Source organism: Bidens hawaiensis, unplaced genomic scaffold, assembly GCF_021521415.1.
Source record: "Bidens hawaiensis isolate Kalapana, Puna unplaced genomic scaffold, B.hawaiensis_p1.1 tig00046191_1, whole genome shotgun sequence".
NCBI lineage: Eukaryota > Viridiplantae > Streptophyta > Magnoliopsida > Asterales > Asteraceae > Bidens > Bidens hawaiensis.
In genome coordinates, this window is record NW_027498240.1 from 19240 (window position 1) to 91328 (window position 72089).

General features: G+C 36.0%; 5 protein-coding genes and 1 pseudogene across 6 annotated transcripts in view; 3 read left to right on the forward strand and 3 right to left on the reverse strand.

Moving 5' to 3' along the window:
* Positions 1-383, reverse strand: part of LOC143596252 (UDP-rhamnose/UDP-galactose transporter 2-like) — a 2666-nt gene extending 2283 nt beyond the window's left edge. The window contains exon 1 of the mRNA XM_077075076.1: positions 251-383. Coding sequence (XP_076931191.1) covers positions 251-383 — 133 coding nt within the window. The remainder of the gene's footprint in view (positions 1-250) is intronic.
* Positions 384-8133: 7750 nt separating this feature from the next.
* On the reverse strand, positions 8134-11868 carry LOC143596253 (chaperone protein dnaJ 10-like). The gene is made up of 10 exons (XM_077075077.1): positions 11771-11868; positions 10653-10712; positions 10486-10568; positions 10206-10365; positions 10005-10134; positions 9764-9922; positions 9510-9688; positions 9340-9420; positions 8502-8639; positions 8134-8424 (listed from the first exon to the last, which is right to left on the reverse strand). Exons 1-10 carry the CDS (start codon positions 11855-11857, stop codon positions 8338-8340), a joined length of 1164 nt encoding a protein of 387 aa, XP_076931192.1. The 5' UTR covers positions 11858-11868; the 3' UTR covers positions 8134-8337.
* A 3852-nt stretch (positions 11869-15720) lies between these two features.
* On the reverse strand, positions 15721-17337 carry LOC143596254 (peroxygenase-like). Of its 2 annotated transcripts, XM_077075078.1 has the most exons (6): positions 16992-17337; positions 16677-16826; positions 16505-16590; positions 16317-16411; positions 16029-16154; positions 15721-15874 (listed from the first exon to the last, which is right to left on the reverse strand). In XM_077075078.1, the coding sequence occupies exons 1-6, from the start codon at positions 17095-17097 to the stop codon at positions 15721-15723; spliced, it is 717 nt and encodes a 238-aa protein (XP_076931193.1). In that variant the 5' UTR covers positions 17098-17337. The 2 variants fall into 2 exon arrangements, with proteins under 2 accessions (XP_076931193.1, XP_076931194.1); XM_077075079.1 differs by lacking the exon at positions 16029-16154.
* A 1933-nt stretch (positions 17338-19270) lies between these two features.
* On the forward strand, positions 19271-23083 carry LOC143596255 (peroxisome biogenesis protein 12-like). Its single transcript, XM_077075080.1, has 10 exons — positions 19271-19435; positions 19512-19617; positions 20660-20808; positions 20880-21129; positions 21221-21330; positions 22218-22292; positions 22410-22496; positions 22576-22662; positions 22727-22864; positions 22951-23083. Exons 1-10 carry the CDS (start codon positions 19328-19330, stop codon positions 23020-23022), a joined length of 1182 nt encoding a protein of 393 aa, XP_076931195.1. The 5' UTR covers positions 19271-19327; the 3' UTR covers positions 23023-23083.
* A 15183-nt stretch (positions 23084-38266) lies between these two features.
* On the forward strand, positions 38267-41647 carry LOC143596251 (receptor-like protein EIX2; annotated as a pseudogene).
* Positions 41648-71662: 30015 nt separating this feature from the next.
* Positions 71663-72089, forward strand: part of LOC143596257 (H/ACA ribonucleoprotein complex subunit 1-like protein 2) — a 2178-nt gene continuing 1751 nt past the window's right edge. Inside the window, exons 1-2 of the mRNA XM_077075081.1 lie at positions 71663-71838; positions 71917-72065. Of these exons, the coding sequence (XP_076931196.1) occupies positions 71703-71838; positions 71917-72065 (285 nt within the window). The 5' untranslated portion in view covers positions 71663-71702. The remainder of the gene's footprint in view (positions 71839-71916; positions 72066-72089) is intronic.

The window sequence follows — 72089 nt, forward strand, 5'->3', positions numbered from 1 at the left end:
AGATCTGGTAAGTTAATCGATCTATATAACAAACTCAATTACACACAATTCATGCATAATTGAAGCAATGCAGACATCGTAAACACAAATTCGCCGTAACCTAAACCTAAAACACGATCTCAATCTCCAAACTAAGACTTAACCTAATAAATCAGAGCTCAATTCAGAATCATACACTAAAACTAACTCTAGGTTTCAGATCCACACAAATAAACGAGAGATCTGAAGAGAAACTAACTAATTAACTAACCGAAAGTGAAGGAGTAGCCGTTGGCGGACATGAGCTGCTTATTGGCCATAATAATACCGACGGAGCTTATGACATTCATGGCCCATGCACCGACATCCGACACCGGCGACGCTTTCTTCTCACTCTCCGTCATCCTCACAAGCTGAATCTGAAGAATGAGACGGTGATTTGAACAATGAGTCCAACTGAATTAGCAGGACCACGAGGATTGACAGCAGGAAGAAGAAGAAGAAGAAGAAATTAGGATATCAGATTCATTGAATGAACGGTGATCTAGTTTGAATAATAATAATAATAACAATATTATTATTATTATTATTATTATTATTATTATTATTATGTGGAGATGACAAGATGCATTTGGGGGAAATGAAATGAAATGAAATAAAATGAATAAACCCTTGCCTTGAGATTTATAGTTCGTCGGCACTTTTACTAAATATGACTCTGCTGCCGATATACCAAACTTCTACCTTTTTTAAATGTGGAATATGTCACATGAAGTTTCTTTTTTTCTTTTTTATAAATAATGTTCATACTCTCATAGTCTCAATTCAATTTTTTTTATAAATATTATTATTAAGATTAAACGATGTCTATGCAGGGTGTTTGGTATTTAAATCGGAATTAAGAAGTTTAGAAGCTGAACCAAATTGAATTGGAAAAAAGGATATAAAATATTCTCATTTTTCGTATTGGATTAATTTGGTAATTAAACGTTAACTAAAGGAAGTGTATAAGGAGTTTATTGTTGTACGTATTGGGTGTTGTTTATGGTAGATCAATAAACTATATATTTATATAGTGAATGTTGATCAATTTGTTAATGAGCTATTAGTGAAGTGGTAACGAAAAGACTTTGTGTTTCATGTGACTACGGTTCAATTTATGCCCCATCATTCAGGTGATGATGAAAAACTAGACAAGCATGTGGCTTTTACTAGTAGGAGCCTTGAACTGAACGGGTTTTATCCACCACGCTGTCGTGCATTCGAGCAGGGGTGTTGGCCTTAGGTGAGGGTTTTTCCATATTCGAAAAACGAGTGTATCCCAATGTTATGAATTTGATCAGTAGTCCATTTGAATGATTTGTTGACCTTAAAAAAATATGTGTTGATCAATTCGAAAGCTTTTACTTTAAGAGAATAGCAAATGTATTATTATCTTTTCTAACTTTTTAAGGTTGTATTTGCATTCAATATGTTCCTTGTGACGAACTTTGTAGTAGAAAACGAATGAATAAAGTGTTATAAATGGGTTGATGATTTGCATATTGATTACGTTTAAATACTAGACTTTGGACTTGTTTTCTTTGTAATATCATTTTACTTTACTCTTTTACTTTGCTATAATTAATTACAACAAAAGAAGTACTCATATTTCTTAAGATTGTATTTAAATTTGTTTAATATCATAAAATACGTTTGGTTCATCAATTTAGGAACCAAGAAATAAAATAAATACCAAACTTATCTTTTTACTTACTGATGCGTTTGGGAAACCGTAAAAGTATATGCTAGAAACGAAATTTACTTAAAAGAACATGATATACTACAGAATCAATTTTAAGTACGAACAATTATCTACTAAAAAGTAATTCACCCTAGTATTTTTATTTTTTAAGAGTGGAATGTATTTGTTAGCAAGTGTTCAACAATGACGATTTAGTGAATATGACCAAATAAAAATAAATTTTCTGTAGCTTTTACAAAATGGACCTTCAAATTTGACAATCCCACTATGTTCATGAGAGGTTAATAAACTATTTTATTTTTTGATTCATTTAACGACTAGCTGAATATGACCAAACCTTATTAATATTCCCCTAGTCCAATCAGTCAAATTGCATTTGATGTCCACTATGTGGTTACATGTGGAACAATACTTGCTTGCCGACTTATTAAATGGACCATATTATACATTAGTTCATCATGTATTTGCTTTGACCCACTTTTTATACGCGGATCAATTTGTGTTACATTATTTTTAACAAAGTAAATTAATATATAGTTGAAATTAGATTTTGACAAGAAAATATACAACTTAACAAATGGATTTTGTTTTAAAATGTTAAAAAATATATTTGGTAGTCATGTCCACAAAATTTCCAATAACTACATTCATACTTATTTTAGAGGGAATTTGTAACGGGACTTCCTTGACACCCAAACAGCACAAAAAACGCCCCCACCTCATTACGGAGGGGGAGTTTTCGTCCTAAAATTGATATGCACGTTATGTGGGAATGGCGTTTGGGTGCAAAAAAAAAGGAGTCTCATCATTAGTTCAACTAATGTCACACCCCGACCAAAGGCGATGGAACATGCCGAAGTGTAACGATTGTTCATAAGCACATGACACTAATTAAAGTGACAATATTTAATAAACTCATTTCATTTCACAACATCGAAAATGTCACATAACAATTATCCATAAAATAACCATAAACAAGATATCACAAAATATGGCAAATTTGATATTGTTCATTTTTACTAATATCCTAAGGTCTTTGATGTCGTTTTCTTCACAATCATAAATCAACCAAGATGCAAACCTGCAACATTTCATAAAATAAAGTTTGTCAACACAAAGGTTGGTGAACAATTCATAAGTTTAATCATATTAGTATATAATAAAGATATCCACAAAACTTGCATATGAAACGATAAATAAAAGTGGTAATTTTGATAAATAGATATCGCTAAACACATTAGCGACACCTAGCTATAAGGGGATGCCAAATAGTCTAGGATTCTATAGTTATCGTTAATTGCATTACGTTAACGACACCTTGCTATAAGGGGATGCCAAATAGTCTAGGATTTTATAGTTCCACCAACCAAAAGCGATAAACACATAGGCATATAAGCATAGAACACCAAATCGAGCAATTATTTAGGTAAAGTATACAACTACGTTTGTGGTTTAAGATTCAAATATACAGCATTTTGTTGATTAAGTATGAAATGTCACCCCCAAAATAAAAGATGAAAAATGGGGTATGAAGTACTCACCTTCAAGTAGTAAACTTGAAAGATGATAATTTGGAGATTTGTCAGAACGACGAGTTTAACGCACAATGCCTAAAAAGAAAAGAAGTTTTGAATTTAGAAAGGTTGTCTTGAAGGTCTTTAAACAAAATAAATGTTGAGAAATGTAAATAATTAAAGTTCAAGGTTTAAAATATGACTATTTAAGAATTTATAATAATAACCCTTTAAAAGTGTAAGTTTGCTCGAAACCGGGTTAAAGTATCTAACCTTAATATTTACTCAACCTATGTTAAGTAATAAGGTGGGTAAAATGCAATAATGCAAATCCCTTTGGAATAAAGATACTAAAACGGTTTTTTTTATCGAGTGTTCGGGTTGTCGGTTCGGATCTTGATAATTGGTCAAACCCAAAGTCAACTTTCCAAAACTATTGAATGTTATGAGATAACTCAATAAAATTTAATAAGCCTTAACCAAGTATGTAGTTCCATTGTTTTAGAACTAACAACACACGTTAAGCGAGTGTTCGGTTTTGTCGGTCCAAACTTTGTTATGAGATCAAGTTGGATCCAACATTTCCAAGTAGTTAAGAAAATATTTAAAAATCGATTTGTAACTATTTTTAAAGAAATATACAAGTCTTGATGGCTAAAAAAAACACACTTGTGTGTCTTAAGCGAGTAAGAATCGGTTTGGTTTCCACATGTCCAACCACTAAAGAACTTGTATAATTGTCACACCCCGACCAAAGGTGGCGGAACATGCCGAGGTGTAACGATTGTCCATAAGCACATGACACTAATTAAAGTGACAGTATTTAATAAACTCATTTCATTTCACAACATCGAAAATGTCACATAACAATTATCCATAAAATAACCATAAACAAGATATCACAAAATATGGCAAATTGATATTGTTCATTTTTACTAATATCCTAAGGTCTTTGATGTCGTTTTCTTCACAATCATAAATCAACCAAGATGCAAACTTGCAATATTTCATAGAATAAAGTTTGTCAACACAAAGGTCGGTGAGCAATTCATAAGTTTAATCATATTAGTATATAATAAAGATAGCCACAAAACTTGCATACGAAACGATAAATAAAAGTGGTAATTTGGATAAATAGATATCGCTAAACACATTAGCGACACCTAGCTATAAGGAGATGCCAAATAGTCTAGGATTTTATAGTTATCGTTAATTGCATTACGTTAACGACACCTTGCTATAAGGGGATGCCAAATAGTCTAGGATTTTATAGTTCCACCAACCAAAAGCGATAAACACATAGGCATATAGGCATAGAACACCAAATCGAGCAATTATTTAGGTAAAGTATACAACTACGTTTGTGGTTTAAAATTCAAATATAAAGCATTTTGTTGAATAAGTATGAAATGTCACCCCCAAGATAAAAGATGGAAAATGGGGTATGAAGTACTCACCTTCAAGTGGTAAACTTGAAAGATGATAATTTGGAGATTTGTCGGAACGACGAGTTTAACGCACAATGCCTAAAAAGAAAAGAAGTCTTGAATTTAGAAAGGTTGTCTTGAAGGTCTTTAAACAAAATAAATGTTGAGAAATGTAAATAATTAAAGTTCAAGGTTTAAAATGTGACTATTTAAGAATTTATAATAATAACCCTTTAAAAATGTAAGTTTGCTCGAAACCGGGTTAAAGTATCTAACCTTAATATTTACTCAACCTATGTTAAGTAATAAGGTGGGTAAAATGCAAGAATGCAAATTCCTTTGGAATAAAGATACTAAAACGGGTTTTTTTTATCAAGCGTTCGGGTTGTCGGTTCGGGTCTTGATAATTGGTCAAACCCAAAGTCAATTTTCCAAAATATTGAATGTTATGAGATAACTCAATAAAATTTAATAAGACTTAACCAAGTATGTAGTTCCATTGTTTTAGAACTAACAACGCACGTTAAGCGAGTGTTCGGTTTTGTCGGTCCAAACTTTGTTATGAGATCAAGTTGGATCCAACATTTCCAAGTACTTAAGAAAATATTTAAAAATCAATTTGTAACTATTTTTAAAGAAATATACAAGTCTTGATGGCTAAAAAAAACACACTTGTGTGTCTTAAGCGAGCAAGAATCGGTTTGGTTCGGTTTCCATCTCATAACAAGTTCATAGATGGTTTCCACATGTCAAAACACTAAAGAACTTGTATAATAATGTACAAATAAAAAAATACCAAAAGTTAACAATAAAGTCTTTAAACAAAAGTTCGGTTTTCGGTTCGGATCGTGTTTCGGGTTAAGACCGAGGTAAGATTCTACAAACCCATAACCATAGAATTTGTAAAAATGATTTTAGAAACTTAGATCTAACACTAAGTATGTTTAAACAAACAAAACTAGTAACAAAGTTCGGTTTACGATTTAGAGCTATTTACGGTTAAACCGAAGCATAGACTTTTAAAAACCCATAACCATGGAACTTGTAAACATGACCAACAAACTAAAATAAGCAAGATTAATATGTATGAACAAGTTATATAGATGTATACATATCAAGGACACGAAGTCCTCAATGAAGCCTTGCCTTATGGGGTCCGAAACCTCACCGACCGGAATCAGAGAAGTAACTACCAAAGGTAAACAAGGGGTGTATATTATATATATGTTGCACAACCATAAACAAGTATTAATAAGGCTACATAAACTAATTAAGATGAAAGACCAAAATCCTTCAAGAACACTTAAGAAGATAACCTTGAATCTTTGATGTTTGAGAGAGTTTTTTTTTTTTTGGAGTTGTAACAAGGGAAAATGAAGAGGAATGGTGGTGTATATATAGGGTAATGTTGGTGGTTAAATATGGGTGTAAGACACAAGAGTTTTCATGCAAAATGGATCAAGACAAAAACACAAAACAAAAAAAAAATAATAAATAAATAAAAATAAAAATAAAGGTAGGATGTTTTCAAGACCCAACAAGTGTGAAACAATATTGTAACATAAATCCATCATTTTGATTATAACATAAGCTTCGGTTTACAAATCGGGTCGGTTTACATAATAAACAAATACAAAAACGAATACAAACAAGACCCGAAATTGACGAATGTCACAACTAACAACCATAAACCACATCACCCTACTTAATTTAACTAATTATTTTATGGGTGCTGCCAAATGTACCCCCCCCCCCTAACACCATTTTTACTGAACGTACACCCTTCTGAACTTATTAGATCAATTACTATTAGCTCTTAATATTATTTATGTACATATTGATCCATATAACATTATTTTCACTTAATAGTCTCCACTACATTTATCAAATTAAAAAATTTAAGTTATTATTATTATTTAATTTTTTGTATTAATTTTGTAAATATTTACAATATCTTTTTTTAATCTAATAATATATATATACACACACATATATAGTGTTCTATAAATATAATAATACATTGATACAGTCAATAATAAATATTATTATTATGATCTAGGACAATTAACACAAAAAAAGGTGAGAAAACTAAATTAAAACAAAAATATTTTATAGTTTTTAATTTAATATTTTAAAAAGAGACCATAAAATACAAAAAAAAATGTTACATGAGAATATATCAAACAAAAATTCTAAAAGGAAATGAAAGTTAAGGAAATAAAAAAACTTTATAGTTTTTAATATAATATTTTTTAAGGGAAACCATAAAATACTATAAATGTTATAAGAAGTAATACGTCAAATACAATTCTTAAAGAAAATGAAAGTTTAGGGGAGGGGGCATGACGAGTAGAGAAGAGGGTACGTTTAGCCAATCCCTTATTTTATCTATGTAATTTGTAATTATTTAATCCCTAGACATAAACTTGACCAACAAAAAAAAAATTGTGTCTATATGGCGTTTGACATGATCAAAAAAGGGTTTCTTTATCCGCTCCGCAACATTGTCCTGATTTATTTCACTTCTTAACCAAATAGTTAATAATGGCACAATCAATGAGTCTCCAAAAAACCCCCTTTGTATCATATAAGCTATAGTCTGCAAAAAACCCTTTGTATCATATAAGCTATAGGTTTTCATGGTTACAAATTTACAACCTATGACAAAAATTTCTAGACTAGTATTTAAAAAACTCTTTCATAATACAACAAATCAAACTGGTCGAATTGGATGAGTCAACCAAACTATCTAGTTTAAACAATATGATGATTCAGTCTTGACGATCTATGACAATTATTTTTATTTATTTTTCAATGTCATTCAATGTCACGTGTTTCAACTAAAAACTTTAAAATGATACAAAACAATATTTTGAATTAAAGAATCAAAATAATATTGCAAAATCTTTTTTAGAATCAGCCCCCAGGTTGCGAAGAGCCGACATCAAGGTGTCAAACCTTCCCGAATTTAAGTGGTCAAATACTATTTTGATAAAGCACCTAAAATCCACTAGATGGTAACAGAACCTTGTTGAACAAAAAAGAAGTATTCGGATAGACTGTTTATAAATACAATAAAGATATATTATGTATTGCAAAAATAGAAAAAAAAACATACATTATTAAACCGCCAACGAACCAACCATCCACCATACCGTATTAACTCAAACCGGCCAACTTCTTTCATTCTAAACGGTACAGTCACGGTACATTAATTACAAGATAATAAATGGCTTAAACTCATACGATTTAAACGATCTGGACATTCTCTTTTTAAAACCTACCAACTACATAGATTTGACATGCGTTCTATGTTCAAGCAAATGACACCATTCCATGATTGAAAAATAATCTCATAAGGTTGATTTTCAAGAATGCTACAAACATCCTTCCATATGACCATATGTTCTTTGCTTTCTTCCCTCCAAAACAAAACTTCAAACCAACATCACTAATACATAACAATACATGTTCAATCCTCACCAAAAAAGAAATCAAAGCACCCACTAACATCAATAAGTACATGATCCTAATCAAATAATACATTATGTGCTTACAATTTACCAAACTATCAACCATTTTAAAGATAATTGTTCACTCAAATACAAACAAATTCAACATCATTATCATAATGATACATACAAACATACCATTCACCTTCAACCCTGCAACTTCACTGGAACCTCTGGGCCCCGGGCGGTGCAGTTGGCATTGGAAAATGAAAGTTTCCTACACCAGCAGGAGCTTCCACATATGGACTCTATTATAAATATAAATTTGGTTACTTTATATAAATGGAAATAAAATGTTTTAAAAGTAAAAAGAAAAATGATGTACCGGTTGAACCATTGTGGTTTGAGAACTTTGACCGGATTCTGTGCTTCTTGAAGCATGTTCGGTATCAACACCGTTCAGATTATGCACACCAGAGTTTAATATCGGATCGCTTTCGTTCCCATTGGCCGATTTTACCTCCTGAAAATAATAATTATTGATGCATCAGCAATCAAGTTGAATAACTAAGCCTGTAAACGAACCGAATGCTCAATGAACAGCTCGTGAAACTTCGACAGGATGTTTGTTTATGTTCATTTATTTAGTAAACGAATGAGCATAAACACGTCCTGTTTGTTCGTCTATGTTAGTGAACGTCGTTCATTTAAATTCGTTTATGTTTGTTAATATATCCATTTAAAACTTTTTTGGCCGATTACAACTTAGTGCAATTTTAAGAGCTTTTTAGGTCCAACACGGTGTTCTTCACTTCTTCACATTACTTTTAACTAACTCTAGCTCAGTTATGTTCGTTTATTTACGGTCATGAACCATTCTTTTATAATGTTAACGAACGAACATAAACGAACACGAACATGTTCAATTTCTTAAGAAACAAGCACGAACAAGAAAACCCTGTTGGTTTAATTGTCCGTGTTCAGTCACCTTTTCAGTTAAGTTTTTCGAACGAAGACGAACATGCTCCGTTCGGTTCGCACAAGCCTACAATTAACGGGTCGATTTGGGCTGCATATTATTTCAAAAGAACAGGAACGGGCCAACAAGCTGAGTAAAGTTTTTATAATGGTATTTAAAACATTAACTTTCATAAAATTCAAAAAAGTGTATAACGATTGTTGACGGGCCAATCCGACCCGAACCGTTACCCAACCCATTCTACCTGAAAGATCCGACCAAGAGTCCTCAACCCCTTAGCTCGTGCACGTAGTTCCTCCTTTTTCACAGTATTATCTTGAAGAACCTAAAACACAAGTATAAATATACATAAAATACGAATGCAAATACGGTCCACAATGTATATAAACAAAAAAGGGCTTTTAGGTATTCAACCGCTTGACAAACACGAATAAGTGTAGCTTCAATATCTGCCACATTGAGCTTCCAAAGGGAATCAATCATTACTTTCTTGTGTGATTGCATGTATTCTTCAAGTTCCTCTTCTGTGTACTCACCCTCTGCACTCAACTGTTTTTTCATGTCCTCTTGTAGCTGAATTAAAGCAAGTGCACCTAAAGACACACAAAACACGATATTTTATAGCTTAAATGACAATATAATGAAGATAATATTGTATGCATGTATACCTGTTGCTGCTGTAACTTGGGATTTAATAAAATGTCCTTTGTTCCTGAACCATTCAGCAATAAACGGTAGACCTAGTAAAATAGCCTTTTTACCGAGCTCCTTAGCTGCTTGACGTGCATAAATATAACCAATTGTATTCAACATGTCCACACCATAAGCTGCACGAGTCGCATAGCATAATATCAGAAACATAACTTATTAAATTTCTTAAGAAACTGATTGAATATAAGAATACATCACCTGCATTCGAGAGCCTTGATACTTCAGCTTCAGCATGACGAACAAAATCCTCTTTGTTTCCTTGCACGTAGTCATGCAGACGGTTTTTAAGCAATTCGATTAGCTTTTCTTCTCTTTCCTTCTGTACAATCTGTTATAACCAGTTAAAGTTAATATATTTTTTTGTAATATGAAGTATGTTACGGTTTTACACAAACACACCCTCATCTTTTCTTGCACTTTTTTAGCATCAAATTGTTCTCCTTCGGTGAATATATCCAAAGAAGCCATTGATGCCATTGCCAGCTGGCCAATGTAGTCTTCAAATAGCTCACTTCCAAAAAGCATTGCAAAGATTGCAGCAGGATCGATGATTGCTTCACTATAATTAACATAAAAAGATAATATTCAAATTTTGCAGAAATCTACTAAATAAATATCAAAATACCATAATGTTTATATAAAAAAGCTCCTGTCTATAAATAAAAGCCACAAAACTAACGTTGAGATTCCTGATTTCCCGTAAGCATCATAAGCTTGTCTTTGATCTGGATTACTCAATACTTGGTAAGCTTCTCCTAAAGCCTGTGATAGGACATCAAATCTTTGACTAAAACAATATGTTGAAGAAAATATATGTAAAAGATGCAAAAATAATATGAAAGTTACCTGGAAATTTTGAGCTGCAAGAGGATCATTTGGATTTTTATCTGGATGGACCTGTCGTGCCTGCAATCCTCCAAGCATAGCAAGTTTAAAATAATATGAATTTGATCACACCCACATATGTTTGGTCGCAAAATCTATTAATTACTTTTGCAAACAAGCTAAAAAAAACGAATGCATATATAATCATCAAAATTCACTTGATTGTACGCATATAAATGTTAAGATCTCAATTTGACATATCAGCCTTTCCAGTTTCAGATAATGGTTTATTTTAGGTACACAGGCTATGCATAACTATATACAATCAGGGTTGATGCAATTGAGCCGTGCCATCAAACGTATACAAAAAATAGACCTTATATTAGTTTTAGGTTTTTATATAAGGATCTTCATCGGAAAGGCGTAAGAACTTACTAACAAACAATAAAAAAACTCATGTGTCAAATGTTCTCTTGCAAGCAAGATGTGCAACATTTTGCCTACTCTTACATAATTCCTAATCAAAATCGTACGTCGTTTATTGCAGGCAGTGTTGTAAAAATCCCGACTATGAGCCGATAATCCCCGATTAATCGCTAGTCTCCACCCCACTGATTAATTTTGTGCTAGTCAGTCAATTAATCAGTCAATGGTCAAATCCGGTTAAAATCAGGATTAATAGAACTTAGTTGGCGCTTTCTGACGAGGTTTCGGCCAAAATCAGCGGTTTTTAGAGAGATTCCAGCCAATTCCTGGCCAAAGTGTAACTGAAAATTACATTTTTATATAAAAATGTGCGTGTGTATATATAAAACTGAAAATTATACATTAAAGTCTGATCCGATTAAATCCCACAGTCCGACTAGTGACTAGAGACTTCCAATCAGCATAGCTCTGTATACAAAATCTACCCAAACAATATAAACAATCGTTAGGTTTCAATTTCCCTAATTTGATAAGATATATTCAATTAGGGCAAATTACTCAAGAGACATAACATAATAATGTAGTAAATTTAAGGAACCTAAACTGCGTTACACTGATGACTAAACTACAAGTGAAAATGCCATTTAATTTCATAAAACCTTTACCAAATTAGATGCAAATGAGAAGATTGAATTAATAATAATAATAATAACCTTGATGTAATAAGCTTTCTTGATCTCGGCTTCAGTGGCGGAGGGCTTAACCCCGAGGACATCGTAGTATTCCGTCTCCTTCACCATCGGTCATATATATTAACAATCGATGATCTACTGATACTTGGAAGCCCTAGCTCAATTCCTCTATAATTTTCGATTTGAAATGAAATACACCTGTTGTTCTTTACAGATTACGATTATGTAATATTATTATTCCAAGGAAGGAAGGAAGGTGTGAATTCGTTGACTGACCACGGTCCCACCACCACCTTATGCTTATTATTATTATTATTATTCTTCTTCAGCTCATGGTTAACTACTTACAACCGTTGGATTGTGGATGGTCGTGACGAATATTCAAATTTCAAACCGGTCGCAATTTCGAGACTTTTCTTTTGTTTTGTTTCGTTTCGAACTAGGGCGACTTGATTTTATTGATAGTTGTATTCGACAATTTATTAAATTGTACTATATTGCGTGTCTACGAGTCAAGGTGAATTCGATCGGGGCCAGGTTACAAAACCAGTAATACCTCAACCCCGCCCCAAAAAAGAATTTGTTAACGCAAAAATAAAATAATTAACATAACAAAACATGTGTTGTTGTTACGAACTGATGACACTTCGGTTGGTATCTACTTACGGCGCCAAAGATAAAGCAAACCATGAATTTTGTCCACACCCAAATACAACAATTTAACATGTTTAAAATATAAAAAAAAAATACGGTGAACAAAAAACACGCACGTTTCAGTTGCGAACTGATACAAATTCGTTGATTCTAAAATTGACAGACAAAAATGTGATAAAAAAATCCGCGCGTTGCGTTTGCAAACTAACGAAAATTTAGTCGGATTCGACGTTGGCGAGACTAAATCGTACGCAAAAAACCATGTGTTGTGGTGGTGAACCGACACGAGTTCAGTTGGTATCAAGTTACAACACCAAAATTAAAACAATAAGTTAATTTGTCCATGGTAAAAAAAACCGTTTCTTACAGTAGCTAGCTGACATGAATTAAAAACAAAAAACAGATTAAAAGCAAATAAAAAGACTGACCAGCCACGTGGACCAATTACATGGTTACGTCGCCAAACTTCTTAATTAGTATAATAAAATTATATTTCTACTAGTTTTTTTTAAGTTAATTACTTTTTATGAGTACTTGGTGCATTAAGCTCTCACGTTTGCGCAGGTTCTGGAGAAGAGCCAAGTCGCTTTCACTATATTTGCAAATATCACCCTACATTTTTTTTTGTAAGAGTTGTTTTCATGGCTTGAACCAGTGGCCTCCAAGCAGGGGTGCAAGTGAGCTGAGCCTGAGCTCAACCAGGCTCGAGCTTGTCTCGTTTAGCTTACACGGATCCGAGCACGAGCTCGGCTCGTTTCGATCTTTATTTCTAATTAATTTTTATATATTATATTAACAATCGATCTACTAATACTTGGCTCGGGCTCATGTGCTCGAAATTACGACTCACGAGCTCGAGCTCAGCTCATGAAAAGTTTTTCAGGCTCGAGCTTGGCTCGGGCTCGGCTCATGAATAGTTTTTCAAGCTCGGACTCGACTCGTTTACTATTTATTAATTAAATTTTATTTATTTTAATTTTTTTAATATTTTTAATTAAATTTTAATATATAACATAATATATATTATTTAGTTATTCTGTTAATTTATTAATTATTATATACACATATATACGTGTAAATATATACATATATATGTATGTATGTTATAAAAATTATATAAATGACAGGGTTGTTTAGGCTCGTGAGTCTGCTTGAGCTGGATAAGTGAAGCTCGGGCTCGCTTATTAAACAGCCGTACTTTTAGGCTCGAGCTTGTTTAAGCTCGGCTTGATTGAACTTTTTTATTAGCCGATCTCGAGCAGCTCACAAATAGCTCGACTCGCTTGTACTCGCACCTCCAAGTCACAGAACATTAACTTTGCCAGCTGCTCCAACACCCGCCATCCTACTTTTTCCTTTAGTATGTTTAAATAGTAAATTGATTAAATTCATTATACCTAATATTAAAGCGCATTATTAATATATGATTGATTATGCTCACTGACATGATTTTTTTCATAAAGTATAATCAATGCCCTAACCAAAATTTTATAAGGGCGATTAGGATTTTCGGATCCTTCATAAGCCCCTCGATGATTAGCTTATGGCTTTTTTTGTCAACTTTTTTGATGATGCATGTTGCATCCGCGCCATAATTTAACATTACAACCAAAAGTGAAAGATACAGGAGTAGACTTCAGGCCTACGAAATGTTTACGATATGGCAAATGAACAAAACGTCATCATCCTACCAAAACCAGCAAGAGCGCTTGAGGGTTGAGGCAACGAGACCACGATCGTCTTTCACAGTCAAACCATGACACGACCACACACCCTCGTGGACCTTTTGTTGCATTCTCACATAAATGAACGGATATCCACAAGATTGCTTCAACAATAAGGTATAGATGCAAAACAAAGACATGGTGAGTCCAAGCCAAAAGTAATAATTGTTTTATGAGAATTGATAAACTCATAAAAGTAAATTAGCCCAACTTTTTTTAAACAAATTAAGACTATTATAAAATCAAAACTTATAAAAATGAGTCAACAAAGTTTGGGGAAAAAATCTTCCTTACATAGATAACTTTTAATTTGAATTAAGTTAAGATGAATGATTTAGACAAAGTAGGAAATGCACAAAGTCAGAATATTTGTATATGCAAGATGCTAGATGTGATAAGAACCGGTCTCTCTCATCTTAGACCAGCATAAATCCCTCTTGATTGTTTGTGATAGAGAAAAAGCAGTTGCAAATCCGGACAAAGAATTATCATGAACAACTAGTGTTTGAAGTTTGGACAACATTTTAAGATCACTAGTGAACTCATCACAATGGGATTAGTATTTTAGAAAAAATATGGTTAGATGATCCACGGTTGATGCGCAACTTGACCAGTGAATCGAGCCCATGTACTAACCTACTTTCACTCTCTTTGTTCTTATATGTTTAAACAATCTCTCTTCCAATACTTCGACTAACCTTTTGCCAAATAAAGTTACATATTTATCTCATCTAAAGTGGCATTTAAAGCTCTTTTCATATTTAAAAAATAAGAAGATAGATCAAGATCCAAAGAGAAGACAAAAAGAAGTCCTCATATCTGTGCTCATCACTATAAATCTTATGAACACTCGTTTATTTGGCTAGCTCGTATGTACACTTGTAAGAAGACAATGTGGTGATCACATCAAGATTAGTGCGAAGATAGAATGGTGATCAAACCAAGATCAATGGGACAAAAAGAAGTGATCACGTACTACCTTCTTAGCGATATGTTGTATTGTTGCATGGCAATCCCTTACATGTTTAACGTGTAGGATACGCACATTATGTATTAACCATTATAGAAAGACCATAAGTAAGTTTTGACAGGAAAAGTTATTTTCATATGAAGACTTATTTATGCTATGTTTGTTATTGTTATTTATGACAAAGTTAATATATGAAGCCATTTTCAACATTTAGTATACTTTTTTTTCAACTTGTTTCTTACCAAAAGTTAAATAACTAACTTGCTACCCTTAGAGAGCACTTTCGATGCGAGAATGCGATGGACGTGAGAGGAAAACGATAGGAAGGGAGAAGCCCATGAGCATACTAGCTGCCCATGAAGAATTACAAGAGGAGAAAGAAAGGAGAGGAGTGGAGGGTGCTGTGAGTCTGTGACAAAGAAGGCAGACCGACGTGGCGCGCCTGTTGTTGTGGGTTTGTATCCTTAGATCAGCTTAGACCCTTATGTCACCCTTACCAAAGTAAAAAGTATAGAACAAATCATACTAAAGTAACTCAAGGCAATAACTTGGAAAAGACATAATACAATACTATATTGTTGCTAGCTAGGTAGCTTGTTTGAACCAAGTACTAACATAAACAATCATTCCATCTTTTTCAAATCTCCCCTTTGCATCTTTGCACAATACTCGAACAAACTTCCATCAAAGCAACGCCTTACTGATTCTTTCGATAGGAACCCATCCGAGTCCTTCGCTAGAGCAAAAAGAATTCCCCATTCCAACTTGCTTGCAATCCTACATATACATCATAAAATAATACACATGAATATGGTCAAATACCTCTAATCTAAACGCTAAAAAACCATTAGTTTCGAACCACACATTTTGTTTGGCTTAAAGAGATTCTTAGTATTCTAATAATGAAACTGTGAAAGTCATAAGAAGGTACCAGCCAAAGAAATCACATGCGTTGCGAGTTGCTTCGGTCATATCCCAAAGTTCTTTAAGCGTGAGCTTATCGGGCACCGTACGAGCATATTTGCTAAATATGTTCTCAAGGTTTGCCGGGACAAACCTACAACGACATGGAACCACGGTAAAAACCTCCGTGGTTAATATTATTTTGCAACTATTTTGTGACCATGGTTTTTAGCAACAATAACACAATCAAAGATTGCATATTTATATTTGTACTTCATATAAGCTAAAAGAGCATAGGAAAATGAGGTTTTCTCACCTTCCTTCGGTGTCATAAGTTGCGGAATCACTCCCATGTTTGGCCTTGTGTATGTTTTCTATGTAAATTGGGAAGAAAGGTGATGGCAACCAAGTCTATACCACAACATTCACACATAAATTAAATAATTATAACACATTTTGTTATATATAATTCTACCACAAAATCATACATTTGAACTAACTTACCGGCAAAGTGACATAACTCAGGGCTCCATGGACAAGTACCATGCAGATAAAAGAAGCAACAACATTAAATCCGAGGTCACGAAATCCTACATAAGTTAAAGAAACGCGTGTCAATTCAAAGTCCCAAACCAAATACCATAAGGTGATATTAATCTCATTACACACAACTTGCCTTTGTAGGTCTCCCAAGGGAAGATAATCCCGTTATCATCTTGATCAAAAAAACTTACGTGCTGTTGAAGAACGGACATATTGTGATGCCTATGTCCCAATGTTCCATTTGGGTTATCAGTATCAGGCGCAGTCAACGCTCGCGCCATATCTAAACATACCACAAATTAAATCAACACAGATAATGCTTTCTATAGTAAAGATTATTAAATTAATCTAAGTAATATCTCCTCCCTAACATCACCCAAGAAAGTATACACAATGTGCTTGAAAACCCTATAATAAATTCAAATGAGAGTGGATCATAATGCCATACATGGTTTAGGAAGCCTATTGTCAAGATCGGCTCGAATTTTTCTTTCAGATGTAACCGGAGCCTTGTCGGCTATAGTTAACATTGAATCCGCAGCCTTATCACCCATATTTTGATCAATCTTCTTTGAACTCAACAAGTTAACTTTTTATTGATTTGTTTTGTGACTCTAGTGTGTAATTCTACTAGTAAAGTTTGTATAAGATCTATCTTTAGAATAAACTAACTTTATTGGTGGCTATTTTTAAACTTAAAAGGAGAGAAATTGTTTGCTTTAAAGTCGAATGATGGGATCATATGAATTGAAATTTTCTCTTGGACATGACAGCCCTTCAAACCCTATTCTTGAGGGGTGTGTGTGTACACACATATGTAACACTTCTAATTATCTAAATAGAATAAAATACAAAGTTGGTGCCGCAAGGCATCTAATCGGGCCAATGGCGCGTTGTCACGCGGCCATGTTATATGTTTTTTTTCCAGTTTTAATTCATGTATCGTAACGAACGTAATCGAAATTAATAGAATAAAATACAAAGTTGGTGCCGCAAGGCATCTAATTGGGCCAAGTGGCGCATTGTCACTAGGCCATGTTCTATGTTTTTTTTTTCAGTTTTAATTCATGTATCGTAACAAACGTAATCGAAATTGACTGATATTGTATAGACTCGCCGCCTCAACGCCAGGACCGACAACGCTTGGATGTTCGAGTTCGACAACACCTCACTAGTTAAATATCTAATTGTCACATGTAGAATTTTATAATTAATGTTAACATGTCATAATAATTATCACTGGTATATTTATAGATTATAATCTCTATTTTATCAAGTTAATTAAAATTCTTGTTTGATCAACTTGATTATGAATTATGGTGAAGTAATATGGTATTGTTGTATTTAATTTCAGGTTTTCCTTGAACTTAATTAATCTTGATTAACTCATGGTTATCTTTTGTTTCTTTAAGCTCCGTAGTATTTAATCTCGATTTGAAGTTGATATAATTATATAAAATGTTTTTATTGGAGTTGGTCAGCTGAGATACAAGATCATTCCGATGAATACAAATTCGTTGGTATGTGCTCAATTTGTTTCTTTTCTCTGTCACTATTGAAATGGCAATAGATGTCTTGGAGTTCCATGTAAAACTTTGACCCCTTAGACATGACCCAAACAGACCAAATTGACCTATTCATAAACAAATGGATCGAAATGAATTAACATAAACATCATATCAATTTCTGTGTTCAATCTAACAATCATATCATTAGATTATTTATTGCGACTTTAAATCGTCTATTTGGTTTCAAAGTACATCATTTACTAGTTTGTTGTGAATCAATATTTCACAACTAAACAAGCATCACAGTTAGCTATAGAAGAACCACATTCATCATATTCCTCATGAGTCATGCCTAATCTTTCACTCCCCTCGCTTATATCTTCAGAGCATTCTTTTGACCCATTCATCTTGTTGGGCCAGTGGATTGGGCTGGGCTTTTCAGATATTATTTGGGCTAGATCTGGTTTCATAACATAAAAAAAAATGAAAAAGGAAAAATAGAGGACATGTCATGTTCCTTGCTAGTAGTGTTTTCAACTAAAATCTTGTTTCTGCAGCTTCTTGAGAAACACACGTATACTACAAACTACGATTTGTTTATTCTCGTTGGTTAACATAGTATATGCGGGTATCGTGACTTTCTTTTTTGGTAACGGTTATCATGGTTATTAAAAAAAAAAAAACCATTGGTCTTATGGTTTAGTGATAGCCTAGTTGCTTCTACTAGGACAGGTCGTCAGTTCAAGCCACGACACATGTGTCTAAGAATGGTTTTATGCAGGGTCGTCTTCGAGAATTGTTAAAAATTTTTAGGCTGAAGGCGAAAAAAATTTGAGCCTTAAATAAAAGAGATTTTTGTTGGATTTAATCAATTACATTTCAAATAGGTTTACTTGGTTATAATTTGGGTTGTGAAAAAAAATTATATAAAATAAACTTAAATTAGTTGAGTAATTGAGTTTAAAAATTAAAAATACATATTTTTCACGCACACTCACATCTATAATTCTGGCCTAACGAGGTGATCGGGCTCGGGATCATTGACCACCATGCCCTCCTGTCAAAGTCGGCCATGGTTTTACGTGGTTGTTACATTTTCGATTAGGATCCAAAGCGTCAAATATCCGAGGACGGTTGTAACCCATCACCTGGAGAAATGAATTTTATATAATCACAAAAATAAATAAAAATGAGAACCGGTTGGAAACGGAAAAAGAAAACGTTGTGTGAATCATAGCAACTTCATCTTCTCCAATTGAATTACACACACACACATATGTTGTTTCAGGTTGGAGGTCAAGGGAGTCATCCCACCTTCTTCGAGATGTCCGCCGCTCAACAGCTTCCTTCCAGCCTCCGTGCCGCACTCACCTACTCCATCGGCGTATGCTTCTGCTTTCATTTTCTATTTAGGTTTTCACTTCTTAATTTGTTGAATCAATTGGAACGAAATTAATTAGGTATTGGCTCTCAGAAGACCGTTCCTTCATACGATACTGGATTACGAAGACGAGTTCTTCGCCGCTCTTATGCTCGTTCTCGAAACACATAGCCTACGCACCACAGGTTGATTTCGTAACCTTATGTTTGATTCATGAATTGTGTAGATAGTTTAGTAATTGTGTACGTGATGCCACCAATTTGAACCGTATATACGTAATTTTATTATGTGAAAATTTTTGGGGCTTTTAGCAGATTGTAAAATCTTAATGAAAATAATGTATGTGGCTTAGGATCCTAACTAGGTTGTCTAGGCTAGAGCTCACTCATGAGTAGTTTTTCAGGCTCGAGCTCGGCTCATGAGTAGTTTTTCAAGCTTGAGTTCGACAGTTCATTAGTAGTTTTTTTTGCTCGAGCTTGGCAGCCGGTGAATAGATTTTCAAGCTCCAGCTTGGCGGCTCGTTAGTAGTTTTTCAAGCTTGAGCTTGGCGTCTCGTGAGTAGTATTTCAAGCTCAAGCTTAGCGGCTGGTTGGTAGTTTTTCAAGCTCAAGCTCAAGCTCATTAATAGTTTTTCAAGCTCGAGCTTGGCGTCTCGTGAGTAGTATTTCAAGCTCGAGCTCGGCGGCTCGTTAGTAGTTTTTCAAGCTCGAGTTTGGCGGCTCATGAGTAGTTTTTCAAGCTTGAGCTCTATCTTCATTTCCAAAGCTCAAGCTCGGCTTGTGAGTAGATTTTCAGGCTTGCGTTTGGCCGTGGCTCGACTCGGTTATTATTTATTAATTGTTTTACTTTTATTTATACTTATTTCTTCTATATATCTTAATTATAGTTTTTTACATATAACGTAATATATATTATTTACTTATCATAGTGTTATATATAATTAAAATTACAGAAATAATAGGATTGTGAGTTGGCTCGGGCCCACTTATTAAACAAGTTTACTTTTAGGCTCGAGCTTTTAGCGAGCCAATCTCGAGTAGCTCATAGGTGGCTTGGCTTGTATGCATCTCTAAGACTAACATGTTGGAATATGGAAAGATCACTATCATCAACATGGTTATCAGAGTTTTGTTACATAATTTCATGATTAGACTCTTCAAATGCTATGATATTACGTTTCAAAATTCATATATGCCATGTTAACCTGATGCTATTGTGTTCTTCCAGATGCATCTTTTGCAGAGACTTTATACGGCTTAAGAAGGAGAGCAGTTAATATTAATGTGACAAAGGGTGATCTTCAAATAGAACCAGGAAACAGAATTCAACATTCTGGAATAAGAAAGCGCCAAAAGCTTCTCTCGGTTGTCTTTCTGGTTAGTATTGCATCATGTACATCTTTATTTGTCAAACATAAACGTTACACCAATACGATTGCATGGAGCAGGTTGTGTTACCATATTTCAAGTCAAAGTTGCATGCAATCTATAATAAAGAAAGAGAAGCTGCACTTCAAGCTAGTCTTTGGGGAAACGTTAATCAACAATTTGATGTTATTGACAATTTGGATGATGCAAGTGGCTCATTCGCTTCAACTAGCGGGTTGGATACAGATTTGTCAGTTAGAACACGATTCAGAAACAGATTGCATAAGATTGTAGCTACTTGTTACCCATGGTTGCATGCTGGAACTGAAGGTTATTGTAATAGTAATAGTAATCATATTATGATACATAATATGTATTTATTGTGTGTTAACCTAATTATTATCTGATAATTATCATGCAGGATTAGCATTTGCTTACCAGTTGCTATACCTATTGGATGCTACTGGATTCTACTCTCCGGGTTTACATGCACTTGGACTCCAAGTTTGTCGGGCTACAGGACAAGAGCTCGTAAGTTTTTGACTTTGAGTGAATACTTATTGGCATTTTTAAGTAATTGGAAGTGGCAAATTTACGACTCACTCTGTCCTAGTACATATACAATGTTTAGGTTTTTAAATGAACCGAACGAACATGAAGGGGGCATGCTCATGTTCATGTTCATTTAACTTTAACTGAACATGAACAATTAAATAAACAGGGTTTGCTTGCTCTTGTTCGTTCGTTAAGAAAATGAATGTGCTCATGCTTGCTCGTTCACAGTATAAACAAATGGTTCCCAAATGTAAACGAATGAATATAATTGAGCGAATACCAATTAAAAGTAAACATGAAGTTTTATCTGTTGGGACCTAAAAAGTTAATAAAACTAGACTAAGCTCTAATGAGTGATACATTACTTTCATGAATCTAGTCTAAATTGTGACGGGCCTAAAGTTGTAACTAAATATATAAATGAACGTAAATGAGCAAACTTAAAAGGATGCAAACTAATGAACATAAATGTATGTAACCGAAAGAACATAAATGGGCAATCATAAATGAATAATCGTAAGCGAACGATCGCGAACATAAATGAATGAATGAGACATGTGTTCATGTTCGTTTGTTTGACTAAATAAATGAACAATGCTGTTTGTGTTCTGTTCGTTCATTTATTGAATAAATGAACTTCCTATCAAACGGTTCGCAAACAGTGCAGTGAATTTTCAGTTAGTTTAATGGCCTAGATCTGTGGCGTTATATATTGTAATGAATACTAAAAGGGTAAATGAGTAATATTTTGTAACAAAATTTGCCAAAAGAAAACAAATGCCTAAACAAGCCTCTTTTTTGTTTGTTTTTATTTTGTTGTCATTGTTTACTTTTCATTTAGTTGACTTTTGATGTCAAGGTAGATGGATACTTCATCAAGAATTTCCAAAATAAGAAGTAATGAACGTGAAAGACTACGTGGCCCACCTTGGTTAAAGGTATGCTTAACATTCTTTATCCTTTTGTTATATTATTAATAATAATCATAATATACGTGATGGTGTCATATTTAATGTTGTTATCACAAATGTTTGAATCAAATTTCTGTGTTTCAGACAGTGCAAGGAGCATTGCTAACTTGTGCATATGCAGTTCTGGACTATGCACAAACTGGTCTGATAGCTGCAGTATTTGGTTTTAAGGTATGTGTGTTTTGTTTTATATATGTTTTTATATACTAAACTTTCTAAAATATTTTATCATCATGTGCTATAATTATAGATGATGGAATGGTGGTACCAGTCTGCTGAGGAGAGAATGTCGGCTCCAACCGTGTATCCTCCACCACCTCCTCCTCCCGCGCCAAAGGTATATACATATGAACACATTATATACAAATATGTACATGTATACTTACCTTTTTATGTGGCAGGTGGCGAAGGAGGGTATCCCTCTGCCACCTGACAGGACATTATGTCCTCTATGTTCTCAAAAGCTGGCGAATCCATCAGCAGTTACGGTTTCCGGGTTCGTGTTTTGCTATGCTTGCATATTCAAGTATGTTTCACAGGTATGGATTCTTGTAACTGTCATCTTGAAACTGAATTATTATATATTCATCCATATATGTCTAATTGTTGGTTTGCGTGACAATAGTATAATCGTTGTCCGGTTACATTGGTTCCTGCAACTGTGGACCAGATTAGGAGGCTCTTTCATGATCTGTAGAAGCCAGTTCAGACCATATACAAATGGGAGGTTGATCAATGGGCTTGCCATACATAATATGATCATGGATGTTGAATTAAGATGCTTTGAGTTCATTGTTGTAGACCAATGATAAAGCAAGTGAATTAAGCTTCAATCTCTTTGTACATAATGTAGATTAATCGTTATTACAACATTAATGCAACCACATTACCCGCACCAACACAGGCCATGCCACGATCCCCCCCCCCCCCCTCCCAACAACATTGTTGCCACCACCTTAGCTGCTATTGTTGTGCATCCTCACCATTGTTGCCACCACCACCAGCATTATTGTCACCATGTCCATTGTTGCTGCACCATTGTTGCCATTCTTCACCACTAACCGACATAAGTGCAAATGTAGCGGGTGAGCCATTTTGGCACATCTTTTCTTTCTTAGACAACCTATTTCAAGGTGAACCAATTTTGGGGGGAACTTGATTTGATCTTTAACCGAATTGAGACATTTAAAAACAGACTATTTTGATCAGAATTTTTTTTTGGTTGGACCCAGCTTTACAGTTGCTGCCATTCGTTTTTGCTAGAACCTAGTTTGACATGCGACCCAAAATTCTCTGTCCAGTTTAGCAAGCTTGTTCACAATCTATACTCAACATACGCAATAAGGTTGCCATAACATGTCGGACATGACACGATAAGACATGATGACCTGTGGTACGAAACACGAACACGACAACTAATTGTCATTTTTCCCAAACATGAACACAAACATGTTTAGTAACAGGTTAACCTGTTAATAGACCTATTTATAGACAGAATGAATAATACATATGTAATAAAACAAAATTTTCAAAACGAGCATAGATGTCTTAATTAATACATAATCCATAACATTTTTGAAACAAAAAACCACGAATCAATAACATAGTTGAAGCAAAAAACCACAGATTTATAACACACTTGAAACAAAAAACCATAGAAGAAAATCATTACATCCGTTAAAAATATAATATCCGGTTTTGACAGACATGAATGAAATGTCGTGTGTAAGCATGACTTTGGGTTCATGACTTTTAGAGTATATATTTATTTTTTTAATTAAAAATCTACACATGTTACTAACAGGTTAAAAGGTCTTTTAACCTGTTAAGACACGACTTTATACATGTCTTAAACAAGTTTACCTGTTTAAAACACGAAACCCGTTAAGCTCAAACCAAAACCTATTAAAACTCGTGTCATGTCATGTTAACAGGTTCGTGTCATAAATTGACAGCATAACACTATAGTAGCTCAACATATGGAACACTATAGTAGAAACAACAATGTGAGATTGACCCACATCCCCTGAATTAATATTCACAGGGTCGGCTCTCTCAAGGAAGGCATGATGGTTGACGGCCTCCGACCTGGCACTACACCAGGCGCGATATCTTTAAATAAAATTATATATATTTTTATGAAAACAATATGTATAATTAATGTTTAAACTCTATTACACAACTACTAGCTTGGTCTAATGTCAAAGGGGTATGACTCCCAACTGAAAGGTTATGGCTTTCCGTATCATTTGAGACATGTTAAGTCTATTTTTATATAAAAAGTTTTTTTACACAACCCAAGTCATGAGTCATGACCAAGTAAGTCTATTTAAATTTAAAAAAAATAAATTGTTTAAACCAGCAAAAAGCCGCTTTTACTTCAGACCCAATTTTTTTTCGCCTTCGATCCAAAATTTTTAACAATTTTTAGAGACGGTGCTAATATTCGATTAACATGAAGTCTAAATCAACCTAATGTGATGGTGTCATCTACTCAGGCCTTATGCGGCTTCCTTATCAACCAATCATTCCGTCTTGTTTATTCACGAGTTACTATCGGTGTAAACAACCCGTACCAAGTTTGAACGTGGCTCTCAGTTATACTTTTATTTCTAAATATCAAGCACGACTTAGACTCAACTTTTATTTCTAAAAGTATTTAGGATCATTTGTACAGAGCGATGGGGAATTAGACAGTGATGTGATCCACCGAGTTCAGGTAGGATGGTGTAGATGGAAAGCAGCCACATGTATATTGTGCGACAAGAGTTTCCCGACTAAACTAAAGGGAAAATTCTATATGGTGGCAGTTAGACCTGCAATGCTATATGGAACAGATTGTTGGACCATCAAGAAGGCACAAGTGCGGAAGATGGAGGTAGCAGAAATGAGAATGCTACGTTGGATGTGTGGGCACACAAGGCTAGACCGAATAAGAAACGTTGTGTTTCGCGAGAGATTAGGGGTGGCGAACATAGCAGACAAGATAAGAGAGTGGAGACTGAGATGGTTTGGACATGTAAAGAGAAGACAGACGACGAATCATGTTAGATCCGTAGAAAACATTACTATAGAGGGGAGGAGGGGTAGAGGACGACCGAAATTGACTTGGGATGAGAGGATTAGGCATGATTTGATAGACCTAAACCTCTCCGAGGACATGGTTGAGGATAGGAATTCGTGGAGAAGTAGAATTAAAGTTAAGGATTTTTAGAGAGAATTGAATACCTTAGGGCTTAGACTTAACTTATTTAGGTCACATACCATAATGGTATTTCCCTTACATATATTATTATTATTATTATAATTATTATTTGCTTTTATATAGCTGTTAAACTGTGATCTTATTATTAATATTATTATAATTAGTAGTAGTTTTTATATAACTGTTAAACTTTGATTTCCTTTATTTTGCTTCATACACATGTACTTAGAGCTGAGGGTCTCTCTGGAAGCCACCTCTTTATTCCTTTGGATAGAGGTACGGTGTGTCTACATCCCACCCTCCCCAGACCCTACTTATAGCTTTGCTGTCGGTGGGATTTCACTGGGCATGATTGATTGATTGATAATTAATTTACTCATAAGCATATCATTAGTTATATATCTAATTATAAATTTTATACCTAGCATAATAATATTAATTGCTTTTATGTAGTTTTTGGGTCAAGTTATTCTACAAAGAAGGACAAAACTGAGAAGGATGAGAAATATAAAAAAAACCTTAAAAAATAATGAAAATTAATAAAAAAAAATCATAACTCAAATTTTATACAAAAACAGAAAATGTAAAAACACAAAAATGTTTCCACCGTCTTTCTCGTTCTAAAAAAAAACTCGAGAAAGACACAATGTTAAATAAAAAGATCATTCTGTATTTTTGTTTATCATTGTGTTATTTTCGTCATTATTGTGTCATATTTTGTTCGCCATTGCGTTATATTTTGCGATCTATTGTGTCTTTTTTGGTTTATCATTGTGTTGTTTGTTCATTTTCTATGTCTTTTTTTCCGGCATTGTATCTTTCCATCGTTTTTTTTAACGGGAATGACGTGGGAAACATTTTTGTTTTTTAATTTTTTTGGTTATTTATTTATATATTAAGCTATATATATTTTTTTATCTTTTAGGGGTTGTATGACTATAAATCATTTTCATCGTCGTCTCCCTTGCATTTTAACTTTATCCGGCAGTTTTTTACATAAAGATTGAATATTAAATAATAATGATTTGTTTTTCCAAATTTCCCAAATATATATATACATATGCATACCGGGCGTTGTCATCGAACCATCAGTAGTCTCAATCCACCGGCCACCAGTCACCACCATCTTCTCCAACACTTAACCCCCAAACTCCACTTATTATTCCAATCACAGACACATCACCAACATGCCTAAACCACCACTCCCTCACAACTCATCATCCTCTTCACAATTCAACTCCTTAATCACCACTCACTCACTCTCATCCTCATTCCAACCACCTTCCATTATTCGCTGCACCGGCCTTAACCTCCTCGTCACAGCAGGATCAGTCGTCGTACATTCAAAAGCGAATCGTCACCAGAAGACGAAGACCGATCCAATTCAACAACCTCATTGTTACCACATCTGAATCGCTGTTATCCAAATCCAAACCGAAAGGTAGTGATTGCGAAACGACGGCGTTTGATCGCCGGTGAATGATTCTGATTTAGTGTTTGTTGCTGCTGATCTGTTGTTGTGTTGCTATTATTCTTCTGTATGCTTTATAGTTTGTGTATACCTCATGATTTCATTAAAAACAGAGGGTTTTTGCAAATTAGGGCTTTTTGATTCGATTATAGTTTGCAGTATGTATAGATTTCAGCTTACGCTGTGCCAAATTACAGTTTTATACACTTGATTTCGTAATTTCTGATTGATGAATTTTGAGGTGCAAACGAGATGAGTTGTTGGCGAGTTACTTGAGATCGGATTGATAAAAAGCTTGAAACGGGCCGAGTCTTATCGAGCTCATGCCTTGTATGGGAAGGTCGTTTAGACTCAACGAGGTCTGAGTTTGAGCTGAGTTTTAGGCTCATTTAAGTTTTTTTTTTCAAAATATTTAACTATAATTAAAAATTTATATGAATTAATAGCATACGAGCCGAGCTCAAGCTTGAAAAAATGAGCCACAAACTGAGCTCGAGCTCAACTTGGCTTGTTTACACCCCTAATGCAAGAACATACTCAAAACACTTGCATTTTAGTTAAAACAGTGAAGAAAAAAACAGTGTAGTTTGGCAACTAAAGTTGTTGCTTGGATGTATATTTCAACCAACACATTTGTCTCTTTGTGTTTTCAAAATTATATTGGCTTTCAAGATTAAAGTGGTATAAAATCTTGAATTCACAATTTTTTTTTAATATGAATTCATGAAAGACAGTGACCCGTTATATATTTATGGCTTAACTGTTAAATGTATCGGTTTTCTGCATGAAAGACGTGACCCGTTAGTTTGTTGTTATCTAATAGTATATTTAATTTGGATTTTTGACCCACTAGTTGATATATTTATATAAATGGTAAAGAATTTGATCAAGAAGGATTGAACTTTCAAGTGTATGAGCCGGAAGACATGAACCTCGTGAAGGCAAACATGTTATAAGACATCTAACAATGACTCGAAAACAAGGTATGAGGTAGTATATTATTCATCACGATCGAAAGCATGGTCAAACGTATAAGGTTGGCCATAAGCTACACCAGTATGGGCGTATGCTATGCTGACCCGCGTAGCTTATGCCGGTGAACTTTTGTGTTGTGCCCGCATACAAACTGGACATGGTTTGAGCTCAGATTTTTTATAAACTACGAGTTCGCGTTTAGTGGGTGTGTATGTTTATGAGTATATGTTATTAAATATTAACAGGTGTGACGTTTGAGCCAAAACAAGGTACACCTCAGTACGTATTTATCGATTAAGCAAATAAACGCCTTTTGCGTAACAAACGAACGATTAACCGAACGGGTCGGGTTATGACCCAGAAATCCCGGGGGGCCATCTATAAGTGATATACATTTAATACAAGCTAAAATATTAGTAATATGGCCTTAGTTTGATAGCAAACAAGTTAAACGAAGACATGCTCGTTTAACTACACGCTATAGATTTAAACGTGAAAGATAGTTACAAACCAAGCATTGTATCACCCGTTAAGCCGAAAAAGACTTACCAAACACTTATTTGAAATGTTTTAAGCGATCCGTGAAATTATTTTCGATTTTTACAAAAATATAGTATGTTTTTATAATTTTACACAAAACTAGCCGAAAAACACTCGTTTTCGCGCTATTTGTCACACCCGATAAGTTTTTCGCGCCAAAAACCGAACCCGAAATAAATTTGGGGTCGGGATTTCACGTCCGGAGCACGAAAACCAAGATAAATGGGCTGAGATGGGGCCCAACCCCTTGCGGCCGCAAGTTGTTATTATTATTATTATTATTAAGTTTACTAATATATATATATATTAACCTTAGATAGTTTAGATATTTTCACCAAAAATTCTCCAGAAAGTTTCCATTTTCTGCTGTTCTTAGACCAAGAAGCTTCAAACCTTAAGGTAAACAACTTAAATAAGCTACTTTTATACTTGTTTAACCTTGAATAATACCATAAAAACATGTCTTAATTGCTAAAAATCATTCCTAACCATGTAAAAATCCTAAAAATGGTCCATAAACATGTTTTGATCATACACATGGTGAGGAACCTGGTTTGATAGTTTTTTTGGCCATAAACACGGATTAAAGGGTTGAAACGACATTTTTACGGTTCAAAAGTTCGTTTTTATACCCTAGCCGAAACCCTAAGTTAAAGGGCTGTTCTATTGATGAAACTTTATTGGTTTGTGATATAGGATTTGTATCTAGCCTATATAGGAGCACAAGAGCTTGAAAAGTTGATTAGAAAGGCAGAAACGAACCAAAACCGCTAAGGTAATGCCGAAACACTCGCTTACGGGCTGTTTAGGTTAAGGTTGTGATGTGCATATTATTAGGACTTGAAATTTTTCAGGCACATCAGGGACAATGTCATTGAGTCCCTGTTTAACTTTGGTAATTTTTCGACCATCCGAGAATATTTGGCGAATTTATTACCGAATTGGGACGTTTATTTGGGAAAAATAGCTAAAATACTTCAAAAATTATGAAATTTTTCTGGAAACTCAGATTTGATGTATTTTGATCACATATGAATTTTTGGATGATTTGGATAAGTCTAAGGATGTTTTGTGCGTTTGTGTTCGTGTGAATTTTTATAGCCGAATTTGGGCCGAAAAGAATATCGCACGCGCTTTTTACATTCTGGAATTGATACAAGTTATTTTGGGACATGATTTGAGTATTCAGGAATTTTGGTGGAATTTTTGGAAATTGTTTGGGATAAACGGACGATTTTCAAGCGAAATATAGCTGATAAAATGAATTTTTATAAATTAATAAATTAGTAAATAATTCCAGAAATATTTTTATAAAAATCTACATATTTTAATTGATAAGTGGCTAAATTTTCATAATTTAATGATTAACGGTTAATTAATTATGCTAATTTGAAGATTAAACAAATTCAGTTTTTATAAAAACCGGCAAGTTCGCGATTAACGAACCTGCGGGAATATCAAAACACCAAGAGTGATCAAAAATCATATTCTTGAATTAATTAAGTAAAAACGAACTTCTCTATGAGAAACCTGGACAATCCGGATAGATGGTGCGCGTTTCTTTTTAAATCAAACTGAATAAACGGAAACGGGCCACGTGGCTAATCCGGGACCCCAGTATGTGATCCTTCTTTATAACATAATCATTTTATTAACCAATGCATTTACCCAAGCTTATTTCCCCATAACTGTTTTCAGAACGCGTAAACGAACAACTTGGCCCAGCTGGGAAACGGGAATCTGAGCCAAGTTCGGTTTTAAGTACTAGACATTGAACAACATCACAACCTAAGCCTATCGTCACTTTCTGGGCATTCCAGCTATACCCAGATTAGTTATACAGCCCAGTTTAGTATTGAGATTATAATAATATTAAAATATTAATATTATTATAATATCGATTATAGGAAACCGTTATTGCAAGTTATACAAACCTTGAACCGACGTGCTGCTGATTATCTACTAAACAGTGAGTTTCATGACCCCACTTCTAAACCGTTTTACGAACTTTTGGGGTAAAAAGCATGTTTGATTACATATACATACTTGAAACATGTATTGATGTGAATTATCAAAGTGCTAACACACGAAAGTCCCCACGATCATAGTGATTAACTTCGAGCCGGTGGCTTGTGAATAGTACTATTGGTTTGACAAACCCAAACGGAATCGGCCTGGTTGCCGTGTCACATAGCGCCGTTTGCACATGACCATACTTATATATACAGGCTATGTAGTGTTAGACATAGCTATTGGGGCATGTTGTGGGCGGAAGGGGAGCCACAGTGGTTGATTGAGCGTGGGAAATGGATGCACGCAGCACATACAGTCAAGGCTTCACTATAGCTTAGCATAATTACATCACTTACATACATACATATTTATATCACGATTACAAGTGTTAACTTGTGAATACTCATAACTGTTTTCTTGAAACTCGTGAAACTCACCAACTCTAGTAGTTGACCCGTTTTAAACTGCTTTTCAGGTGTACCTAAATCGGAATGATTTGGTGATCTGTTACTTGCTAAAGGTGTGTGGTTGATGCTATGTGAATATAAGCAAGGGTGTTGGTAGTAAGATCGTATAGTTAATGAACTAGTTTTGTTTATAACACCTAGACTGTAAAACAATGTTAGAACAATGTAATGTAATATATTGTAAATTAGTTTGTAATGTTTTTTTATAAGCAATGTTGTTGATACCAGAGGTGTCTGTTACATTCCCGTTTTACGCTTCCGCATTGTGCTAGTCGGGGTGTGACAACAGGTGTGTTAAAATGCCTCAGGCGAAGCTCACAAATGAAATCGGGAAGTTGATCAAGTGCTCAGATTTGGATATCAACACACATCTAAAGTTCAAAATTCTATTTTTATAAAGTATTATTAATAAGTTTTGAATAATTATTGTCTTTAATCAGAAGCCAAGTTGTTGTAAATGTTATTCGTGGTGTTCGGTTGGTAGAATTTGATTTCATGTAATTAAAAGGATAAAGAAAATTTTTTGGAATATATTTTCCACATTAAATTATCTTATAAATTTATATGTAAAATTTAGGATGTTACATAACGTGACAATAAATATATTTATTTTATTTCATAATGAAGCAGGTATACATTGGTTTGAATCAAATAACAATATATCGGAATATAATGAAAACTATTTATTTAAATAATCCTAAATGCCCAATCTAGTTATCTTCGTTCCTTGGCACTTCATCAATCAACATGTAGCACGTTAAAAATAATATATTTTGTCAACACAAATGTTGATGAGATTTCATAAGTTTAACATATAGATATTACAAAAACTGCTTAGCAATTCACATGCCATAATATAATACATTCAATCATAAAGTAAATAGAAAGCAACTAAAATCGCCTCGTTCCCCGACCGAAGTGGAAGTACTAGGGGAAATGATACCACCATCTATTCCAACCAAAGTTGAAGAATAGGTGGCGCTAGTACGTCTCGTCGGACCCTCCCGCTTCGATATTTGATGTACCAACCATAAAACGATAAACACATTACACATTATTCAAGTATAGTCATCATAAAAAAAATATAATTAACATGCTTAATTGTGAGATTGAAGTTCCAAGAAACATGTATGCTTCGCGCATCAACAGATGGCTGCATCTCAAATCCTAGTCTTTCTTTAATATGAACTGGATAAACAGATTACACATCCTAAATGATGATACCATTAAGATAGTCCAAGTTACATACGTAATAAGCATTACATGAAAAAGGAAAAAGTAAAAAAAAAAACAAGATTCACATAAAGGGAGAACTTAAATAAAAGTATTTATGATCTCAACTAGGTTATAAGCCCGCGCACGGGGTTAGATACAATAAAAGGAGAACTTAACATAATTAATAATGTTTAATATGCATTGGCAAAAACACTTCATCAAATAACATGATCGAATAATACGTAATTAAAAGTTAGGATATATAAATAAACACTGTTTGATAAAATGTACTTTCTCCCAATAATTAAAGAATCCTTTTGCATACATATTTACATACCCCAACACCATAATGGAAAACGAAAGTTAAACCGATGACTTACATGGAGTAAATATATTAATTTCCATTGTTGAGGTTCAAAACAAGTTTATAAGAGGGTCTTCAGTCCAGTTCAACAGGACCATGTAGGCTCTCTGAATTACACATATCCAAATAAAACCTTCTTTTATATTACATTAGTAGAAGTAGATTCCGGTACGTAGGTGGCTACATCTTTTATCAATTTTCTTTTAGATATATTTGCTTTCTTTATTTTGTTAATTTATTAACCTTTGTTTTTCTTTTTGCTATGGATTTGTAAAGAGTTTCTTTAAGTTATATTTTAATTATTTATTTATTGAATTTGTTAAAAGATTTTACTACGAAATTTAAACTCTTTTCAAATATTAATGATTTAATGTTCTCAATTTCGTTATGGATTTTACTATGAATTTTTTGAAAAAAATGTTGGAAACATATAAGAAAATACTTCCGCCTTTCCAACCCATTTTATGTTAAAATGTGTTAGAACGTTATTGAACTGGTTATATCATGTTAAAAAATTGTTAAAACGGGTCAGGTCATTCATGATATTGAACTGGTTATATTTATCGTGTTGAATGCGCCTTGTAAGCCTTTTAATAAACATGCACGCATTAGTGTTTTAAGTAAATTGCACATTTAGTTAAGTGTGATGTGCGTTCTGGTGTTCGGTCTAATGCATTTTTTATTTATTTTGGGAAAGGTGTGGGAAGTGGTGAAAGGCCAAAAGATCATCATCATCATCGCACTCAGTATATCCCAACAATTGCAAAGCTATGGTAGGGTCTGAGGAGGGTAAGATGTAGACAGCCTTACCTCTACCCCATAGAAATAGAGAGGCTGCTTCCGGTGAGACCCCGGCTCGAAAGTAGTTTTGCATCAAGCCTTAGACATAAGGCACATAACACTTAGCCATCGGCACACCGGCCGATTGGTGCATGTACCGTTGTCTTTCAGCTATCAAAGCTACCGCATGATGCCTGATTAACCTTCCGCCACTTTTAACGTTATTTTCACGAGATTAGTAAAATAACGTCAAAATTACTGCAATTGGTGAAAGGCCAAAAGATGCAGAAGTTAAATATCAAGAACAGATTTGGAGGAAACCGTAAGCTTACTTGACTACAACAAAAATGGTCTAATGTCACAGGGCCAATCTACAGATTTTGTTGAATGTTACAAGGCCAATATGTAACAGTAATGGCCTAATGTCATAACATTACATTTAATTGTAATGCTAAAATAACTGTAACGGCAATTCTTTTGGAGTGTATGTGTCACACCCCGACTAGCACAATGCGGAAGCGTAAAACGGGAATGTAACAGACACCTCTGGTATCAACACATCGTTTATAAAGAAACATTACAAACTAATTTACAATATATTATATTTCTTTGTTCTATCATTGTTTTACAATCTAGGTGGTACAAACAAAGCTAGTTCGTTAACTAAACGTTCTTACTACTAACACCCTTGCCTCTATTCACATAGCATCAACCGCACACCTTGGACAAGTAACAGATCACCAAATCATTCCGATTTAGGTACACCTGAAAAGCAGTTTAAAACAGGTCAACTACTAGAGTTGGTGAGTTTCACGAGTTTCAAGAAATCAGTAATGAGTATTCACAAGTCAACACTTGTAATCATGAAATAAGTATGTATGTATGTAAATGATGTATGTGATGTAATTATGCTAAGCTACAGTGAATCCTCGACTGTTCGTGCTGCGTGCCTCTATTTCCCACGCTCAATCAACCACTGTGGCCCCTTTCCGCCCACAACATGCCCCGGTAGCTATGTCTAACACTACATAGCGGGTTCGTAAAAATAAAATATGGACATGTGCAAACGGGATAATGTCTCAGCAACCGTGCTGGCCCGCCTGGGTTTGTCAAACCAATAGTACTATTCACAAGCCACCGGCTCGAAGTTAATCACTGTGATCGTGGGGACTTTCGTGTGTTAGCACTTAGATAATTCATATCATCACATGTTTCAGATAAGTATATAGATATAAGCAAACATGCTTTTCACCCCAAAAGTTTGTAAAACAATTTAAAAGTGGGGTCGTGAAACTCACGGTTTAGTAGATATTTAGTACTGTATCAGCTCGTGGTTTGTTCGGTCCGCTATCAGTAGTTCCTATAATCAATATTATAATAATATTAATATTTTAATATTATTATAATCTCAATACTAATCTGGGCTGTATAACTAATCTGGGTGTAGCTGGAATGCCCAGAAAGTGGCAATAGGCTTAGGTTGTGATGTTGTTCAATGTCTAATACTCAAAACCGAACTTGGCTCAGATTCCCGTTTTCCCAGCTGGGCCAAGTTGCTCGTTTACGCGTTCAGAAAACAGTTATGGGAAAATAAGCTTGAGTAAATGTATTGGTTAATAAAATGATTAAGTTATAAAGAAGGATCACCTATTAGGGTCCCGGATTAGCCACGGGGCCCGTTTCCGTTTATACAGTTTGATTTGAGAAGAAACGCGCACAATCCACCCGGATTGTCCAGGTTTCTCATAGAAAAGTTCATTTTTACTTAATTAGTCCAAAAATATAATTTTTGATCACTCTTAGTGTTTTGATATTCCCGCAGATTCGCTAGTCGCGAACTTGCCGGTTTTTATAAAAACTGAATTTGTTTAATATTCAGATTAGCATAATTAATTAACCGTTAATCATTAAATTATGAAAATTTAACCACTTATCAATTAAAATATGTAGATTTTTATAAAAATATTTCTGGAATTTATTTACTGATTTATTAATTTATAAAAATTCATTTTATCAGCTATATTTCGCTTGAAAATCGTCCGTTTACCCCAAACAATTTCCAAAAATTCCATAAAAATTTCTGAATACTCAAATCATGTCTCAAAACAACCTGTATCAATTCCAGAATATAAAAAATTCATGCAATATTCTTTTCAGCCCGAATTCGGCTGTAAAAATTCACACAAACGCAAATAAACAAAATACCTTTAAACTTCTCCAAATGATCCCAAAATTCATATGTGATCAAAATAAATCAAATATAAGTTCCCAGAAAAATTTCATAATTTTTGAAGTGTTTTAGATATTTTTCCCAAATAAACGTCCCAATTCGGTAATAAATTCACCAAATATTCTCGGATGGTCAAAAAATTACCAAATTTGAACAGGGACTCATTGACATGGTCCCTGATGTCCCTGCAAAATTTCAAGTCCTAAAAATATGCACATAACAACCTTAACCTAAGTAGCCCGTAAGCGAGTGTTTCGGCATTACCTTAGCGGGTTTGGCTCGTTTCCGACTTTTTAATCAAGATTTCAGGTTCTTGTGCTTCTAAGAAAGCTAGGTACAAGTCCTATATCACAAACCAAGCAATATTTCATCAACATAACAGCCCTTAACTTAGGGTTTCGGCTAGTGCACAAAAACGAACTTTTGAACCGTAAAAATGTCATTTCAACCTTTTAATCCGTGTTTATGGCCAAAAAAACTATCAAAACAGGTTCCTTACCATGTGTATGATCAAAACATGTTTATGGACCATTTTTAGGATTTTTACACGGTTAGGAATGATTTTTAGTAACCAAGACATGTTTTTATGGTATTAAACAAGTTTAAACAAGTTCAAAAGCTACTTATTTAAGCTCTTTACCTTAGGTTTTGGAGGTTTTCTGGAATTTCAACTTGCAGCTGCTTGGACCTCAGTTTTTATAAACCAAATTGGATAAACAAGCTTCCTAAACAAGTTTTATAAAAAGAATGGGGGGTGGGGGTGGGCTGCCGATCGGAAGTCTCTTTAGGCCCATGATGGGCTGTTTTAGCCCAATGATCTGGTTTCTCCAGCCCAAATACGAAAAGCCCGGTCCAAATTTAGTTTGGGTTTGGTTTTTGGCACGAAAAACTTATCGGGCGCGTTAAACAGCGCGAAAACGAGTGTTTTTCGGCTAGTTTTGTGTAAAATTATAAAAACATACTATATGTTTGTAAAAATCAAAAATATTTTCACGGATCGCTTAAAACATTTCAAATAAGTGTTTGGTAAGTCTTTTTCGACTTAACGGATGATACAATGCTTGGTTTGTAACTATCTTTCGCGTTTAAATCTATAGCGGGTAGTTAAACGAGCATGTTTTCGTTTAACTTGTTTGCTATCAAACTAAGACCATATTTCTAATGTTTTAGCTTGTATAGATCGTATATCACTTATAGATGGCCCCCCGAGATATCTGGGTCATAACCCGACCCGTTCGGTTAATCGTTCGTTTGTTACGCAAAAGGCGTTTATTTGCTTAATTGGTAAATACGTACTAAGGTGTACCTTGTTTTGGCTCAAATATCACAGTATGCTTGTAAAAGATCAACTGTAATTTAATTAATTTAATTAATTTTGCTGCGGTCTCTCGTATCTCTATTACTCATAGCAAGTTTTACACACTTGTATAGATCAGATAATTATAGTGAATCTATGCATGTGTGTAGATGTTTATAATATACAAATAACACATAAATATATGCATTTCAATTCAAGTATATATATACATAACCTTGGTAGAATTTTAGATAAATACATAAATAAATGAGTTATATTTTAATACATAAAATCCTAGTGGTTAGACTTAGTCCCTACATCAGTGCAAACTTGGGAGTTTACATGTTTGTTTGACTGCCTTATGCAGATGTTCTCCGTGTCCTCAAACTCGACTTGATCTAATGATCATCAAAATAACTTGGTCCCGACACCGAAACCTCAAGGACCATCTTCCAACACTTACGTCAGAATTTTTATAATGGGCCTGAGTATATATAAAGTTGTAAGAACAACAGTGTGTATGATTGTGTGGATCCAACAAAGGGGCCATTTGACAACTTTGTGGCGAGCCATTAAGATGTACGACCAATTATAAGTTAGCCTTTGAATCGGTCATCATATTTCTAAAAGTTATCCATTAAGAAATTTCATGAACCATTATGAGACATCTTTTAAGTGAATTAAAGACACTCTACCGACCGATTCAAAGGTAGCATCTTAATGGACTCAACATTAGCATTAGTGCAGTAGCCTTTAATGGGCTAAGCATTTATGAATCCATCTTTTATGGACTGATTATAAAAACTAAGAAACTGGTTAATTCTTTTCATGCTTCAATTTATACATCTAAAATTGATCACTAACAAACTGTATTCAACTTGCAAGAAACTACATAGTCGATATTAAATTGGACTTGATTAGATTATTAGAATTTAGAACCAAACCCAATTTTGATCCTGGCTTGGTTGAATCCGGTTTGAAAATAGCGGGTGCACATTTTTATTACATGCCTTCTCAAACGACAGCTCATATTCTGACACCCGCGAACCAAATTTATGGTTTTCTAAGACAGCCCGTTTTGACCCGTTACTTAGCATGACCTGACCGTTTTGCCAGCTTACTAAAAATAATATATGGATGTGATTCGATAATCTAGACTCAAGATATATCGTTGGGAAAAAGAAATTAATAATTTATGGAGAAAACAAAAGATAGCCCAAGATAGACGGAAGCTATATTGTGGATACAATTTATGCCTTGATATATTTTTATCCATCCACAACGACTTGTGAAGTCTTTCGTGGGCCATAATTAAGGTCCCCTCCATCTACACAATTATCAGTATTACTTCATGCAGTATGTTCATCATAGCAACTCATTTTGCTAATAAGTTGAGGTTGAATGATGGGATATCAGCGGGTTTCGGGGCTTCATCTCGTTTGCTTAAGCATGTTTCTGGTTGCAACCGAATATAAGTGTCTCGGTGCTCAAAATTCAACAAGAATCTGCCATGAACGAGAGAGACAAGCACTGCTCGAGTTCAAACATAGCGTTGACGATGAGTTCGGAATGCTCTCATCATGGGTTGGAATTGATTGTTGCTCGTGGGAAGGAGTTCGTTGTGATGATGCCACCGGAAGTGTTGTCAGCCTCCATCTCAGGGCAAACGTTGGAGAAATTGTAGAGGGCTACCCAAGCCTTGAAGAAGATTACTACTTAGTTGGTGATAAGTTGAACGCATGTTTAGCCGAGTTGAAGCATCTGGAACATCTAGATTTGAGTGGGAATTATTTTCAACGAAGTCAGATTCCAAAGTTCATTGGGTCCTTCAAGCAGTTAAGTTACCTCAATCTTTCTGATGCAGGCTTTAGTGGTATTATTCCCCATCACATTGGAAATCTTTCCAATTTGAAGGTTCTTGATCTTGGTTCACGTCATTACTTTCCACACGGGCTCATTACAAATGACGTGGCATGGGTTTCTAGCCTCTCCTCACTCAATCATCTTGACTTGAGTTTTGTGAATCTTTCTCAAGCAAAAAATATTGATGTGGTATTTCAAACAATTCCTTTATTAACATACCTAAGTTTGACATATTGTGAGCTTTCTGATGTTAATCTCGGTCTTCATCTTAATTCAAGTAAAATCCTTCCCAACATCCAACATCTTGATCTTGGCTTCAACAATTTTGAAGGTCAACTCCCACACTTTTTTCAAAACATGACATCCTTAACATTCCTTGATCTTTCATCGTATAGTTTTAGTCTAGCAAGAAACTCTCTAAAGCTGCTAAACATGCTCCCTTCTTTATCAGAATTGCATTTGTCAGAGTGTGGCCTTAACAATGCCCACTTTTCACCCACTTATCTTAATTTCAGTGTCCTACCTCTCATGCAATATCTTGATCTTAGCGATAATTCAATTGGAGGAATATTTCCATCTGCATTAATGAACATCACCTCACTGAGAGTCCTTTTACTTTCATTTAATAATTTGAACTCCTCAATTCCTGTAATGCCTAACCTTCTAAAGCTTGATGTTTCTTATAATAACTTTTGGTGCATTGAGCTTGTTGGAATCTGGAGACAATGTCATCTCAAGGAGTTAAAATTTTCAATTAATTATTCTGGAAAAGAAATGAAATGTCCATCTTCAAACACATCTGAATGTTCCCAATATGCTTTAGAGATGTTGGATTCAAGTTTCGGTCATTTAAAGGGCTCGGTTCCAGAATATGTTGGAAAATTAACCAATTTAAGAGTCTTGGCGCTTTGGGGAAACAATTTGACAGTTTCAGTTACAGAATCTCTTGGAAAACTAACCAATTTAAAGGTCTTGGTGCTCGGGGGAATCAGTTTGAAAGATTCAGATCCAGAATCTCTTGGAAGACTGACCAGTTTAAAGGTCTTACATTTGTCTAAAAGTTTGACTGGTTCAATTCCAGAATCTATTGGAAGACTAACCAATTTAAGAGTCTTAGAACTGAACTCCAACTATTTAACCGGTTCAATCCCTAAAGCTTTGGGGAGATTAAGATCATTAAAAGAATTAGATCTATCTAATAACGATTTAACCGGTTCTATCCCAGAATCATTTGGAAGACTAACATGTTAACTCGCTTGAATCTGGAATCAAACCAGTTAATAGGTCAAATCCCAGTATCAGTTGGGCAACTCAGCAAACTCATTGATTTAGATCTCTCTGAAAATTCTTTAGAAGGAGTGGTTTTTGAAGCCCATTTTGCTAACCTCTCGATGTTGAAGAACTTGCAAACACCTGATAATTATAAGTTGATATTCAATATCTCACATGAGTGGACACCTCCATTCCAATTGAGAGATGTTAACTTAGATCTTGCAAGATTGCAAATGGATTTCCACAGTGGTTGCAAACTCAAAGGAAGCTTAAGGCGTTGGATTTGTCTAATGCTAGCCTACATGGACTTCTACCAACATTCATCCAGAAGATGTCCATGCTTTATTTCTTAGATCTCTCCCACAACAAAATCTGCGGATCTTTGATAAACCTTCCTTTTAGCGAATATACTACTTCTTTGCTTCTAAATGACAACCTTTTCAATGGGTCACTTCCAAGATCACTGTGCAAGAGCACACGTTTGATGTCTCTTGATGCTTCTAGCAATCAGCTATCTGGAAATATTCCTAAGTGTGTAGAGAATCTACAAGACTTCGTGATTCTTATACTTAGTTCAAATAGGTTGTATGGAGTTTTTCCAAGTTCTTTAGGAAACAGTTTTTTACCACTACAATGGTTAAAACTGGATGATAACAACTTTAATGGCGAACTTCCGGCCGAGTTGGGGAATTTGAGATCCTTAAAAGTTTTGGATTTAGGCAATAACAAATTCTCTGGAAGCATACCAAAATGGGTTGGAGAAACTCTTACATATTTGACAGTTCTCAGATTGCATAAGAACAACTTCACAGGAAGTATTCCTCAATCTTTGTGCAAATGTTCACGTCTTCATATTTTAGACATCGCACACAACAACTTAAAAGGATCCATCCCTCGTTGTTTTGGAGAATTGAGTGGGATGATTAAGAAAACAAATCTATTTCTTGGAAATCGTAGTTCTGATGCTGGTGTGATTCAGATCGTTAAAGGAATCCAACTTGGTTATACAAAAAATTTGGATTTATTTATTAACATGGACCTTTCAAGCAATAAACTTACTGGAAAAATCCCTCTGGAGATAACTGCACTTGTTTCGTTGATGGGTCTGAATTTGTCTCATAATCACTTGAGTGGGAGCATTCCATATACCATTGGAAACATGAAGGCGCTATATTCTCTCGATTTCTCAGACAACCAATTAACTGGGACAATCCCTCCAAGCATGACAGCTTTGAACTTTTTGAGCTTTATGAATTTGTCACACAACAACTTATCAGGAAGAATTCCAGCCGGAAATCAATTGCAAACACTTATTGATCCATCTATATATGCTGGTAACAGAGATCTATGTGGTGCCCCTCTACCAAATAATTGCTCCAATCATGAAAACCCGCCAACTACAATAAGCAAGAACAAATATGAGGATGCTAATGAGCCAAAGAAGGTATGGTTTTACTTGGACATCACGTGTGGATTTGCAACAGGTTTTTGGGGTGTTATTGGTGTGTTGTCATTCAAGAAGCAGTGGAGACGGAAGCTTTTTCTGACTGCAGAGGCAGCAATGGATAAGGTACACGTGATGGTTGCGGTGAGAGTTTTCAAGATTAGAAGGGGCAGAGAAGCCAAATAAGTTATTGTAAATTATAATATTGTATGAAAATGTAATTTTGCTTTCGAATACTTCTGTTTGTACTATATAATTGTAACCATGGGCGTGTTTTATATAAATGGAATTATTTCAATACATGAGATAGAATGCATGCAGATAACGAAAGAAGTGGAGTGAAGATCATAAACACATAACTTAAAGATCATGGGATGGAAACAGGTTCGCTATTTGTTTGAATGCCGTTTGGTTCATAGTTTTAGTCTCACCCGTTATTAATTTGAATTTGAATTCGATTTTGCAGTCGAGTTTTGAAAAGAAATAAAAGGGCAATGGCAACGGCATAAACACATTTCTATGCCATTTCATCAAACACTTTGTGCGGGTCTTGAAACTTCTAATTCGCAATAACTTTACTGAAGGACCACAAAAACTGACACTGTTAATATTCTTAGAATTATTGTTTTATGCTTCAAAGAATGATGAGCTCTTCATTGCTCATCTATAGATTATAACCATAAACCATCTATAGTTAATACTTTCCAAGCCCACCAGTTTAATGTAGTTCACTCAACAGCCAAAAATGATAAGCTCATCAAGAATAACTTAGCCCAGTAAGAAACTGCAGCCCAGAAAGTTAAAACTATACACAATACATTACTATATTTGCATAAGTTTTCTATGTCAACTCAGAATTCAAGTTTTCACTTATCATTTACAATTTTTTGTAAATTAATTTTTTATTACGAAGACACAATTTATTTTTCAAAGAGCTTGTGTGCTACGTTTATAGAGAAACGCTTATATAAAGATAAATAATAAAACAAACACCAAAATCACCCGAAATCAAGCCTGTTTACTATGCTACTTTACTTTATAGTTCATACAAAACTTCAGTATTGAAATAAGCAGATGTGCTATTAGCAGACAAAAACTAGGTTGATTTAAAGTAGATTTTCTTTTAACAATCAAAATATATTGTATTCAGTCCATGTGGTGTGATTCTAATTATAAAAAAAATTATAAAACTATTAAGGGTGTGCATGGTTGATGAGAGTAAAAACAACAATAGGACAATATGTGTTGTATATTTGCATATCTAGATGATGAATTCAAATCAATGATGTAAATCTTTAATCTTGATTTCAATCTTGGTTTATTGAACAATTTCCTGGATTAATTTTTGAATCGTAAATCACTTTCAGATAAACCTATTTGCGGGTTACACGCAATGATTTATCGAATAAGACAAAGATTTTTCTGTAGATGGAATTGGATTTTGATGATTCTATGTGATGATGAAGAACCAGTTCTGGGTATTCGATAGAGATGAATTATCTAGGGAATGAAAAACATATATTAATACAATCCAAATTGAGCCCAAATAAATTAATTAAAAGCCCATTTATTATTACACTTAAGTCAAAGTATAAAACCAAATAACAAAGCCCAAATAACATTATTGTTAAATAAGTACGCACTCCCGCGTCACCTAACTCGTTTAATCTCTTAACGTTATTTTCTCCATCGACAAATTAATCCAATAACACTAAAATAACCAACAATATGTTGTTGCACTCCTAATAATAGTGTTTGAATTAAGAGCTTTGGTTATGCATACGGACATCAAACCTCAAAATTAGTTATACTCTGTTGAAATATAAACTAAATATTAGGAGTTGCTATTAGAAAATATGCTTTTAGGTCTAGTTTGTATATTTGTAAAGTCTAGGGCAATGTTTGTTGGAATTATGGACCGGTTCGGGTAAGTCAATACGGCCAATCGGGTTATGATCCGTGAGAGTTACACCGTGAGGTAACGAGCCATTGACCCGCTTAAGTTAGTTAACTGGGTTAGATACTTTAACGAGATGAAATTACATGGAGCGGGCTTTGGAGCAAGAAGTGGACTTGTTGGCCCATTAGGTTTATAACTAACTAAGTTAGTTAAACCTAATTATAGGTTATATAAACACATGATGTTATGGACATAACCTGAACTACAACCTAATCCTAACAAGTCCATCTCATCCTTCCTCCATCCAACAGCCGGCCACCTGCTTCATTGCCGCCATCACCGTCGGCGCCTGACCAGCCACCGCCACCTGTCTGCCACCGCCTGTCGGTGCCACCGCTGCCTGTCCGCCGCTTGTCCGTCGCCTGCTGCCGCCGACCGCCGCTGTCTGTACACCACCACCGCTGCCGTTGCCGTCGTGCACCGCCACCATTGGTCGTTGATCTCGTTGTGTCACTTAGCTCGGTTCGTTAGCCTTCGGTGTCTCAATCGGTTAATTATTAACCGAGGTAAACTTAAATATATTGTTAGTTTATAATTATATATTTAATGTTTTTGACTCGTACTCGTATTGTTTGTAACCGGATCCTGTCAGGTTTAGTTTTCGGTGCTGATTAATTCTATATTCCGCTGCGTATAATTATTAATTAATATGATTAATTATTATTTGTCACGTTTATTGAACCGGATTTAATAAACAAAATTTTAACTGATCACCACTGAAACCCAACAGTGGTATCAGAGCCTTGGTTACAACATACGAGTTGAATCCGGTATTTTCACCGGTTCTACATCATAAACTTCAAGGTAGTTGACGTTTTTTATCTAGATAAAATATTAGGGCAATTTTAGTTTGGTCAAAATTTTATTTATTTTATTGACCAAAATATTGCCCGACTTATTTTTCGTTGAATATGAATCTGGCCCGACCTTGTTTGTTTGGTTGAATGATTTTATTTTGGCCATATGGATGGTTCAAAAGTTGTATTTAGTTTTCGGTTTTAGTTTATGGTTTTTGGCCACCTTGATGGTTCAAAATTGTAATAGATAGGGTTTAGTTTTTCATTACTTGTATTAGTGTAATTTTGTAATGAAGAAAACCCGAAGAAAACCGAGGACGAGGACGAGCTCATGGAGTTCTTGAAGTCGATGGGAGTTACCAAAGATGACGGGATGCACCAAGAGTCCATCCTTGTGGTTGTTTTGTGTTGTGAACCCTTGACCCGATTGATCTTGCTAATAGGCTCTAGCAAGATCAATCACTAATCATGGCCATTTAACATTTACATATTCTGTTTGCTATTTTGGTTGCTTGCTTGATTATAATAGGATTATAATACCACCAACCTAATACCAAATATATTAAAATAAATTAACCAATCAAGTTTTGCAAAATTAAACTAAATTTAATTTTCCACAACTAATAACTTAATAGGTAAAACTATCAACTTAAAATTGGTTGGTATTATCGCGACAAACTTAGTTTTAATAGGTTATACAAAACTAAGTGTCCTGAGCGATGAAAGGGTTCATCAAGTTGTCTCGATCAATAAAGTAAAACTGGACTTTTATTCTATTCGGTAATATTTAAAATTAATCCCAATTTAAATCAATAGTCTATGCCATCCTACTATAAGCCACACTTGAGGCATACTGCGAAACTTCAAGTGTTTGGAGCTACAGCACCACACTTGATTTCTAGCCTATCCCTTCAAGGTGAAAGGGTTTCGTTGACACATTCGGCTCTTTCACAAGTGACTATACTAGGGCGACTATTACTTTACTCTCTTGTTACGTGCTACAGCTGTCTGGAGACTAAGGTGGGCATAGATGAGGCTAAACGTATCTACTTAGGCAAATGTTGTCTTAATAGGCCTCATAAACGAGAGTTGTGCTCTATTCACAATTGGCAATCGTTGTCTGTCTGCCTAACCACTTACTAATGTTGTGTGCTACAGCTGCCATTAGTAACTGGAAGCCAGATTCTCAAATTCTTATTTACTAATGTTATTGGGTCATTAATAATAGGGTTAAAACATCGAAAATACTAATAGAATTTACTTTTGCTTATTTAAACAGATGTCTACTGATAATAACTCCTCGTTCACTCTCAAGGCTATCCTTGAGAAAGAAAAGTTGAATGGCACCAACTTTCTTGAGTGGCACCGCAACTTGGGACTTGTTCTCAATATGGCAAAGAAGCACTACGTTCTCGATGGACCTGTTCCAACCGACCCTGAAAACAATACTGCTGATGCCAAGAGGATTCTTGACAAGCATATTGATGACTCGGCTGAAGTCGCCTGTATCATGCTAGCCACCATGTCTTACGAGCTTGCAAAAGGCTTGGAAGATTTTGGTGCTTATGAGATGCTTGAGCAACTCAAGGGCATGTTCCAGAAACAAGCCCGTCAAGAACGCTATGACACCATGAAGTAGCTTATCAGCTGCAGTATGGAACAGGGATCACTTGTTAGTGCGCATGTCGTCAAGATGAAAGGGTACATCGAACAACTAAGAAAACTTGATTATCCCATGTCAGATGAAATGGCAGCGGATTTCATCCTGAACTCTCTTCCCAGCTCTTACGACCAGTTCGTAATGAATTTCAATATGAATGGCTGGGTGAAGACAGTGTTGGAGCTTCATGTAATGCTCAAGACGGCTGAGATGAATATTCCCGCTAAAACCAATCAAGTTCTTATGGTTCGATCTGCTGGTGTCGTCAAGCCTAAACCCAAGAACCGGGGTCATAACGGTAAAGGCAAGAAGAAGGTTACTGTTGCTGCCAGGTCTGCCACCAACACTAACAAAGGTGTTGCGAAGGTACCCCCCCCCCCCCCCCTGAGGAGCGCCAATGCTACAAGTGCAACAAAATGAGACACTGGAAACGTAACTGTCTCGATTACCTTGCTGAGCTGAAAAGGCAGAGGACCAATGGTGAAAGCTCCTCTAAAGGTATTTCTATTTACGTTATTGAGCTTTTCACTATCTCTAGCAACACATGGGTATTTGATACCGGATGTGGTTACCACATCGTTAATGTCTTGCAGGAGCCTGAAAACTGGAAGAAACTGAAACAAGGCAGCATGGAACTCATCGTTGGTGATGGGAAGAGAGTCCTAGTTCTTGCAATTGGCACATATCGTTTTGCTTGTCCGTTTGGCCTTGTAGTTACTTTGGATAACTGTGTGTTTGCACCTGGTTTGACCAGAAACATTATTTCAGTTTCTTTACAATTTGAACAAGGATTTAAGTACGTTTTTAATAGTATTGCTATTTCTGCCTACTTGAATGATATCTTTTATTTTGAGGCTAAACCTCGAAACAGTGTTCATGAGGTTGATGTTCAAATAAACAATAACGTATATAATCTTTCTAAACGTATCAGATCTTGCATCAATGTGTAGGTTCCTGGACGGATCGTACACGGGATATCGCTAACAACGCAGGTGCGGAATCCCTGCGCAGGTAGTTACGAGTGTAGAGATAGAATCACACAAGCAATAACTCAACCACGTTATATTGATAACCGAACACGTGACTCACGGTCACTGTTACAGACTATGACACGAACACGTTCACTGAACAACTGCAACAAACCCTAAAACGAACCAACACTCTAACTGTTTCAGCGAAACAGTTTTATACACGACAACTTCGCCATTGGCTAAGTTGTCCATAACTTCGCTGATTCAACAAGTTCGCCATAGCGAACTTGTTGACAACTTCGCGTATTACAAAACAATCATAAACAAAACATAATTACATTACAGACTCGATTACAAATGCTAGACTATGAACTACTGACACACATGTACCAACAGACTCCCCCTTGGCAGTAGCTTCATATCTTGATCTTCAAATCTTGAGTCTTGTAATCTTCACCTCTACGCGTGCGCCCCTTCTCTCACACATACCGACACTACCCCTTGATATTTCCTAGCTTGATGCTTCCAAGCAGGAATGTAGAAGATCTTATTCTCGTTGAGCGCCTTCAGATCAGCCTTCGATAGATTAACAAGATGCATCGGGTCGTAAACCCGAAGTACTTCTTGTTCATCCTCATCTTCCATTACCGCCTCAGCTGTCTCGCAATCTACGTACCACCATTTTAAATCTTTTAGGACGTTCTTGGGCATAACTTTCATCGGTACTTCTTTCAAATGACGGACTGGTTTATACTTCATAACCATCCATGGTTTGCCGTCAGCCCTCATTCCACGATCTTTGTCTTCTATCAACTTTCCTTTTTGAGGCTTTAGCAGTTCAAACTTTTTGTCTTTAATGGCTTCTTTCCATACGATCTTCTCAATGATTCTTGCCATATCATCATTGCTTCTATTGATCAGCCCCAATCTCGCTAAATCTTTCACCTCACATTCTGGTAAGGAATTCAGAGATCTCAACAATCTCTTAAAGTACTGAATGCCGTCGTACCGTTTGATCACAAATAGTTTCAGCTCTTTGTCGTACAACCAGCATATGATTCCCTTCTTTGACTCTGCATAGCCCTTTATATTATAAGTCTTTCTGAACATCGTTGGCACTGCAGGCTTCTTGGTTTTAACAAACCACTGAGCACAGCCTTCTTTCCAGTTCGGCTGCTCCTCCCATACTGTATCTTCTATCACGCTCTCATCCCCCAATTCTGATCTCTCAACAGCTGGAATCTCATGTTCCACTGAATCATCCACAATCTCACCTTCTTCTAATACATCTTCCACATTAATCTGTTCTCCAATCCTCTCAATCTCATCCATAGGCAACACGTCGTCATCATCCATCAACTCATCGTCCTCCTCCTCATCCAACTCCTTCAAAGCATCGATAACGTCTTCAACATCAGCGTCGTCATCCACAACTACAACATCATCACCAGCTGCATTTGTAGACTCCCCCTCAGTTGTGGAAGCCCCAAGAGCCTGAGAGGTTCTTGGCAGCTCATCACCTGCACCGGAAGGTGCATTGGGATCATCGTCATGATCTTCTCGTCTTTTCGTTCTCAACTCATCGCCCCTACAAGTATTCTCCCCCTGAGATGCCAAGTAATCCTTGAAGGCATCTATTATTCTTCCATGTTCAACCAGGAGGGCAGCTTGTAGTCGATTGGATTCCACTAGGCTTTGAATGGTCTTTGTCTGATCAGCAACAATCCGCTCTAGTGATGTAATCCTCTCGGAATCTGAAGTAGGCGTTGGAGTTGGCGGGACGTCAGCAGAAGTGACCGCAGGTGGTACACTTGGTAACACTGCAGTAGAAGTGATTGTCGACTCCACAAATCGTGCAACTACCACCGGTGGATTAAGCGGTTGGGGTGGTAGGGACACAATTGCTGGGGCCGACGTCTCGACCGCTGTAACCTGTGCTGTAGTAGTAATAAGAGACATACCAGACAAGGCAGGTGGAGCAAAACGTACTAGTCTTGAAGATTCTCCAGCTCCCGAACCTATACCTCTCTGTTCTCTTCTTGAACGTCTAAGCACAATCTGCACTGCCTCCTCTTCATCCACTTCATCCTCATCCTCCTCCACAGTTCTCGGCCTCTTTCCCGTAATCCTTTCCCGAGATACCATGAGCCGTCTCGCCTCAGCAAACGTTTCGTCTAAATCGGAGTCAGCTACCGAAGTAGCTCTTCTAGTAACATCAACCAACTGAGGACCCGAGACATCCATATCAAACAAACCATGTCCACTAAAAGCAGCATCTAGATCAACGTGTTCAGCAGTGGACACAGCCTGAGATATAGTAGCTGGCACAGCAGCAGAAGATACAACAGGCGCAGCTGATACAACATGAGGTGCTGCCGCCTGATGTGGTTGCGGATCCCTGAACTCGTCCCCTCCTGCAGGAACATACTCCGGGTTGATGAGATACCCGAAAAGTGGAGTATGCCTGGGACGTCGCTCAGGGTTGCTACGAGTGCTCGACGTCCTGCACTGAGCAAAGATACGTTTTGTTACGCACTCAACGTATCTGATAGGGCGTCTTTGCGGTATAGACGGAGCGACATGATTAATAATCATTTGTAGAAACCGAGGATACATAATAAAACGCTCACGCGCCGTCGCCCGTCTCTGACGATCAATCTCGTAAAAGATTAGCTGACTAAAAGAATATCTGCGGTTGTAAGTCAGCGCAATCATGGCCGATTGCATCGTCGCACCCATCCCGTCTGTTCCTGCCTTTCTGCCGGACATGCATACTATTAACACATGCATCAGAAAGCGCCATTGATCCAGCAGAAAGCCTTTCCTCCTCTGCGAGTCCCCCAGCGGACCCGAATAACCCATCCTCAAGTAAGCTCCGTCACGGAAAGGAGCTACGAACTCCGTTGGGTCGTCTCTCGTTTCATCACCGAACTGCAGAGCCAACCGTATGTCTTCCGAGGAAAACTGTATGTTGTGACCATTTACGGTTGCTCGCATCACCGGAGGCTCAGGTCTGCAATCATAATACACCGTCTGCCAGAAATCTTCAATGTTAGGCAGAGATATGGGTAGTGTATTAGTGATCGCGTGAAAAACTCGTGATCGTTGGAGAAATGTGATAATCTCCCTATAGTCTTCAACGCCTCGTGCGTCTGGATCCAAAGTGATGTATTGGTTATGGGCTGGAAAGAATTGTCGTTGCTCATCACAATCATCACCGCCAGCACCTCCAACAGCAGCCATATCTGCATAAAACAAATCAAGTTAGAAACCATATAACCATCTCACAAGTTCGCTGCGTACCATGTGCGAAGTTGTGATGTACAAAGAAAAGGCGAATTTAAAGGTGAGGCGAAGTTGGGAACAACTTCGCTTCATCTGTAAGTTCGTCTGAAATCTTATTAAAAATTTGAAATAGGCGAAGTTGTGTTCAAGGCGAAGTTATGGATAACTTCGCCATAGGCGAAATTAAGCTTCAAGCGAAGTTGTGGATAACTTCGCTGAAGACGAACTTAAGCCACTGGCGAAGTTGAGAATAACTTCGCGTAAACCTTAACTTCGCCTGAATCTGAAACGGCGACTGTTCAGATTCAAACAGGTTTTATCCGACGTTTCGGACCGATTTAAGGATATAATAATGAAGTCCAACATATTTCAATGGTGTTAGGACGAAAAGGTCGTCCATGAACACGTAACGTGAGGTCGAAAAACTTGGTTTCGAAGGTTCGACGACCCGAGAGTCTCGAACCGGGTAAAACTATAAAGAGAAAGATAGGATGATATTGACAACACATACCACTAGTATAGTAGAAACAAGGATCACAAGATCGGAATCGAAAGTGAATAACAAGATCGCCGGAAAAAAAATATAAGTTCGCCGGAAAAGTTAAAATCTGAAACTGTTACTGTTCAAAATCCCTTATATAGGGCAGAGTTGGTTCAGGCGAAGTTACGCTTAACTTCGCCAAGGCGAAGTTAAGCACAACTTCGCCGAATTCAACAACTTCGCCCGTAATTTTCAAAATCAGCCCTTTAAGTTTGAATAATCTTGAATTTAACCTTATAAGTTACCAAAAAGAGTTAAACAAATATGATCAAGACCCAGTAACCAACAATACAATAATATAACTAAAAAAAACAAAACAAAAAAAAACTTAGAAAAATTTTAACGAAATAAGGGATCAAATTTCAGTCTAGTCAGGGACCACTATGTTTTAGAAAAGATCCTAACATGAATCATACTAACGATGTGACTGTCACTTTGATCCGTGTTTAGCTGTATTATGACATAGAGACACAGGTTGTAAGCATGTAAATAACGTAAATGGTTTTCATCGTTTCTGTGATACGGATTAAGGTTCAGTTAAGCTCAAAATTTTAAGTTGGCAACAACTCAGAGATAATGATGTCTTCTATCTATTCTCAAAGCGTATTTGGCTATACCCAAGTCACCCCGAATTGACTTCGACCCATAATGTCTGATTATCTTGTAGATACACGATGTCTGCCTCCCGTTTTCTTCTAACTCCAGACTTGAGAAGTCTTGATTGTTACTATGTCTCATAAGTATTAAAAATATACATGTTTTTTTTTTTTTTTTTTTTTTTTTTTTTTTTTTAAATCAACATTTTTATCGACTTCGGAGTACTAAACCACTGCAAGTCCCGAATCTGGATCACTGCAGTATCTTGAAATGCTTTCTTCACGGGAATCAGAACACTCACGGGCTCGTGTATGACTGGGTAGTCGCTTTTCTGCCTATCCTTCGAAAAGATATGTATGAAGACATACAAAACTCTTAAGGAGTTTCCACGTAAATTCGAGTAAATTTAAGTTAGTATCACATACACTTTTACGCACCATAAAAATTACCATGACATACAATGACTGTTCTAAAGCCTTTTAAGCCTAATAACTTCACTAGTTAAGCACACACAATCAGTATATATATCATTTTCCAAGGTTGGATCAATTTTCTGTTAAACACAGCATTGAACTTCTTACGAAGTAACAGACTTGAAAAGTAATTTCATTTCCCGTAAAAAACTTTAATTTCAATCGCCCCAATCACGTCAAAGTCGTCAGGTAAACGGCTATCCTGAAGATCCAATGGATCAACTGGACCGACCACATACAAGTATGTGTCCTTCTTACTAAGTATGACCGACTAATTTTCAGCAACTGAAAGAACACACGTCATAGCTGCCCCGGTTACTTTCAGTCTTCCGGTTAATGGCTATCCTTATTTTCTAAGTCGAAAAACGAGGACCAAAACATATCAGAGGATATGTCCATCAAACTGAGGTAACCGACTAATTTTAAGCAAAAATGACCCTTTTTTTTTTTTTTAAAAAACAAAGACATGGTTACTCGGGATTGATCATCCCGTTTAGCTCAATTAGGTTTTGAAATCTGGATTTATCAAACGCTTTTGTAAACAAGTCAGCAAAATTTTCAAGTGTATCAACTTTTTCGATCTTTATCAGTTTCTTCTCAGCACAATCCCGTATGAAGTGATGACGAATGTCAATATGCTTAGTTTTACTGTGCTTCACGGGATTGTTAATTACTAAGATGGCGGCAGTGTTATCAATTAAAATAGGAGTAAGTAAGAAATTCAGACCATAGTCGCGCAATTGTTGCTGAATCCACAAAACCTGAGAACAGCAGTTGGATGCTGCCATGTATTCAGCTTCGCATGTTGAAATTGCAACTGATGTCTGTTTCTTGCACTGCCAGGAAACTAATCTTCCTCCAAGAAACTGACAGCCTCCTGTTGTTGACTTCCGACTCTGATTACATCCACCATAATCAGAATCTGTATATGCCACCAGTTCAACGTCTCCTCCCTTTGGGTACCACAACCCTAGTTTCGGCTTGCCCTTAAGATACCGCAAAATCCTCTTCACACCTTTCATGTGAGATTCCTTTGGGTTTGCCTGAAAACGAGCACAAAGACAAACAGAAAACATTATATCGGGCCTAGAAGCAGTTAAATACATTAATGAACCTATTATCGCCCGATACAGAGTAGGGTCCACATCTGCGTCACCATCTGATTCAGCGCCCAATTTGTGATTGACGCAGATTGGGGTGTCATATGGAGAACTGTCCTCCATCTTGAATCTCTTCAGCACATCATGAACATACTTTGTTTGATGAATGAACATCCCATCCTTCTTCTGATCAACCTGCAATCCTAGAAAGAAGGTTAGTTCACCCATAGCACTCATCTCGAATCGTTTCTTCATGACAGCTTCAAAATCCTGACACATGGATACTCTTGATGCAGCAAAAATGATATCATCCACGTAGACTTGAACCAGTAGGAAGTCACATCCTTCTCTCTTCACAAACAACGTACTGTCAATCAATCCTCTTTCAAAACCATTTTCCAACAAGTAGTCTGATAACGTTGAATACCAGGCACGAGGTGCCTGATGTAACCCATATAACGCCTTGCTCAACCTGTATACGTGATCCGGAAAGTCTGGGTCAGGAAAACCCGGAGGTTGCTCAACAAACACAACCTCATCAACTTTCCCGTTAAGAAACGCGCTCTTCACATCCAACTGAAACACCTTCATCTTTTTAGATGCAGCAAACGCCAAAAACAATCTAATCGCTTCTAACCGGGCAACAGGAGCGAAAACCTCATTGTAGTCAATACCCTCTTGCTGATTAAAACCTTTAATAACCAGCCTCGCCTTATTTCTCACGATAATCCCCTTTTCATCTCTGTTGCACTTGAACACCCATTTCGTGCCTATAGCATGCGCATTCTTTGGTTTTTCAACCAAAGTCCAAACTTCCATTTTTTCGAACTGAGCCAACTCTTCTTGCATGGCTTCGACCCACGAGCTGTCCTTTAAAGCCATTTGATAATTCTTCGGTTCAACTTGGCTTATGAAGCAAGAGTACAAACATTCGTTTATGATACCTGTATCTTTAATGCTTGTATAAACACAGGTGTGCTCATTCAAGCTACTTCTGGTTTGTACACTAGAGGACACATCACCTATAACATTCTCCAATGGGTGATCTTTGTGAATTCTCGTGGTTGGAACAGCACCGACATGCAAATTGTCTTCCAAGTTTGAAGAGATCTCATCTATGGTAGTTTCATGCTGAGAGTGAAAAGGATTAATAAACTCATCTTCAGTTGAGGCCGCAGGGGTATCGATAGGGTTTGATGTGGAAGGCTGAGATTTTTCTGTCATCTGATGTTGCACTACCTCCTCTTCCTCATCAAATATCATCTTCGTCACTGCTCTTTCGTCTTCTTCAGAAATTTCCAAAGTAGGTACGTTAAACGACTTAAAAAGTTTAACATAGTCAAACAGCTCAGCAGGTCCATTGCTTGGTTTTGGCGGTTGGTAACTAGTAATGTCGGTGTTACAAACCACCTCCACCTTGCAAGTTGTCGTATTGAAGACCCGTCTGTTGGGAGTCCCAACAACATAACCGACTAGGATTCCCTCATCAGCTACTTCACCAAATTTCGAATTAGTCTTCAAAATCGAACAAGGAGACCCAAAAGGTTCAAGACCGCACAAGTTGGGCTTCCTTCCGTGCATAAGCTCGTAACAAGTTTTTCCAAGTCTCTTAACGGTTAACACCCGATTCAGAACATAGCAGGCTGTAGCAACTGCTTCAGCCCAGAACATCACAGGAAGCTTTGAGTCTGCCAGCATAGTTCTGGCTCCTTCAATCAACGTTCGGTTCTTCCTTTCAGCTACTCCGTTCTGTTGTGGAGTATACGGAGCGCTGTATTGATGCTCAATACCCTTCTGAAGACAAAAGATTTCCATCTCAAAGTTCTTGAACTCTGTCCCATTGTCGCTTCTGATGAATTTAACTGATTTACTCATGACGTTCTCGACTTTTGTAATTAGATTCTTCACCATCTGAGTCGTCTCGTCTTTCGTTTTCAGAAAATATACCCACGAGTATCGCGAGTAATCATCAGTTATCACCAAGCAGTAAGAAGTACCGCCTAGACTTTGTACATTCACCGGACCGAAGAGATCCATATGAAGTAGTTCTAGAGTACCAGCAATTGAGTTGATCGTCTTGGTGAGATGGCTTTTCTTGTGTTGTTTTCCCTTCTTGCACGCTATGCATTTATCTTCAAAGTTAAAACTCTTTAAGGGAACGCCCATCACAAGCCCATTTTTGACAATGAAGTTCATCTTACGAAGATGAATATGTCCCATTCTCCTGTGCCATAATTCTGATTCTGATTCGCTTGCCTTTGTCATTAAACAGGATTCTCCGGTGGCCATTTCAGTAGACCTCATATCCATCACGTATGTATTCGTTTCACGTGGAGCTTTCATTACTATCCATTCTTCTGGTATATGAAAACCAGGCTTTAATACAATCGCTTCATTCTTAGTGAAATGGACAGTGTATTCTTTATCACAAATCTGCGACACACTCAGCAGATTGTGCTTTAATTCCTCCACAAAGTTTACATTTTCAAGTGTCATTCTCCCATTCGACACAGTTCCTCTACCGGTAATCCTTCCACCGCTTTCACCAGCAAAACTAACTCTAGCTCCCTGAACAGGTTTTAAGTCTTGCAACAAGTGTTTGTTGCCTGTCATGTGCCTGGAACAGCCGCTATCTACAATCCAAAGATTGTTTGCAGCCCTGTTCAACTGTTCATGCACAATAAAACAAAGAGTTAGAATCTTGGGACCCAAGACCAATTGGTCTTGGATCGATACGTCCCGTACCCTGGCTTTCTCAAGTTAGCGTCAGGATAATTTCGGTAAGTCCTGTTAGGGAATCTCCTTGCAGATTGGGTGTAATGCCTTCCAAACCTTTGAGAATTGAAAGTGTTATATCTTGAGGTTTGGTTGTAAAAATGAGGTTGGTTTTTATGAAAACTTGAATTCGTTACATTTTGGCATTTTTTAAAGTTTTCATTTTTAGCAGGAACAAAATGACGCTTATTCTCATTTTTATTTGGCTTCACACCTCTGAATCTCGGCTCCAGAGGGCAATCTGCAACTAAATGCCCTAATTTGTTACATCTAAAGCAACACCGACACTCCAATTTCTTGTCAAATGTTGGTTTGGATGTAGAGGCAGTGTTACCAGCCGTTCGTCTCACATAAGGTGGGACATACGGGTTGAGTGGAGTACACTTTTTAGAAGATTTATTTTTATCTCCACCGGTGGGTAACACTACATTCTCTTTCGTCTTACCAGATTCGGACAACTTATCCGAATCTGATGAGACTGGACTCGTAACAGAAATATTTACACTAGAAACAGGCGAACTCGTTTCGCCACTGCTAACACTTGATTCTACCCTTGAAATCTTAATTGGAGTTGTCTGATTAACCTCGAAATCAACAGATTTCTGAACACTCGGATTATATGTATAATTGTGGTTAAAGGGTGGTGGAACTTCGTGATATCCGATTCCTCCCCTCTTTGCAGAGGTACCTGGATCACTCACGAGGTGATCAAGGATGGCCGAGGAATTCCTGAACTGCTCAAGTTTGCGGTTCAGTTCCACCACCTTTACCTGGTGGTCAGCAGTCTGTTTATCCCGATCAGCAATCACTTTAGTTTTTTCCTCCAAAACTTCATAACTAAGATCAATTATTTCAATTTTCTCAGCAAGTTTAATTTTTAAGCTTTGAACATCTTTTTCACATGCTTTTATTTTAATTTTATAACTCGTTTCTCTTGCTTTCGTAAAATGGTGATCTTCTTTAATAGTTTTAAAGTCAGCATCTAAATGGACATACTGATCAGTTATCGTTTTAAGTTGCTCAGACAAATTCTCACAACTAGTACAAATAGTTTTAGGACTTACCTCGGAGCGATTATCTTTGTCATTTGCCATGAAAGCGGTTTCTTCTTCATTTGCTTTCTCAATTTCTTCAACCTTCTCACATTCTTCAGCTTCAGACTCAGCCATGTTTGCTTGCTCACCAGAACCACTTGAGCGTTGATTCCAGTTGTACTCTCCTGCCTCTCTGGTCAACATGGCATTTATCTCTCTGTTAACTCCTGAGTGTTGTGTAGGTCGACCTTGTCCTCGTTCAACCCTCTCATTTCTGCATTCCTTGGCAAAGTGCCCGTACTGTTGACAATTATAGCACCTTACCTTGGACTTGTCGAACCCGGGCCTACCACCAACAAACTTTCTTCCAGTTTTGTGCATAAACCGTTTAACACGCCTCACAATCATTGCCATTTGCCATTGCAAATCCATCTCCTCCAGATCATCAGCATCGATCTGGTCGTAGTCCTCATCCAGAACAGCAGGGTCCACAATCTTCCCCTGGATGTAGTTTTCATAGGAAGCAATAAATGATGCATAGACTGCAAACTGCTCTTCAGCAGATTTTACACTCATAGGCATCTTGGAATAATTATTGCTTGACGCATGTGCAGAAAAACCACTTGAGGACGCTTGAGGCTTTGAAGTACTAGATCCTCCAGCAACGAAACATACATCACCATTCATGTTAACAGAAACATTTCCTTCATGAGGTGAGTCAGGACCTGACTCCCCTTTCGAGTAAAAAGCAGCAGATTCAGGCCTTGAACTTGAGCCTGAGTTAACCTTAGCACCATACATACCAGGGTCTTGTATCTGATCTGTTGGTGTTTCCTTTCGAACCATATTAAGCTCATAAGTTCTGAGCTTGTTTACTGCTGTTTCTAGATCATAGGTTGGAAAGTCTCTGTCTTCCCTCATAAGGACGGTGTACATTTCCCACTTCGGTGGGAGAGCATCGAGAAGCTTTTCAACGATCTCTTCTTCTCGGTAAGCAATTGAATAATTGCTGAGCTCTGTCATTAGATGATAGTATCTGGTGATAATATCATCCAGTGATTCGTTCTTCAAAAATTTGAAGACGGAGAACTGGGTCTTCAAAAGTTTTATCTTCGATGCACGGATACCCACATTCCCCTCGAATCTATTTTCAAGAGCATCCCAAAGCTCTCTTGCAGAAGTGTACTTTCGGAACGTATGGAGAACCTCTTGAGGAAGTGCCATTGTTATCGCAGCATGGGCCTTGCTTTCGGCTTCGTACATTTTCTTCTCTTCGTCCTCCATTTTGCTGTACTTCTTAACCACATCGCGACCTTCGTACACCATGGTTGGTGGGATATATCCATCCTGGATGCACACCCACATCTTTGCATCCTGATATTTAATATATTGGATGAATCTGTCCTTCCAAGCCACGAAGTCAGTTCCTTTCATCAGCCTCGGGGCCTTAGTGGCAGACCCCGCTTCTACTTCCATCTTGACCAAATCGGAGATGTTGATCGACGACATCCTTGCAAAAACCTGAAAAACCTGGAAAAAACAAAAAAAATATTAAAACAGCTCAGTAGGCGAAGTTAAGAATAACTTCGCTTGAAAGTTAACTTCGCTGAAAAGAGAACTTCGCTGAGTTCTTAAATTCGCTAGATTTGGCGAAGTTAAAAAATAACTTCGCTTAGCTCTGGCGAACTTATGAGTTGAGCGAACTTGGGTATGAAGCGAAGTTGCGGATAACTTCGCTAAGGCGAACTTATGAAGTGAGCGAAGTTGTGGTTAACTTCGCTAATCCTTATATCTTCGCCAAAAACCCTAATTCCAGCGACGGCAACTTCGCCTGAAGAATGGTAACTTCGCCCGATGAACGGTAACTTCGCCCGATGAACAGGGAAGTTTGTTCAGATCTGTTTTCGTCAATCCAGCAGCTCCCGATCAATGCAAAGGCTTGAAAAAGACTGTCAAGCACTAGCAAAACTCAATCCCAACAAAAACACGTCCCGCGAATAGGTCAAACGAGACGTTTTCTACACCCGCGTGAAATCCCGAACCTCACAATCGAGCCGATTGGCTCTGATACCAATTGTAGGTTCCTGGACGGATCGTACACGGGATATCGCTAACAACGCAGGTGCGGAATCCCTGCGCAGGTAGTTACGAGTGTAGAGATAGAATCACACAAGCAATAACTCAACCACGTTATATTGATAACCGAACACGTGACTCACGGTCACTGTTACAGACTATGACACGAACACGTTCACTGAACAACTGCAACAAACCCTAAAACGAACCAACACTCTAACTGTTTCAGCGAAACAGTTTTATACACGACAACTTCGCCATTGGCGAAGTTGTCCATAACTTCGCTGATTCAACAAGTTCGCCATAGCGAACTTGTTGACAACTTCGCGTATTACAAAACAATCATAAACAAAACATAATTACATTACAGACTCGATTACAAATGCTAGACTATGAACTACTGACACACATGTACCAACACAATGATACATTTCTATGGCATTGCCGACTTGGCCATATAAGCAAGGCACGAGTTAAGAGACTCCAATCCGAAGGAATTCTTGAATCCACAGGACCGGACTCTTTTGATAACTGCAAATCCTGCTTAGCTGGCAAACTCGCTAAAGACTCCTTCACTCATAAGAATGAACGAGCATAGGATCTGCTAGGAATCATACATACTGATGTATGTGGTCCTTTTAGAACCATGTCTAGAAATCATGAAAGATACTTCGTTTCTTTTATTGACAATTATATTCGATATGCCTGTGTGTATCTCATGAAACACAAGCATGAAACCTTTGAAAAGTTTAAAGAGTTACAAAATGAAGTGGAAAACCAACTATGGAAAACTATTAAAATGCTTCGATCAGATCGAGGAGAAGAGTATCTCAGCTCGGAATTCATACATCATCTGAAAGAGCGTGGAATTGTTTCATAACTCACTCCACCCGGCACACCCCAACATAATGGCGTGAGCGAGAGGAGAAATAGAACCTTGCTAAACATGGTCCGATCAATGATGTGTAGAAATGACTTGCCTCACTCCTTTTGGAGTTTTGCCCTTTCGACCGCTGCCCGCATTGTCAATCTGGCTCCAACTAAAAAGGTAAGCAACACCCCATATGATATATGGCATGGGCGAAAACCCAATTTGTCTTTCCTATGGGGATGTGATGCTTATGTCACTAATGATTCTGACGATAAGCTCGATCCTCGCGGCGTAAAATTTGTTTTCGTGGGATACTATAACCAAAGCGGATATTATTTCTTCCATCCTGATACAAATGTGATTTCTATCAAAAGGAAGGGCCACTTTCTCGAGAAGGAAATTCTCGATCGAGGAACTGGAGATAATATTGTCGATCTTGAAGAAATTTAAGAACTACAAACTACCGCTAAGGAAGTTGGAACGTCTGATCAACAAGTTGTTGTTGCTGGTACATCGGACATGAACACAAGCGTTCGAAGAAGTAATAGGACTCGCGTACCAAACTCTAGATACCTATGGCATCTAGATGGTCCCGAGGTCCTCTTAGTAGCCGAGTCAAGTGACGAACCTACTAATTATAAATCTGCTATCTTAGATCCGGAATCTGAGAAATGGCAAGATGCCATGAACGCCGAGATGCAATCTATGCGTGACAATCAAGTCTGAAACTTGGTTGAGCTACCCCCCAAGTGTCGGGCAATAGGGAGCAAGTGGATTTTCAAGAAGAAAACCGATATGCATGGAAATGCGCAGACTTATAAAGCACGGCTAGTCTCGAAAGGTTTTACTCAAACTCAAGGTATCGACTATGATGAAACCTTCTCGCCCGTTGCTATGACTAAGTCGATAAAGATATTACTTGCCATAGCCCCGTACTATGACTACGAGATATGGCAAATGGATGTCAAAACTGCTTTTCTTAATGGACATCTTTCTGAAAATGTCTATATGGTTAAGCCTGAAGGTTTTGTCGATCCTAAATATCCTAACAGGGTGTGTAAACTGAATAAGTCCATTTATAGACTTAAATAGGCATCTCGCAGTTGGAATCTTCATTTTGATGAGAAAATCAAAGAGTTTGGTTTTATCAAAAATGAAGATGAGCCTTGTGTTTACAAAAAGGCTAGTGGGAGCACTATATTATTCCTCATCCTGTATGTGGATGATATACTGATCATTGGAAACAACATCCCTATGTTTAAGAAAGTTAAGAACTGGTTGGGATCTTGTTTCGCTATGAAAGATCTTGGTGAAGCTACTTATATTCTAGGAATTAAGATCTACCGAGATAGGTCTAAGCGGCTTCTAGGGCTGAGTCAAAGTACATACATAGAAAAGGTAATGGCACGCTTCTCTATGGACAACTCCAAGAAAGGAGCTCTCCCCATGGCTAAAGGAACCGTGTTGAACAAATCGCAATCTCCGGCAACGGACATTGAAACCAAGCATATGCAAGCGATTCCATATGCTTCAGCGATTGGTTCTATCATGTATGCTATGTTATGTACTAGACCTGACGTCTCGTATACACTAAGCATGACTAGTCGATTTCAGCAGAACCCTGGCATTGCCTACTGGACTGCTGTGAAGAACATTCTGAGGTACCTAAAAAGGCATGTTCTTAGTGTTTGGAGGAGTGGAAGAAGAGATCACTATAAAGTGTTACACTGATGCTAGCTTCCAGAATGACCGAGATGTTTCTCGCTCACTATCTGCTTGGATGAAGAAATTCATAGCCCACCTCGATCTGGTTCCAAGTTTTCTGAAACCGATCGACGTAATCTGTGACAACACAGGAGCCATTGCTCAAGCCAAAGAGCTCGGATGTCATCACAGGGCCAAGCACATTCTAAGTAAGTTCCACTATATACAGGATATACTGGAACGGGGAGACATCATAATAAGCAAAGTAGACACATATCAAAACCTAGGTGACCCATTCACTAAACCGATGACTCAGGACAAGCATGATCATCACAGAAATCCTATCAGGCTTAGATTAGCTAGTAGTTTCTTTTGATTTAGTATTTGGATGTGTGAACATTTCAAACACTTATACTTTAAGTTCTCTTTTGATTTAATGGTTAAATGCAAATGTTGAATAATATAACTGTGTTCAGTTTTAATACGTTTAATCCATGAATGTTGTATTCTAAATTATCCGTAGTCGGTCAGACTTGTGGGAACGACTCTGAATTAAGACTATTCTGACTTTGGACTCAAGGAGTTGATTTCCAAACTGACAGACCTCATTATGAATGACGTTGGATGTAACTCGCATCAAATCATCTTCATGGATCTTAGTCATAAGATGTTTTGATACTGGTATACTCATTTAGTATCCTTAGACCTGAGATACATATTAGAACTTTCGTTTACTAAAGGCTATCAGTATCAACCGCTGTCGCGTAACTGCCAGCTATAAAGGCATTGGTTGGGAATAATCTGAAGTTGAGTGGGAGTTGTATGTAATCAAGATGGGATTCTGTACTCTTACATGATATGTAACAGTTAGACATCTTGGCGCCCTCGTTGATTCAAACTGGTAAAGTGTGAGGCCTCACCCAAACTAACTGTGTGTTTGATTGGACCACTTTGACTATAGATCGAGAACTATAATTATTGAATGCCATATGAGATTGAACCTGATCCATGTCTCATTGTTCAATTGATATCTTATACAGAAAGGATAGATGACAACGATTACCATAAATTCGTTATCTTGCAATAGTGTATTCCAAGATTATTTTGGTTAATGAATTTAAAATGTTATAACCTGTTGGGGGCAGCTATGTGTAGCTAGAGCACCGCTGGCTGTCAGTATTGAGTAACTTAACCAGAAACCGTCCAAGTGGGAGACTGTTGGAAATATGGACGGTTCGGGTAAGTCAATACGGCCAACCGGGTTATGACCCGTGAGAGTTACACCGTGAGGTAACGAGCCATTGACCCGCTTAAGTTAGTTAACCGGGTTAGATACTTTAGCGAGATGAAATTACATGGAGTGGGCTTTGGAGCAAGAAGTGGACTTGTTGGCCAATTAGGTTTATAACTAACTAAGTTAGTGAAACCTAATTATAGGTTATATAAACACATGATGTTATGGACATAACCTGAACTACAACCTAATCCTAACAAGTCCATCTCATCCTTCTTCCATCCAACAGTAGAGGTGCACAAATCCGTTTTTTTTTAAAACTGGTTCGGTTAATAACCGGACCGGTTTTTCTTGGCCTGGAAAAAACCCGGTTTTTAAATAACCGGACCGGTTTATTAACCGGTTTTTTTGGTGCAAAACTCGGACCGGTCTAACCGGTTAGGACCGGTTTAGAAACCGGTTAGAACCGGTTAATAACCGGTTTTTTTAATTAACCGGTTTTTTTTTTAAATAACCGGTTAATAACCGGTTTTTTTCATAATAACCGGTTTTAAAATTAACCGGTTTGGTAACCGGTTTTTTCTCTAGAACTTGTAACCGATATACGAACCGGCGGTTACTAAACCGGTCAAACCGGTTTTTAAATAACCGGTTTTTGTAAAAACCGGTTTTCGGTTTAAACCGTTGAACCGGTTCACCAACCGGTTTTTTTGCCCATCACTATCCAACAGCCGGCCATTTGCTTCACCGCCGCCATCACCGCCGGCGCCTGACCAGCCACTCCCGACTGTCTGCCACCGCCTACCGGTGCCACCGCTTCCTGTCTGCCGCTTGTCCGCCGCCTGCTGCCGCTGGCCGTACACCACCACCGCTGCCGTTGCCGTCGTGCACCGCCACCGTTGGTCGTTGATCTCGTTGTGTCACCTAGCTCGGTTCGTTAGCCTTCGGTGTCTCAACCGATTAATTATTAACCGAGGTAAACCTAAATATATTGTTAGTTTATAATTATATATTTAATGTTTTTGACTCATACTCGTATTGTTTGTAACCGGATCCTGTCGGGTTTAGTTTTCGGTGCTGATTAATTATATATTCCGCTGTGTATAATTATTAATTAATATGATTAATTATTATTTATCACGTTTATTGAACCGCATTTAATAAACAAAATTTTAACTAATCACCACTGAAACCCAACAATGTTTTCATAACCAAATTGGGCAGCGAACCGGATGGTTAATCGGTTCACTGGTTCAATGGGTCGAACAACTTTCATCTAAAAATGACGGTTAGGGCTGAAAGTATCAAAAAAAATTTCAAGAATATTTTTTTACAGTAAAATCGGTTGAACCGGTTCGATTTTCCGGTCGGGCCAGCCTTACCGGTTCGGATCGGCTGGTTCTCTGGAAACCAAGCGAACTGCATTGAACCGGACCGGTCAATTGACCGAATCCCGGTCGGACCGATTCGACCGATCGGTCCGGTCTCAACAACATTAGTCTAGGGGTTTGTAAGTTATTATGTTAAAATGTCAGACATTGTAACAACGGTGTGACGATTGTAAATTAGGTTATACAAGTATTTGTAAACAATCGAATGTATGAACAAGAATTCTTAGTGAGCAAGTTTATCAATTGTTGTTTCAACATCCTTTATTCTCAAGCCAAATGCCTTGTCCAAATGCCTCTTAAGGTTAAAGTAAAAAAAAACATTCATAACAAAAATACATAAGTGAGTAAATCACATTAATGAAAATGACACTATACTTAAATTCTTAAGTAACTCAACCCAAGTTAATGTTTCTTTCTCACAATGAATTCAATTCCTTTAAATTCGATAATTAAAAAAAACTCAACTATGCATTTCAATGAAAACATGGTGATTTAGACAGAAAAACAAATTTTATCCTTTAACCAAGTTGATTTACGGGTCAGGTCCTTTAAAAAGTTTACTTTCAAATGGTGTTCTTTACATGACATGTTTATTTGATTTTCATCCTTTTGACTAATTGCCATCCAAAAGCTCAATTAAGTAGGTGCATGTGTCAAATATGTGACGGACATAATTGTAATATCAAATCTACCCTTATATTTGGAAAATAATCATAAAGAAAAAACATATATCATTATACTATATATATAAAGCCAAACCTAAAAGCAAACCTAGAAGCTACAGTAAATTGAATGTAGGTCTAATCAGTGGCTGTCACTAAGTTTCTTTTTTTTTCCTAATATTTCGGAATCTATTTTTCTATTTATTGAATTAAAACTAACAATAGTAACAAAAGTGGAAGATGGTGTGGTGGCAAGGAACTTTGTTGTTGTAAGATCTAGACTAGAGTTTGAATCTTCATTTAGTCAGTTTTGTTGATTTTTTGGGTTTGGTGTCTTTTTAGTTAGAAATAGATTTTTTTTATTTATCTAACTAATATATTAAAGCAAAACCAATTTGCTCACTTGTCCTTCTTCTAGGGTGTCCACTTAATGTTTCATGTCATCCACTTTTCATACTTATAATTTTTCACAAAATTAATCAATTAATTTTAATCCTATTGCAAATTAACATTTAAACCAATATATAACACAAGCATTGGTTAAACTTAACATTTAAAGTTTTAAATTCATAACTTAACATTTACTTTGACTTTATTACATCTAATCTAACTAATATATTAATCAAAACCAATTTGTCCACTTGTCCTTCTCCTAGGATGTCCACCTAATGTTCCATGTCATCGACTTTCCATGCTTATAATTTCCACATAATTAATCAATTAATATTAATCATAATGCTAATTAACATTTAAACCAATATATAATACAAGCATTGGTCAAACTTAACATTTAAAGTTTTGAATTCATAAATTAACATTTACTTTGACTTTATTACAACTAATTTAACTAATATATTAAAACAAAACCAATTTGTCCACTTGTCCTTCTTCTACGGTGTCCACCTAATGTTCCATGTCATTCACTTTCCATGCTTTTAATTTTCCACATAATTAATCAATTAATTTTAATCCTAATGCTAATTAACATTTTAACCAATATATAACACAAACATTGGTCAAACTTATATTTAAAGTTTTGAATTCATAACTTAACATTTACTTTGGCTTTATTACATCTAATTTAACTAATATATTAAAGCAAAACCAATTTGTTCACTTGTATTTCTCCTAAGGTGTCCACCTAATATTCAATGTCATCCACTTTCCATGCTTATAATTTCCACATAATTAATCAATTAATTTTAATCCTAATGCTAATTAACATTTAAACCACTATATAACACAAGCATTGGCTAAACTTAACATTTAAAGTTTTGAATTCATAACTTAACATTTTTTTAACAAACCTAAATATAAAAAATTTCAATGTTTAGATTACATCGATACAGAAGGCAAGCGGGCAACAAGCTGCGCCCTACCCATTTTTGAATTTCAAAACCCAATCTTTTAAAAACTGCATTTGCTGATCTTTGAGTCATGACATTACTATGCATGACCCGCTGAGCACGGGTAAGTAACTCTACAGCTTCAGGCGTGAGGAAACCAAAAGTATCAAAAGCAAAAGGAATAAATACATGTTGGTTGTCAAAACACGCCTTAACATTTACTTTGACTTTATTACATCTAACTAATATATTAAAGGAAAACCAATTTGTCCACTTGTTCTTCTCTTAGGGTGTCCACCTAATGTTCCATGTTATTCACTTTCCATGCTTATAATTTCCACATAATTAATCAATTAATTTTAATCCTAATGCTAATCTTCTTACTATACTATTAAAGCAAAACAAGATATCCACATGGCGATCAAATAGGATGTCCACATAAGCTTACAAGGTTTCGATCTCTAGAATTGCCACATAATTCACTAATTAATATTTTCTAGAATCATAATTTCAGTCATTTATGTTTTTTAGAATCATAACCAACTATTTCCTTTCAAATGATTTAAAAACCAACAATTAATTGTTTATAACTAATTAAAGAATTCTTATGATAGCTATATATATTTTTCCTACATCTTGTGGTTTTGCAAAAAATAATGTAAAGAATTCTTATGATAGCTACACACACACACATATATATATAAAACGTTTGGTTTAGGCCGATCTTCAACATTCAACAAAACTAAGATTTTACTCATTCATTTTTTCATTCTTTTTGTTATATTCTCCCACCCAGCCTTATTGAAGGTAATAGGTCCATTCCTCCATGAATACCACTAATTCACTACTCCACACTACTTTCTAGGGATAAGTTTGGTACCGTACCGGTACCGAAAATACCGATTCCGAAAATCATCAAATCTTGGTACTGGTACCGGTACCGAAATATTCGGTTCGGTACTGTATTGAAGGTAAAAGTTCGGGAAATACCGGTACCGTAACGTACCGATCCCGAAACTCAAAACTTTGGTACAAATTCGATACCAACGATACCAAATCAACACCAATTTTGGTACAGTTACCAAGTACCAGATGCTCATCCCTACTACTTTGGATTTATACTTTTCATGTGATGTTTCACAATTATCAACGTTAGGTTGATTTTCATCCATTATCTAGTAACGCTAGTTTTAAAGTAACTAAATAACAGTCGTAGTTATCAACACTTTATTTATATGATACAAAACCACATATATAACAATCCTTTTTGTTAATTTTTAACACAATATTTAAGCAAAGATACCATTAACAATGTTGAAAAAAATGTAACCAACATAAATAAAGAGATCAAATTGTGATTCAAATTATTAAAGAAAACATTATTAATACTACTGTTTCAAACAATAGCAAGATAAATCACAACCCATTTTAATTACAACTAGGATTTTGGACCCGCACTTCGCGACGGGACCGTTAAATCGAACAAAAACACATAAGTAAAAAAAGTTAAAATATAAACTCGTTGCAAGTCGACGCGAAATCAGCATGTATCAAGTTAAGACATTGAAACTAAACAAAAGAAATAAATTCGAAAAACACAACAAATTATATCATATATAGAACAAAAAAACCAGCGCGTTACAGCTGCAAACCGTTAGTATCAGCGGTACCAACACAAATTTGTAAACATAAATTAGTAAGCCAAAAAAATATTTTAAAGTGTTATATCAAACGTTGAAACGCGAATATAAAACCATACGACGATGGGATATTTTTAATTATGAAAAAATTTCCGGTCATTGTAAAGACGGATTATAAAAAATATGAAAGCAACGTTTAAGAAAATCATTTAACCGAAAAATAAAACATGTAAAGCCGACACTCACCCAAATTTAGTGTTTACAAATATAATTTGTTAACGTTTTAATTAGTTTAAACAAAAAGTAAAATAAAGAAAATAAAACCATCATTTTTATTTATGAACTCATGAATAATAATTAGCGGTTATAAATAACTATATATAAAAATATTGAATAGTATCATTTTTATTTATGAACTTATGAATAATAATTAGTGGTTATAAATAATTGTATATTAAAACATTAAATAATAAAATGAACAGTAAGTTTGTGAGAAGGATGAAATCCTCAAATAATAATTAGTGGTTATAAATAATTATATATTAAAATATTAAATAGTAAAATAAATAGTAAATTTGTGTGAAGGATGAAATCCTCTTTTTAATATATATATTAATAGTTTTCTCAACATAGACAATACACTTAGTGGCGGATTCAGGAATTTTTTTCAGGTGGTGCACTACTTTTATATGCTAAAATTACATAGAAGTGGGTATAAAAAATCCCGGGTCGGTTCGATGATTTGGGCAAAGTTCATTACAAACTAACAAATTAAAAACTAACAATCAAAACTAACAAAAACTACCAAATTAATAAACTAAAACTAAAATTTAACAATTAACAACGTCAAGAACAATTAAATATATTTAACAAATGATCTAAACTTAACTTTAGAGCAAATGAATCTAAACCTAACTTTAGAGAGACAACCATAGTGTAGGTGTGTGTTTTATAAAACTCTAAATTGATATAAGGTTGACTTAAAAAAAATTTAGAAATTTGCTTGGTGCATAGAATTGAACCTATGACCTTCCACTTACAAAGCCAACAACTTACCAACTAGTCCAACACTTGTATTATTAATATGGTGGTTCATTTCTAATTTATAAAGTGGTTCCTCTACTATTTTCTAAATATCAATACACTATTATTTCGAAACTTAGGCACCCATTTAAACTCTAGCTCCGCCCATGAATACACTACAACCAATATTAATACTACTGTTTCAAACAATAACAAACCACTGTCACAATCTCAATAAAAACTAAGAAGTAAGAAAGCATACATCGCCAGGGGTGTAGGCCGGAGATAATAGGTCGTCGTCGGAATAGTTCAAAATCATTTCCTTTGTCACACCCCGACCAAAGGCGGCGGAACATGCCGAGGTGTAACGATTGTCCATAAGCACATGACACTAATTAAAGTGACAGTATTTAATAAACTCATTTCATTTCACAACATCGAAAATGTCACATAACAATTATCCAAAAAATAAACATAAACAAGATATCACAAAATATGGAAAATTTGATATTGTTCATTTTTACTAATATCCTAAGGTCTTTGATGTCGTTTTCTTCACAATCATAAATCAACCAAGATGCAAACCTGCAACATTTCATAAAATAAAGTTTGTCAAGACAAAGGTTAGTTAGCAATTCATAAGTTTAATCATATTAGTATATAATAAAGATAGCCACAAAACTTGCATACGAAACGATAAATAAAAGCGGTAATTTGGATAAATAGATATCGCTAAACACATTAGCGACACCTAGCTATAAGGGGATGCCAAATAGTCTAGGATTTTATAGTTATCGTTAATTGCATTACGTTAACGACACCTTGCTATAAGGAAATGCCAAATAGTCTAGGATTTTATAGTTCCACCAACCAAAAGCGATAAACACATAGGCATATAAGCATAGAATACCAAATCGAGCAATTATTTAGGTAAAGTATACAACTACGTTTGTGGTTTAAGATTCAAATATAAAGCATTTTGTTGAATAAGTATGAAATGTCACCCCCAAAATAAAAGATGGAGAATGGGGTATGAAGTACTCACCTTCAAGTAGTAAACTTGAAAGATGATAATTTGGAGATTTGTCGGAACGACGAGTTTAACGCACAATGCCTTCAAGAACACTTAAGAATATAACCTTGAATCTTTGATGTTTGAGAGAGTTTTTTTTTTGAGTTGTAGCAAGAGAAAATGAAGAGGAAAGGTGGTGTATATATAGGGTAATGTTGGTGGTCAAATATGGGTGTGAGACACAAGAGTTTTCATGCAAAATGGATCAAGACAAAAACACAAAACAACAAAAAAAATAAAAAAATAAAAAATAAATAAATAAATAAAAATAAAAATAAAATATGATGTTTTCAAGACCCAACAAGTGTGAAACAATATTGTAACATAAATCCATCATTTTGATTATAACATAAGCTTCGGTTCACAAATCGGGTCGGTTTACATAATAAACAAATACAAAAACGAATACAAACAAGACCCGAAATTGACGAATGTCACATCCTTGTCTTCTCTAATCCCCCCCCTCCCCCCGTCTGGTATGCACGTTGGTAAGGAGTAATGAACTTGAGAAACTTATTAAGAACTTTCAGGTTGTTGGTGTAGAGTAACAAAGAGAGTAGTGTTAGTGAGTAATGAACTGAAATGGAATAATGGGTATATTTGTAATTGATATTCTAAAAGTAATAAAGCAAAACAAAACGTGAGGAATTGATGCCTGTGAACAACTTTTTAACATATAACAAAAAGCGAAAACTAAAACAAAAGATGCTTTTATAATACCCAAACATGTTTATTTTTTAGAAAATAAATAAACAACTTTTAAAAGCTTAGTTAAACAACCCTAAATTGTCAAAAATCATAAAAAGAACTACAATAAGTAAGATACGTGTTGACTATTGGGGTGGGTTGAGTTGGGTTAAAACTTCTTTAATGATTGTTTTTCGTGAGCTAAAAAGTAAATATTAGATATATTTTAACCGAACAAGAACATGTTCAATTTAAAACGAACGTACATGAACACAAAATTTTGTTCGATTAAGTGTTCATTTTCACTAAAAGTTAAATACACACCTACGAACATGCTCGTTCGCGTTTGGTTCGTTTACATGCCTACATATAATGTTGTAATTAGGCTAACTCAAAGAAATAGCAGTAGTTGACTTTCTATAATAGTTTGACAATAGTCAAACTGTGTTTATATGATTTAAATGGAACATAATTTATTTGTATAAAAAGGAGATGATTCTGATATAATTTAACCACAATTTGAAAACACATAAACGTGGTATAATTAAGGTTCACATCATGATCAACAGTTGACCTTTTGGTCAAACTATTGAATTATTGATCTAATTACCCATTCAAGCATCTACCTGCACTCACAATGAACTTTTACTAACGGTAGCATAAAGACATTATCATTTTCATACAATGTATCCTGTTTCCCTAATATCATTAAAAATCAAAATTATGTTATAAGGTTTAAATGTTGTTGTTTGGGAATAATAATAAAAAAAACTAAACAATGTATTTTTGTAATTGGCTTAAATTTGTCGGATATGAAATTTGGATTTATTTTTTATTTGAATAGACGAAAATATCCCTCATGTGGAGGAGGTTTTAACGGCATTGGTTAACTCCGTTTGGAACTTGTATACAAATGGATACAATTTGAATTAATATGTATTCAAAGTGTTAAAGGTTTAGAATTTGTATATAAATGGATGAAAGCAACAAACCACATGTGTACAAATAGAATTTTTTTTTTATTTTTGAGTTGAACTTGTATTTATATGAAACTACATGGTAATCTATTTAACCCGGTTGTACCTCCCAGTATAATCCATACTAAATCTGGTACGAGTAAAATACCGTTTTTTAAAACATTTGCAGTAATCCATTTAAAGAATTCGTTAGTTTAAAAAATTTTTAACCATATAAATATTTATAAAAAGTTACAAACCAATTACTATAACTTTAGTCCAATAATTACCCATCAGATAACTATTAAACCGAAACAGTGCAAAACCCACGTTTTAAAGGACCCTCAAAAAACCCCAGATTATTTTCCTCCTCACTTCTAACCAATATGCGACCACCGAGAGGCGGCGGGTTCGGCAGCCGAGGCCGCGGCGGCGGCGGATTTCGAGGCGGCAGGGACGGCGGTGGCCGTGGCGGTCGCGGTGGCGGCCGGTTCAACGAAGGTCCACCGGAGCAAGTAGTAGGTTCGTAATCATCATCTTCTAATAATAATGGAACTGTAATGATGACGTAACTGATTTTGATTTGATTTGAGTGTGCAGAGGTTTCGGCGTTTCTTCATGCTTGTGAAGGAGATGCAGTGACGAAGCTTACTACTGAGAAGATACCTTTTTTTAATGCTCCCATTTATTTGCAAAATAAGACTCAGATTGGCAAAGTTGATGAGATTTTTGGTCCCATTAATGAATCTGTGAGTCTGATTTCAATAGTTTCA

Bases quoted from the DNA above. Each gene is read 5' to 3' on its own strand.
- LOC143596254 (XM_077075078.1), bottom strand. From the start codon at position 17,097: ATGGGTGATAAGGCTGCGGATTCAATGTTAACTATAGCCGACAAGGCT. The intron at 16,827-16,991 runs GTATGGCATTAT...TGGTATGTTTAG, and splicing joins CAATAGGCTTCCTAAACCAT to ATATGGCGCGAGCGTTGACT. The intron at 15,875-16,028 runs GTACCTTCTTAT...ATGTATATGTAG, and splicing joins GCATGTGATTTCTTTGGCTG to GATTGCAAGCAAGTTGGAAT.
- LOC143596253 (XM_077075077.1), bottom strand. From the start codon at position 11,857: ATGGTGAAGGAGACGGAATACTACGATGTCCTCGGGGTTAAGCCCTCC. The intron at 10,713-11,770 runs GTTATTATTATT...GGAGGATTGCAG, and splicing joins AGAAAGCTTATTACATCAAG to GCACGACAGGTCCATCCAGA. The intron at 10,366-10,485 runs GTTAGTTTTGTG...TGTTAATTATAG, and splicing joins GGGAAATCAGGAATCTCAAC to TGAAGCAATCATCGATCCTG.
- LOC143596255 (XM_077075080.1), top strand. From the start codon at position 19,328: ATGTTGTTTCAGGTTGGAGGTCAAGGGAGTCATCCCACCTTCTTCGAG. The intron at 19,436-19,511 runs GTATGCTTCTGC...GAAATTAATTAG, and splicing joins CACTCACCTACTCCATCGGC to GTATTGGCTCTCAGAAGACC. The intron at 21,130-21,220 runs GTTATTGTAATA...ATTATCATGCAG, and splicing joins GTTGCATGCTGGAACTGAAG to GATTAGCATTTGCTTACCAG.